The sequence below is a fragment of the Durio zibethinus genome, chromosome 2 (genome assembly GCF_047325235.1).
Source record: "Durio zibethinus cultivar Kanyao isolate XHJ-2024 chromosome 2, ASM4732523v1, whole genome shotgun sequence".
NCBI lineage: Eukaryota > Viridiplantae > Streptophyta > Magnoliopsida > Malvales > Malvaceae > Durio > Durio zibethinus.
In genome coordinates this window covers 39,184,073-39,248,621 of record NC_143163.1, presented here as the reverse complement: position 1 = coordinate 39,248,621, position 64,549 = coordinate 39,184,073, and the positions used below count along the sequence as shown (strand labels likewise).

At 33.3% G+C, this 64,549-nt stretch overlaps 12 protein-coding genes and 1 long non-coding RNA gene across 24 annotated transcripts in view; 8 read left to right on the top strand and 5 right to left on the bottom strand.

Moving 5' to 3' along the window:
- The window catches only part of LOC111318370 (uncharacterized), a 4,376-nt gene extending 1,029 nt beyond the window's left edge, over positions 1-3,347 (bottom strand). Inside the window, exons 1-10 of one of the 3 annotated variants that reach the window (XM_022921192.2) lie at positions 3,179-3,346; positions 3,013-3,074; positions 2,824-2,889; positions 2,632-2,707; positions 2,405-2,475; positions 1,993-2,094; positions 1,368-1,457; positions 929-1,003; positions 570-602; positions 185-262 (exon numbers count right to left, since the gene is read on the bottom strand). In XM_022921192.2, the coding sequence (XP_022776927.1) occupies positions 185-262; positions 570-602; positions 929-1,003; positions 1,368-1,457; positions 1,993-2,094; positions 2,405-2,475; positions 2,632-2,707; positions 2,824-2,889; positions 3,013-3,074; positions 3,179-3,233 (708 nt within the window). In that variant the 5' untranslated portion in view covers positions 3,234-3,346. Of the gene's footprint in view, positions 1-184; positions 263-569; positions 603-928; positions 1,004-1,367; positions 1,458-1,992; positions 2,095-2,404; positions 2,476-2,625; positions 2,708-2,823; positions 2,890-3,012; positions 3,075-3,178 lie in introns of all 3 variants that reach the window. The other 2 variants (XM_022921191.2, XM_022921193.2) reach the window with 2 other exon arrangements.
- A 501-nt stretch (positions 3,348-3,848) lies between these two features.
- On the top strand, positions 3,849-6,659 carry LOC111318368 (serine carboxypeptidase-like 45). The gene is made up of 10 exons (XM_022921188.2): positions 3,849-4,180; positions 4,252-4,356; positions 4,446-4,541; positions 4,620-4,712; positions 4,918-5,003; positions 5,112-5,411; positions 5,521-5,657; positions 5,825-5,917; positions 6,006-6,123; positions 6,239-6,659. Exons 1-10 carry the CDS (start codon positions 3,874-3,876, stop codon positions 6,413-6,415), a joined length of 1,512 nt encoding a protein of 503 aa, XP_022776923.2. The 5' UTR covers positions 3,849-3,873; the 3' UTR covers positions 6,416-6,659.
- Positions 6,660-7,419: 760 nt separating this feature from the next.
- LOC111318369 (serine carboxypeptidase-like 46) lies at positions 7,420-10,143 on the top strand. Of its 2 annotated transcripts, XM_022921189.2 has the most exons (10): positions 7,420-7,764; positions 7,884-7,988; positions 8,092-8,187; positions 8,267-8,359; positions 8,522-8,607; positions 8,775-9,065; positions 9,180-9,316; positions 9,421-9,516; positions 9,593-9,710; positions 9,809-10,143. In XM_022921189.2, exons 1-10 carry the CDS (start codon positions 7,536-7,538, stop codon positions 9,986-9,988), a joined length of 1,431 nt encoding a protein of 476 aa, XP_022776924.2. In that variant the 5' UTR covers positions 7,420-7,535; the 3' UTR covers positions 9,989-10,143. The 2 variants fall into 2 exon arrangements, with proteins under 2 accessions (XP_022776924.2, XP_022776925.2); XM_022921190.2 differs by lacking the exon at positions 8,267-8,359.
- A 5,087-nt stretch (positions 10,144-15,230) lies between these two features.
- On the top strand, positions 15,231-19,179 carry LOC111317630 (WRKY transcription factor 72A-like). 3 transcript variants are annotated; one of them, XM_089756696.1, is made up of 5 exons: positions 15,231-15,733; positions 16,167-16,256; positions 16,537-17,094; positions 17,321-17,434; positions 17,987-19,179. In XM_089756696.1, the coding sequence occupies exons 1-5, from the start codon at positions 15,623-15,625 to the stop codon at positions 18,920-18,922; spliced, it is 1,809 nt and encodes a 602-aa protein (XP_089612822.1). In that variant the 5' UTR covers positions 15,231-15,622; the 3' UTR covers positions 18,923-19,179. The 3 variants fall into 3 exon arrangements, with proteins under 3 accessions (XP_089612822.1, XP_089612820.1, XP_089612814.1); XM_089756694.1 differs by lacking the exon at positions 16,167-16,256 and having other exon boundaries at positions 15,365-15,733; positions 16,546-17,094; XM_089756688.1 differs by lacking the exon at positions 16,167-16,256 and having other exon boundaries at positions 15,370-15,733.
- Positions 19,180-19,616: 437 nt separating this feature from the next.
- On the top strand, positions 19,617-22,680 carry LOC111317629 (SNF1-related protein kinase regulatory subunit gamma-1-like). The gene is made up of 6 exons (XM_022920063.2): positions 19,617-19,665; positions 20,305-20,510; positions 20,629-21,071; positions 21,347-21,613; positions 21,707-21,879; positions 22,159-22,680. The coding sequence occupies exons 2-6, from the start codon at positions 20,342-20,344 to the stop codon at positions 22,439-22,441; spliced, it is 1,335 nt and encodes a 444-aa protein (XP_022775798.2). The 5' UTR covers positions 19,617-19,665; positions 20,305-20,341; the 3' UTR covers positions 22,442-22,680.
- Positions 22,681-24,428: 1,748 nt separating this feature from the next.
- Positions 24,429-28,331, top strand: LOC111318367 (ubiquitin-conjugating enzyme E2 2). Of its 2 annotated transcripts, none has more exons than XM_022921182.2 (6): positions 24,429-24,682; positions 25,548-25,682; positions 25,791-25,816; positions 26,470-26,559; positions 27,197-27,285; positions 27,945-28,331. In XM_022921182.2, exons 2-6 carry the CDS (start codon positions 25,558-25,560, stop codon positions 28,071-28,073), a joined length of 459 nt encoding a protein of 152 aa, XP_022776917.1. In that variant the 5' UTR covers positions 24,429-24,682; positions 25,548-25,557; the 3' UTR covers positions 28,074-28,331. The 2 variants fall into 2 exon arrangements, with proteins under 2 accessions (XP_022776917.1, XP_022776918.1); XM_022921183.2 differs by having other exon boundaries at positions 25,530-25,682.
- Positions 28,332-28,592: 261 nt separating this feature from the next.
- LOC111318366 (putative LRR receptor-like serine/threonine-protein kinase At1g14390) lies at positions 28,593-32,039 on the bottom strand. Its single transcript, XM_022921181.2, has 7 exons — positions 30,263-32,039; positions 30,026-30,159; positions 29,670-29,913; positions 29,399-29,592; positions 29,254-29,291; positions 29,062-29,173; positions 28,593-28,973 (listed from the first exon to the last, which is right to left on the bottom strand). Exons 1-7 carry the CDS (start codon positions 31,500-31,502, stop codon positions 28,740-28,742), a joined length of 2,196 nt encoding a protein of 731 aa, XP_022776916.2. The 5' UTR covers positions 31,503-32,039; the 3' UTR covers positions 28,593-28,739.
- Positions 32,040-36,058: 4,019 nt separating this feature from the next.
- Positions 36,059-41,678, top strand: LOC111318365 (protein IQ-DOMAIN 29-like). Of its 4 annotated transcripts, none has more exons than XM_089756651.1 (9): positions 36,059-36,125; positions 36,306-36,347; positions 36,775-36,906; positions 37,000-37,290; positions 38,114-38,314; positions 38,655-38,735; positions 39,746-40,087; positions 40,220-40,751; positions 41,301-41,678. In XM_089756651.1, exons 3-9 carry the CDS (start codon positions 36,817-36,819, stop codon positions 41,330-41,332), a joined length of 1,569 nt encoding a protein of 522 aa, XP_089612777.1. In that variant the 5' UTR covers positions 36,059-36,125; positions 36,306-36,347; positions 36,775-36,816; the 3' UTR covers positions 41,333-41,678. The 4 variants fall into 4 exon arrangements, with proteins under 4 accessions (XP_089612777.1, XP_089612778.1, XP_022776914.2 ...); XM_089756652.1 differs by having other exon boundaries at positions 36,059-36,141; XM_022921179.2 differs by having other exon boundaries at positions 39,746-40,751.
- Positions 41,679-42,780: 1,102 nt separating this feature from the next.
- On the bottom strand, positions 42,781-47,369 carry LOC111318364 (uncharacterized). The gene is made up of 2 exons (XM_089756669.1): positions 46,903-47,369; positions 42,781-42,918 (listed from the first exon to the last, which is right to left on the bottom strand). Exon 1 carries the CDS (start codon positions 47,233-47,235, stop codon positions 46,906-46,908), a length of 330 nt encoding a protein of 109 aa, XP_089612795.1. The 5' UTR covers positions 47,236-47,369; the 3' UTR covers positions 42,781-42,918; positions 46,903-46,905.
- Positions 47,370-47,691: 322 nt separating this feature from the next.
- On the bottom strand, positions 47,692-50,607 carry LOC111318363 (vacuolar protein sorting-associated protein 29). Of its 3 annotated transcripts, none has more exons than XM_022921172.2 (4): positions 50,465-50,607; positions 50,005-50,153; positions 49,002-49,139; positions 47,692-48,181 (listed from the first exon to the last, which is right to left on the bottom strand). In XM_022921172.2, exons 2-4 carry the CDS (start codon positions 50,134-50,136, stop codon positions 47,879-47,881), a joined length of 573 nt encoding a protein of 190 aa, XP_022776907.1. In that variant the 5' UTR covers positions 50,137-50,153; positions 50,465-50,607; the 3' UTR covers positions 47,692-47,878. The 3 variants fall into 3 exon arrangements, with proteins under 3 accessions (XP_022776907.1, XP_022776908.1, XP_089612791.1); XM_022921173.2 differs by having other exon boundaries at positions 50,469-50,568; XM_089756665.1 differs by having other exon boundaries at positions 50,005-50,243; positions 50,465-50,514.
- A 796-nt stretch (positions 50,608-51,403) lies between these two features.
- Positions 51,404-56,170, bottom strand: LOC111318362 (putative serine/threonine-protein kinase PBL3). The gene is made up of 6 exons (XM_022921171.2): positions 55,671-56,170; positions 54,348-54,694; positions 54,095-54,230; positions 52,929-53,065; positions 52,697-52,820; positions 51,404-52,091 (listed from the first exon to the last, which is right to left on the bottom strand). Exons 1-6 carry the CDS (start codon positions 55,732-55,734, stop codon positions 51,637-51,639), a joined length of 1,263 nt encoding a protein of 420 aa, XP_022776906.1. The 5' UTR covers positions 55,735-56,170; the 3' UTR covers positions 51,404-51,636.
- A 4,218-nt stretch (positions 56,171-60,388) lies between these two features.
- Positions 60,389-62,522, top strand: LOC149520216 (uncharacterized). The gene is made up of 4 exons (XR_016327462.1): positions 60,389-61,382; positions 61,541-61,601; positions 61,670-61,799; positions 61,894-62,522. It is a non-coding gene; the product is annotated as an uncharacterized LOC149520216 (long non-coding RNA).
- Positions 62,523-63,436: 914 nt separating this feature from the next.
- The window catches only part of LOC111318361 (UDP-galactose/UDP-glucose transporter 3), a 3,524-nt gene continuing 2,411 nt past the window's right edge, over positions 63,437-64,549 (top strand). Inside the window, exons 1-3 of the mRNA XM_022921170.2 lie at positions 63,437-63,676; positions 64,212-64,309; positions 64,422-64,549. The exon at positions 64,422-64,549 is cut by the window's right edge and continues 3 nt beyond it. Coding sequence (XP_022776905.1) covers positions 63,573-63,676; positions 64,212-64,309; positions 64,422-64,549 — 330 coding nt within the window. The 5' untranslated portion in view covers positions 63,437-63,572. The remainder of the gene's footprint in view (positions 63,677-64,211; positions 64,310-64,421) is intronic.

Below are 64,549 nucleotides of genomic sequence, written 5' to 3'. Positions count from 1 at the left end.
GTTTATAAGAAGAACTGATCCAATATGGAAAGACAAATGACAAAGACAATCTCTACCCTCTCCCCCCCCCCCCCCCCTTTTTTTCGTTTTGCCCTTTTAAATATGATGTAATGAAAATATTATCATATTGCAAACTCAAAAGGTGAAAACAAAACTAAATAGTCATCTTCCCACTAGTACCAACCTGCAAAGCTTCAGGCATCTTTGTTTTCTTGCCACCAACCATGTTACAAAGGTACCACACACCAGCATTGGCAAGATCCTGCCACAAAAAAAAATGTCTAAGTAAATTCTGTTGAATAAAATCAATAAAGAAACTGCATGGACAAAAAAATTCACTATGAGATGTGAAAGAAACTAATATCATATTCTTTTCATCAGTGCCACAACCAAACCTTGCAAGTGATCACAGGACAAGGGGGAAATAAGTAATCCAAGTAATTCAAAATTTTCAGTCAAATATGGCAAATTTAACAGTTACAATGACATTTTGATGCAATTTCCTGCCCAGAAACACACATTCAACTTCCATATTGCAAAGTACAAGAGAAGGTAAAAAAATTATTTACCTGCTTATATTCCAATGAACCTATTTTTCCATCCTGAAAGTGGGTAAAGTTGTATAAAGTTATCACCGAAGCAAAACAAATCAGATACACATATAAATAGATATGAACTCAAAAAATTCTAAAGGTCTGTATGACATTTAATTTGACTCTTCCTAAGAACAAGATAGAGACATGAAAAAGATCAGTGATGCTCCTTGTCTATGTTTCTAGAAGACCAGTTGACTTCATTAACAATTTTAATATCTCCTGAAGTGGGGAAAAATGACAGAGCAAGAGAAGAGACACGACACTGCAGCACCATATAACGACCACTTCTCAATAAGTGCAACAACCATTAGAGAAGAAAAAAGAATCCTCACCAAACCAGAAATCATTCTCTGCAGTGCATCCAAATCATATTCAATGTTAGAAAGATTCATACGAGCCTCTCCTACCTGTTTACAAATACAAACAGCATTAGAGATGGTAAAACATTAATTCTTTTGATCTATCTGGCTAGTTCTCTAATGACCCCAAAACCAAGTACATTAATCAAAAGCCCAGAATCAAAAAGCAAATAAAAGCATGGTAAGAATATCATTCTAACATCAAGTTCAAATGAGTAGCATTTCAAACAATCATGTATGACCTGTAGCACTCTCTTCACTCCTTTTTTAGAACTAAAATTCATAAGGAATGCAAGAAGAAACAAGAGCGAAGGTTGATGAGGAGGAGGGCCTTATTTAATGAGGTTGTGTAGCATATGCTATTCTGACTTCAAAGATCAGGTAAAAGAAAAGGAAAAACATGTTCACTTACACTTTCTTGAATGCTCTTTGAGATTTCCTTTTGTATTTCCATTTTATCATCCAGGTTCTGAATACGTTGTGTCAAATGCTTCTTTGCAGCCTGCCCACATAACATGTGTAAACTAATGAAAGGCTGTATCCATATTTCTTAGTGTGCGATTTTAAAAGAAATAATATTTCAAAACTAATTAGGTCAACTCATATCGGAAGATGTATATTCGTTAAGCAAACTTTAACACCAAAACAAGTGCACATAATGAAATAGCCTTAATATATTAATCTGGACAGTAAAACTTCCAAGATAACAATTCATCAAATAATAACTTCAATGAACCTACACTTGCAAAAGATGAATGAGCACTGGAGGAGCAAATAAAAATGAAATCTTTTACTTCAGGAAAACTATGCCCAAAGTTTTTTGGTTTCTACTCAACGTTCTCACCATTTATGGCAGTAGTAAAGGCAAATTTTCCATCAATATGAAGCATAATAACTTAAAACCAGCCAACTCATTTTTTAATAAAAAATACATCAAACATTGTGATATTGATTATAGAAATCATTTGGTTTGCAGAGAACATGGTTCAATGAAAATGAAATGCTAAGAAAATGTGATCAAGAGAACATAAACGTACAGAGAGAGCATCTGATACAGAATCCAGATGTTTTGTTAAGTTCTCCACAGCCATTGCCATATTGCGTTTTGTTACCCAGAGAAGATCAGAGAATGAAATGCCCTAGTAATTAGAAAAGGAAAACAACAGAAAGAAAAAGAGCAAATTAGTCAAATTGCAAAGCAGAGAGCATGAATGAACAGAAACAGAGCTAGTTGCAAAAAAAATTGATATCAGTATGCAAAAGTATATTTTCTTTCCCTTGAAAGGCATTAATAATGTGGACCCAAATAAATCAAAAGGGACGGGGAAGCTGTTGCGAGATTTTATTTTGTATAAAAAAGATAGCTAATTCTACATAGCCACCAAAATTGTACAAAAGAGAACTTATCAATAATTTATGAAAAGATGCCAATATCTCTAATTACAATACCTTCCACCACATGTAACCGTAACCCAATGCCCCCATCGTAGCAGCAGGGATTACAAGAGAGGTTAACTTACCTGCCAAATCAGGAAAAAGCAAACAACCAAAGTACAACCACTTAAATAATGCTTCATGTAATCTGGATAATATAATTATAAACTGGGTTTCGCTTATTTTTTAATTTTAATGCGTCTAAGTGTACTACTATTTAAGCAAATATAACTAACAAATACCGCCGGAATCCCCATTCAAAACAGTTATCTGCCGTGCTGAGGCCAGTTGCCTAATCTCCGTTGACAAGCGACGCACCTATAAATTAATACAAAAAAATCAAAATTACAACCAAAAGGTTTAAAATTTAAGCTATATTTCATAAATTAATACAAAACAATCAAAATTACAACCAAGAGGTATATATCATATACCTGAGCCAGAAGGGCATCTGAATCATCTGATTGCTCCCCAGATTTTTCCAGGCCCTTCACCAGTGACTGCCAAATCACAACAACATAATATTTAAAGGCCACAATTTAGAGATAAAAAACCCTAGCCAACCAAAATAATAATCTAAGGATCCGAATAATTGAAATAAATGCGAAACGGTTACAACTAACCTGCAATTCGCCTAATATGTCTGATAATTTACCGTTCTTGAGGAGGATCGTACCAGTGTAACCTGGCGGGAAAATTAGGGCACCAAAAAAAGTCAAAATTGAAACAGAAGAAAACAAATTGAGAATATAAGACGGATTGAAGTAAGAGACTGAGTTTAAGCAGTGCCTGCGCCAGCTAGGATCAAGATCTTCGACAAGCCGACTCCGGTTTGCATAGCCATTGCAGTGTTTTTGACAGATTACCAAAGAGAGTTTGGCTTGGTTTTGGTCGAGACTGAGAAAATATTGGGGGCGGAGAGAGAGAAGAGTCAGATCACGGTGGTTTATCTGGCTGCGGGCAGATATAGTTTCTTTCTTACCTCGTTCTAATTACTAAACGGCGTCGGTTCAAGTCGTCTCCGCCTTGCTTGAGCAGGAAGAAGACGGAGTCGTTTTGGTGTGGGCCACACGGACAGGGGTTTTTAAAGCTTAGTCTAAGATCAATCCAACAAACAATCCACGGGCTTTTTTATAATAATTATGAAAATATGAGCAATTCCAAATCCATGGGCATTTAGAATTCCTAAGCCCCAATGGCTGAACCGGTCCTACAAGGACAACGGTCACCCATGCTCAACTCTTATGACATACTGTGGCTCTTCCTATGAGTCCTCATCTTAAAGCATTTTTGAGCAGTGTTGGTTCCTTTTCCACGCTTTTTTTGACTTTAACCATCTGCTATTCTGCTGTGGGCCCACTTATCTGATAAAACAATATTGGCGTAAGCTAGAAAGGTTATGAATTCCCGGTTCCTTGCTTTTGAATAGATTGAATTCTTAATTATTTCTCGGGCATTTCAAAGCAGATAAAGTAAATGTTTACATGGAAGCAACTTGCATTATTGAACTATACTCTTGGGACCCCAAACTATCTCTTCTCTCTAAGTGGAAAAACATGAAGTTGCTCCTTGTCTTCACAGTTATTTCTAGCTTCTTCTTCTGCTTCTTTTACGGTGCTGCTGGTGAGCTAATAAAAGCTCTCCCAGGACAACCTGCCAATGTCGCTTTCAAGCAATACTCCGGTTACATTGTCACTGAACCTCAACATGGCCGAGCTTTGTTCTACTACTTTGTGGAAGTGGGTTCTGCCAATCCACTCTTACATCCCTTAACATTGTGGCTTAACGGAGGTAAGAGTCTTATTTATATCTAGTTTCCAAAGTTCTCCTTGAATAAACTGCTGTACATTGGTTTCTTCTAGGCCCCGGTTGTTCATCTCTTGGCTTTGGTGCATTCATGGAAAATGGTCCTTTCCAGCCAGGGGAAAGTGGACACTTGATCAAGAATAAATATTCATGGAATTTGGGTAATTCTTCACTATTTGTTCAGTAGTATGAACAATAATCTAACTGTGAAATTAAGTTACTCAATGGATCTGATATTCTTAATGAACAGAATCAAACATGTTATATCTTGAGAGTCCAATTGGAGTGGGGTTTTCTTACTCAAACACAAGCTCAGATTACCTCGGAGTGAATGATACTATAACAGGTTGATATAACTAGTAATATGTCATTATTGCACATTGGTAATTTTTAAACTCAGAGCATTGATAACCAGTGTTTTCAGCTAAGGAGAATCTTCAATTCCTTCTTAATTGGTTCAAAGAATTCCCACACTATCGAGACTCGGCTTTGTATCTTTCTGGGGAAAGCTATGCAGGTTAGGTTTCATTTATTAGCAACAGCTCTACTTTTCTTTGTGCTTTCATTATTTAGTTGGCTGTCAAATAGAGGGAATGTAGCCATCTGTATGCATTCAAATTAATTTCCCTCTTCTGATCTATGTTTTTCAACTATTGCTTCTTGCTTATCTTTAAAATTGACATAGTCTAATAATTTTTTCTGCTCAAAATGAATTAATATAGGTCACTACATTCCTCAGCTGGCGGCCCTAATCCTAAATTACAATAAGCGTTTAAGTGTCAGACCCATCAAGCTTAAAGCCATTGCAGTTAATCTCTCATTGCTCTTAATATTCCGTCAGCTTCCTGTTACCAAGTATTCATGTTTTAGATTGAGCTTTACCAATTTTCAATTTTACTTTTTGGTCATTCTGCAGTTGGGAAATCCTCTTTTAGATCTGGAAATTAGTGTAAACAATGATGAGTTTTTGTGGTCACATGGAGTCATTTCAGATGAAATGCTTATGCTGAGAAAGATTAAATGTAATGAACCAAGGTACCTTAAAGAGTCCATTCACCAGAATCTGTCCAAAGAATGCATAGATGTGCTCAAAAAACAGGAAGAAGAAATGGGTTCATATACTGATCCTGGAGACTTGATTTTGCCAATTTGCTTGTCACCAACTGTACTAGGCCAGACAGTTTATCACGGAGCACTCAAGCTGTTACATGCGAAGGTAAGTAACTAAAGCATTACCTCTAAGGCATGAAAGTGGATTTCGTAGATATGTCATGCAAATGTACAGGTTCTTTCGAACTAACAATAGTCTTTGATTATTCTTGCAGCTTGCTATGAGATCAGGTGTTTCCACTGATCCATGTCTTGCAGATAGGATACATCAATACCTCAACTCACCTAAAGTACAAGAAGCATTTCATGCAAACACAACTCGCCTCCCTTCAGTTTGGGAATTCTGTGGAGGGTCTCTCTTTCTCGCAATTGGCAATTTGGCATATATATTTGTGTGTGTGTGTGTGTGTGTGTGTGTGTGTGTGTGTGTATATATATATATATATGTATATGATGTGCCAGTTTAACTTATGTTTATGCAAGTATCCAAGCAAATTAAACAACCTGTTTCTGTTACAGGCATCTTGTCTATCAAAGAGAGAATCTAGGAATCAATATCTTACCACTTTTGTCAAAACTTCTCAGAAGCAGGATACCGCTTCTCCTCTTCAAGTGAGTAATCCTGCACCTCAAAGGTGTTTAATTTCAAGCTTCATTTGCCTTAATTGACTGAAAGCCTCTGCCATATATTTCACTGCAGCGGAGATCAAGATTCAAAAATCCCATTAACACAAACAAGGATAATTGCCAATATGCTTGCAAAAGAATTGAAGTTTGTTCGATTTGGAAATTATGCTCCTTGGTATGACAAGATGCAGGTATGCGTTTGCAATGCCACAATAAAGTGTTGCATAAATTGCCAAATTATGCCTGCTGCTCAATTCTTTTCCCTCTATTTATCTCTGGTTCATAGTCTAAAAAATTTACGTTCAGGTTGGTGGGTGGAGTCAATCATTTGGCCGAGCAAGGAAAGGAAAAAATGTGACATATTTGACCTTTGCTACAGTCAGAGGTGCAGCTCATGAGGTCCCATACACTTCGCCTTCAGAAGCTCTCACTCTATTCCGAGCATTTCTTAGAGGATCTCCTTTGCCTAGAACCAGAGTCTAAGTTACTTAAAGTCAGGATTAATAACTTGGTATTGTTGTACGTTTTAATTATGATTTTCTTTTGCAGTTCTATAAGTGGAGAATAAATCCATTAAAAAAAAAAAAAAACTGAGTAGAAAGCTCCATCTGCATGCCTGGCTGGACTAATAGGAGAGAACTGTTCATGTCTTTTTATAATTGGTTTCATTGTATTTTCTTTTTGTACTTATTGTCCTTGATCAACTATTCTGCGAAGTCTTGGCAAATTTTGGAAATCTTACTAACCAGATGGGAAAGAGAAATAGCTGAGAAACAAATACAATTTTCAACTAAAATTTTCATGTAACTGGGTTTAAAACAAATACAGTCGCAATTTTTTAATAGAATAATGGGTTTGAAGTTTGAACCAATAAGAACCGGAGTTTGACAGTACCTAGAGTAGTTCATTTGGTGTCATAAATTAAAAAAATAAAAATGCTTGGCTAAATAAAAGTAAAAATCATGAGAAAGTGGTGCATATTGGGAAATTTTTAGTATGAATATTTTATTTTGAATAAAACAAAACTATCAAATCTTCACCGAGTCAGAATTATTTGGCCACTTATATCATGCTAACATATTCCGACAAATTAAGCTTCAAAGTTTTTTTAGAGGAGAGAGATTTGAATTCTCCTCTTCAGTGGAGAATACATGACTTACCCTTAAGCCTTAATTTTTTTTTTCATGAACCTCAGTTTGAATATTATAAGGCACATAATGCATCTTCACCATTGGTTCTAGAATTTCAACCTCAAAACAAATTTATTTGGAATATATTGTGATTACCATTTTCCTTTTCTGCTAACTTCGATTTTTTTTTCCAGTTTTGATGGAAAAAGCAATTCGAACATAATTTTTTGAACGTGAACGATATGCATTTTATCAATGAAATAAATATCGACACTTTGATTCCTTTTGAATTTCTTTTTTGACTACAAAGTTTCTGCTATGGCCTACACACATGTGATGAAGAATTTTGACCCGTGCTCAAGCTTTGATTTTTGTGGAAAAAATGAAAGCTACGTTAACATTATCCATTATCCATCCGAGAAGCTATACTCTCACTTTGATTTCTACTTCAATTCTTGTTTTTCTGAAAGAAGATGCAATTATTGGTTTATTTCACTTTTATTTCTTGCTTGTTGCTCGTTTCCAGGACTTCTGCCGAGCCGATAACAAGACTTCCAGGTCAACCTCCCAATGTTGCTTTCAAGCAATACTCAGGTTACATTGTTACTGATGCTAAACATGGTCGAGCTTTATTCTACTACTTTGTGGAAGTCGGTGCCGCTGATCCACTGTTACATCCCTTAACATTATGGCTCAATGGAGGTAAGAGTCTATGTTTAAATTTCGTCGTTGTTTTACTCTTCCTGGATAAGTTCCAGCTTTAGCTTAATTCGCGTCTCTTTGCATATTGTTTTCTGGGGTTTGAATTAACGTTTCTCCAGGCCCTGGATGTTCATCACTTGGCTTTGGCGCATTCATGGAACATGGTCCTTTCCAGCCAGGAGAAGATGGATACTTGGTCGAGAATCAATTTTCTTGGAATTTGGGTAAAGCTTTAGACTTCAGTATATTATTCAGCTACATCTTGATATGGAAATCTAACTGTTAAATTAAGTTACTCAGACTGGTTTTCATTTTCGTAATGAACAGAATCAAACATGTTGTATGTTGAAAGTCCAATAGGAGTTGGATTTTCGTACTCAAATACTAGCTCCGATTACATTGGCGTCAATGATACTTTTACAGGTAGATATAGTTAATTTAACATGAGATTAGGCAGTCGGTGAAGTGTTTAATTCAGACGACTGATTTTGAGCCTTTTCAGCTGAGGAGAATCTGAAATTTCTTGTTAATTGGTTCAAAGAATTCCCTGAATATAGACACTCAGATTTGTACCTTACTGGGGAGAGCTATGCGGGTATTTATTGGCAACTGTTTAGCTTTTCTTTACTCTGTTTCTTCTCTGCAGTTGTTGTGTAACATTCTGCTGCCATTGAAATAATCAGCTTAAATTTATTTCCCTTTTTTGCTTTATCCTATTTACCTTTGCTTATTCATTGGTTTATGTAAAATTATGCAGGTCACTATGTACCGCAGCTTGCTGCCTTAGTGCTGGATTACAATAAGCAGTCCAATGGCAGACCAATCAGGCTCAAAGCAGTTGCAGTTAATCACTTCTTGCTTACATCCTGTTTTCAGCCTTATAATACTTTTTTTTTTTTTTGCTAAGCCAGATTTATGTTATCTATTAACTATTTTTGACATTTTTGCAATCAGTATTTCAGCTTTACCAAATTTCCAACATTGATTTTTTCTTTTTCCTATTCCTGCAGTTGGGAAATCCTCTTTTAGACTGGGAAATTAGTGTTGACAACACTGAGTTTTTGTGGTCACATGGAGTCATTTCTGATGAAGTGCTCATGCTGAGAAAGACAGTCTGTAGTCGCCCGAGGAATTTAAAGGAGTATCTTCATCATAATTCGTCCAAAGAATGCATTGATGTCAGCCTCAAACAAGATATGGAAATAGGTGCGTATACTAACTTTGGAGATCTGATTTTGCCTCGTTGCTCATCAACAAGTCTATTTGGGCAGTCTGTTTTTCTGGAAAAATTCGATGCAGAGGTAAGTGGTCCATTGTCCCCAAGGAATCTCAGTTAATTTCAGTAAAAATATATGATGCAAATGTCCAGGTACTTCTTTCTAGTACTTAGTGTTAGTCTTTGATTGTTCTGGCAGCGTACAATGAGATCAGTTATCACCGGTGATCCATGTATCCAAGATCGCATACATCAATACCTGAACAAACCCCAAGTACAAGAAGCACTTCATGCAAACACAACTGACCTGCCTTATCTTTGGGAATTCTGTGGAGGGTCCCTCTCTTTTCCTGACAAAACTATATCTGCTGCATTTGTCTTGTTCATAACTCATTTTTCTTCTAGTATGGGAACATTTTAACGTACTGTTCCTGTTGCAGGCCTAATTTGGTATATCAAAGAGAAAATTTAGAAATTAACATCATACCTCTTCTGTTGAAACTTCTAAGAAGTGGTATTCCACTTCTCCTGTACAAGTAAGTCAACACTCCAATTGTTCCTTTCGAGCTCCATTAGCCTAATTGACAGATAACTTGAGCTATTTCAATGCAGTGGAGATCAGGATGCAAAAATCCCACTAACACAAACGAGGATAATTGCCAACATGCTTGTAAAAGAAATGAAACTTGTGCCATTTGGGAATTATGCTCCCTGGTTTGACAAGATGCAGGTATATATGTAATATTGTAATTGCAAAGTCACCCTAAAAATGTATAGCTTAACCATGTCTATTCAATTCTTCTCCCTTTATTTGATTTCTGATTTCAGATTGGTGGGTGGACTCAATCGTTTGGCCAAGAAAGGAAAGGAAAAAATATGACATTTTTTACGTTTGCTACAGTTAGAGGTGCAGCACACGAAGTTCCATACACTTCTCCCTCACCAGGCCTCACTTTATTCAGGGCATTCATAAAGGGATCTCCTTTACCTAGAACAATCGCAATTTAATTAGCAACCAAACGGTTTCAGACTAATGGATTGAAACTTCATGCTACTATGTGTGTAATTTCAATAACAATGATCATGTTTGCAGTTCAATTTCTGTACCAAACAACTTGCCTGCCTGGTTAGACTAATCAAAGAGGGATAGTTTCGGATCTTAATATTTGGTTTTGTTTCATCATTTATCATTACATTGTACTTCACCAACCAACCATCCTAAAAACATCAGAAGTGGTTCTGCAAAGCTAGGCACGAGTCAAAGAATCTAGAAGAGGGGTTTTGGCTACATCAAGAATTAGCTAAAACTTGAATGAAAATAAAGCGATTGATGACAGCAAAAATGATCAAATGATGTTCATCAAGTTGGAATAATTAATTTATAAATATGCTGATGAGGTTAATCTAATTAAAGGAAGGAAGAAAGGAAGGAAAAAAAGTTATATTTCTAACTACTTAAAGCAGCATCCATTGACTTCATTTTTATGATAACCACAACTTGATTTAGATCATATTAATTAAGAATCTTAATAAAGTTTTCAAGCCATTTGACAGGTTCAATACTCTATCAAAAGACTATGATAAGAAGTATAATATTTAATTCTTCCATTTTTATATGCAGACCTTCATATACATATTCTTGATTGAGGTGTCAACACCATCCTCCTCTTTCACTTATGACAAGTTGATCCCTTGCAAGCCAAAAAAAAGATCATATATATATATATATTATATTTCTTGTTTTTATATATATTATATTTCTTGTTTTTAATTGGACTTGAGATCATAATAATAATCCTTATAAAATGCAACATGTTAGAACAATAAAATATGCATTATACCAACCTAATGAAGAGTCAGGGTTGAATAAAAACCCATCCTTTGTATAATAAGGTCTTTACTTTTCAATTTTTGAAATACATATGTAGCACTTTAAACTATTAAACCTCATCTTATAACTAAATATAATTCAAGTAATAATGTTTATGTATAGATATACGGTATTGCAAAATTATTAATTGAACTAGTTTGTTACCCATATAATACACGGATTATCTTGCTTTATTAATTTACTTTTAATTATTATTCAATCAATTATTTTTCAATTGTAATTAAAAATTTTATTTAAGAGATTTAGTTTGTGATGTAACAAGTTAAAAACTACTTATCATTTAATATAGTTATTTGTTATCCACTTAATAAGGTAATCATAAATAATTTATGCATGTAAAAAAATTTTATCTTCATGATGACACATAAGATCATTTCTAATTTTATGTTATTTATCAAATAAATATATTTAAAATTTTATTAGTTATTCAAATCTTTAAAATTTAAAAGAAGGACAATATCATATATATCTAATTATTTATACTTGAAATTAATTTATAGTTAAAATACAATGGAAAAAATTCCTATAAATTATGGTTAATTATAAGGTTTTTTTAGAAAATCACAAATTATTTTTTTATTTCAATTTTTTTCTTACCAAATAATCTCAAACACTTTAAGTATGATACTATTATTTATCATATGAAAACTATATAATTTTATATCAATTAAATATTAGAAATTTAGTTAAATAAATTTAATTTAATTAAACTAATTAAAATAAATTAAAAAAAATACATATTTTTAAATTCGCATTCATGTTTGATTAATGAATATTTTTCAAAATTCAAGCAAAGGAAAACAAAAAAAAAAAAAAACAAAAAAGGACCGTAATTGAATATAATTCTTTAACTTTATCAAGAAGTAGACTTGTTCATTAATTAAATTATGAGTTGGATTTATGATTTTATGCATAATTTTTTGAATATAGATTCAAAATATTATTATATTAAAAAATATTTAATTTTAAATTTTAAAAATATTTAATATTATAAAATTTTAATATTTTAATAATAAATATAAATTAAATAGGTGATTTGAGTCAGACTTGAAACAGAATCTAAAATTTAGAAATGTTTACAACTGGATGCCACTAAATTCATGGACACTTATTAATTTTTTAAATTCATATATTTTTTTAAAATTATGTTTAAGAAAATATCAAGTACTTACTAAATAAGATTTGATTTGAAAAATAAAAAAGAATGAAATCAAATTGGATTTCAATTTATCCTAACTTTTTTATAAATAAAAAAAATGTTATGACTTTGAAGAGAAAAAACTACAGCAAATTATAAATTTTATACAAAATCATAATTGATGCACTAATTATATTATATATATATATATAATATGATTTCAAAAGTCAATTAGTTCTTTTTATTTGTAACAATATTTTGATATAAATAGTAGGTTCAAATCAATATAATCAAGTAGATTATTAATGAAAGTATTTTTGCATATTGTAAGAAAGTTGAATTAAGAGAAAAAAATATTACATGATTGAGTGAAGAGTCAAATATATATATATAAAAAAAGGTTTATAGATAGCACTTACAAAATAAAAGAAAAAATATTTTCTATAACTTTGCACTTTGTAATATATGAGAAAAAAAAAAGGACAACTGAAAGAAAAAAATATTACCTAATTAAATAAAGAGTTAAAAGTAAGAAAAAAAGATCTGTAGATAAAACTTACAAAATATAAAAATATATGTGTTTATGAACTTTATATCTTGTAATATATATATAAAAAATTAAAGTTAAAGACTGTGTGCTTACTATAAGTATCTAAAAATAAATAAATGCTTCTATAACTTTCACTTTTTAATATAAAAAAAATGAGATAACACAAAAATGGAGGACAATGACAAAAAAAAATCAAATTGATGTTAAAGAATGATATTAAACAATCATTTATAAATTATTAAAAGATTAAATTTGATCCTTTTAAATAATAAAAGATTATCATGAAATCTATTAAGATAAAATTATATTTGATATTTTTAAAATTTAAGATATATAAAAAATTAATTTTAAAAGATAAAATATATATTATTGTCCTAATCGAAAATGATAGGTAAAGTTTTTTATATTACACAGGCAAACTTTACAATTATTAACATTACAAATTTAATTGTAAAGGTAATAAAAATATAAGCATTTCAAAATATAAGACTAATTACTGATCAAGAATAATTGTGCATTTCCACTAGCTATTTGGTCATTTAGGACTAATCTCATGTCTAGACCCACACATATAACTAATTATTAAAAAATTAAATTTTAAAAATAAAAAGATATATTTAAAGGTTTATTTGACAAATAAATATGATTTTTTTTTAGTAAAAAGAAAACTTTGGATAATTTAAAATTTTCAAATAAATATGTCTTAAAAAGATTTGGATAACTAATAATTTTTTAAATAAATTTATTTAATCCATAAATAAAAATAAGAATTAATTTAACTTATTTAAATAAAATCTTACCAAAATAAAAAATAATAATTTTATCCCTTTAATTATTTTAAATCTAAATTGATTTTTCAATTAAATTTTAAAATTTTGGATAATTAAATAAAATTTGAAATTTATTTTTTGATAGTCTACAATTAAAAAATGTCTTATATATATAAAGAGAAATTTTAGTAATTTTTTAAAGTATCAAAAATAAAAACTATCTACATAAATATTCACATAAGCAAACTTTATATATAATCATGTATGTTGTAATATAATATAATATAATATATATATATATATATATATTAGATTAAGTGACAAAAGATAATCCACTTTTAATTATTACTTTTTTAACTGTCAAAACTAATCGGATTATTAAACCTAATATTCCTCCAACAAACACTATTAAACTAGCATAAGATTACTGACATTTTAGAAAATTTTGTGACGATTGTGTGACTATCACTTGATATTAAAAAAGTTATGATGTGCTTCCAACAAAAAAAATATATATATATATATATCTTCTTTTTAAATTTTTTTTTTTATGTTAGATAAGATTGTTTCATCTTCTGGATAAAATATGTCGTATCAAATGATTAAAAATCATATATTTAAAATAATTTCAATAAATGATCGTTAATTATACTCAAATTTAAAATTTTTATGTCGAAGAAAACGATTTTTATTAATTGAATCAATCATTTAGTAATATATACATATATATATATTTATATATATATATATATAAATGCACACCATTAAGCTTATGCTATAATATAAAAGTATAAAAAGATAAAGTGGCTCTTCATTAAAGACAAAATACTCTGTCGTCATTGACTCAAAAAACCTATGATAATCCTCTTGGAATGAATTGGCTTAGCAGAACCAATTAATCAAAACCCGAACAAAATTTCTGTACTTGTTTATTTTAACAATTTGACTTTTACGAGGAAAGCTACTACTATATAATTAATTATCTAATTAGTGATTGACAGACAATTAATTTTTTTATTTACTGATTTAAAATCTCAGACCAATCATCAACAAACTCAATATGTATTGTCTAATTGAAATTAATTGTTAAAAAAACACAATTTTTTTTTTTTAATTTTACATTGTATAATTCAATCCTTCTTCATCCTTCAATTTATCACTTCAATGATTTCAATATTGAAAGTATACCTACGATACATATCCATCCATGATTTTTCTCTAATTAATTTTCTCCACTTTCTTCAATTTTTCTTTTTCACATTCAAAATTTTGTACGAGGAACCTTTCTCAAAACCACAAAAATTGACTTTTTTTCTTCATATATTTTTGACTAACTACATTTATACTTCATTAATATAAAAAATTCAAGGTTGAAACTTGACTATAAACAATTATAGAGTTAAATCAACCTATGCTCTTCATTTTTCTCCCTAATTCCTTTTAGTATCTAAACTTTTTAGTTTCAATTTTCAACAATTTGAGCCTCAAATTCTACAGAGAAAGTACAAAATGAAACTTTGATTTAAAATGTTGACATCATATTTAGAAAATGTAAGATACCAATTTTTAATGACTTTTTCAGATTAGAAAATGAAGTAAACTTGCCAAATTTTGCATAAAAAAGAAGCAACCCTAACCTTAATGTGTAATTTCTGTTTTTGTTCTTTTCTTAAAATTCCATCTAAAATAATTAGCTTTAGTATCATAGTCAATGGCTGCATCCAGCTGGAACATCCAGAGTGTATACGGTCAGGTCAAGCCATAACTTATGACCGCCTTTTTCGCTTGATTGGATGACGCGGCAACCCATGATTGGCTAGTGTCCCAAGAACATTTGAGGTGTGTAGCCTTACATGGTCACCGCAGTCAAAAAGACGGCAGCTGAATTCGGTGGTCGCATGTCATCTAATGCACGCACGTAGGAATCTTCAATATTTTGATTGATGGTTTTAGTTTGTACACATTAAAACGCCGAAAATTGAACAATTCTCTTTCTTTTTCTTTGTGTCTGTCCAATGATTTTTGTAAGAACAAATTGGTTCGGGAAAGGAAAATAAAAGACATATTGAAAATGGAAGGAAAAGAGTTGCTTCTTGGATTGTATAAGAGAAGATGAGTAACAAATTGAAAAACAGAAAAAGATAAGCACTGTCTGTGGTTTGAATTATTTTTTGGTTTTGTTTTTTAAAGTCAAAATCTGTAGCCTGGAGGTGTTTCTCTCCTTATATAAGACGCTCCCATGTTCTGACAATTTTGGAGATTGAGAATTAAAGAAATCAATCAAGAAAAAGTAATGGAGACCAATTTGGAGAAGTCTGCTGCTGTTGGAAATGTTGTGTTTGAAGAGAAGATAACCAAATCTAGGAGCTCTGGTGAAGAGAGTGATGATTTTATACAAAACAAGGTGAGCTTATAGGGTTTCAAATTCAATCTTTAAAATTAGATTGTTAAATCAATCGATGAACTTTGGGATGTTTAAGATATATGTACAACTGGATTTCGATTGTTTTATATGCAAAGATAACAAAACTTTGAACTTGGCAGTATGAAGTTTTGGTACATGTTTATAATTTTGGCAGTACAAATTTAAAATGTTTTGAACGATCCATTGAAAGTTCATTAATGGGGCATTGGTTCATTTTTTTTCTCGGTTCTTAGATGGTTTGACTCTAAATTTTTCTCTAACTGATCATGATCTGATAGTTGATAGTAGATCTTTCTTCTGGATTTTTTTTTTTTTGGCTTTAATTGTAAGGTGATCTTATTGCCATCTAAAATACATTATTTTTTCCATAATAACTCATTATTCATGCAAGAGGATTTATTGTAACGTGTAGGGAGAAAATCAAAGGCATATCAGAAAAGAAGATGATAGCTCCAAGCCTCTTTCCCTTAACCAAAAGGATATTTCAAACGTCATCAAAGATGTATAAAGAACCGGATCACAACTTCATAAAAAAACAACTACTGAATTCTATTCAGCCACTTAATTCCACCTTTGAAATTCATTCAGGAGATTAGTTTCTTTCATTTTGTCTGCAGCAGTTAGCTAGGCTCATCATGCTTATTCTTTTATTCCATATCAGAATTAACAATGATTAAATAATCTTTTGAAAAATTTCTCAATTTGATACTACCTATCTTCTAGAGACCATTTTTTTTTTCGAATTAATTAATTCATTGAAGTACAATTTCTGTTTCCTGAAGGACCATCAGATTGAATCAACCAAAGCCAAGATGGGAGCGGTTAAAGAAGAGAATGCAAGGTTAAAACCGTTACTATCTCAAACCGTGAAGGATTACCAGTCTTTACAAATGCATTTCCTCGATATTCTTCAGCAAGAAGAAGCCAAGAAGTCCACCTGCAAGGCACCTCGAAGCCTTCCAGAAAATGAAGAATCTGATCTTGTTTCCCTTAGCCTGGGGAGAAGTTGGGATCCTGATCAGCCTAAGAAACAAGAGACAAAGAGTAGCACTAGCAACCTGTTTAGTAAGGGCAAAGAAGAACATGAGAAACCGAATAATAATGAAGGACTTGAACTTGGATTGGGATGCAAATTCGAGACAGCTGGTTCAACTGAACCTGAGAAGAACCCAAGTTCTGAAAGTAGCTTAGGGAAACCAGGGGAAGAGGAACCAACTGAGGTATGGCCACCAAGTAAAATTCTCAAGGCTGTGAGAAGTGGAGATGAAGAAGATATATCAGAGCAAATGCAGCTGAAAAAAGCTAGGGTTTCTGTCAGAGCTAGATGTGATACCCAAACGGTATAGCACAAATATAAATCCAATTTTTATTTGCATTAAAATTAAGCATTTATATTTGATGCACTTAGTTTATACACTGCCATTGAACTTCAAACTACCACATAATCAATAAATAAACTAGAAAGTTGAGAAATCCTTATAATCAAAAAATAGCTATACATATGCAAAGGAAATGTTAAAATTGTGCTGTTATATAAAAAAAACTTCATGGATTTTATATATGCAGATGAATGACGGATGTCAATGGAGAAAATATGGACAGAAAATATCAAAAGGAAATCCATGTCCTCGGGCATACTACCGGTGCACGGTGTCACCCACTTGTCCTGTGCGAAAACAGGTATCGATCAGCTGGCCTGCCTTAGTTGCAATCTTATCCAAGCACTCTAGGATCAGTTTGATTTTGATTAGACAACTTAAATCTGAGTGCTAAGAATAACATGGAGTTTCCAAATGCCATCATTTTACACAAGGAAAAAGAAAGCATTAACCTTCAGTACTACTATTATTTATATAACCGCTTAAAAGCAACCTCATTTTTAACATGTAGGCATGCATTAACAAAAGGATCGTACCTTTGGCCATATATACAAATATATATATATATATATAAACATTTAGATTTTCAAACATGGAAATTGGAAATAAAAGATCATGATGAAATTGTGGAATATATATAGTTGCCATATATTGTAGTAATCTTTTTCCACTCAACAACGACACTATTTGTCCGTGTGAAGCCTATATTAATCAAATTAGGGACAACAAATTAACAGCGAATTTGTTCAAATTATCATAATATAAAATTTCAGCATTTATGTATCACAGGGTAGTTGTTATGAATTTATGATTGATTATCAGCTTAAAAAATATATGGATTTTTTTTTGGCAGGTACAAAGATGTGTCGAGGACATGTCCATCTTGATCACAACCTATGAAGGGAACCATAACCATCCACTATCCCTAAGTGCAACAGCCTTGGCTTCCACCACTTCTGCAGCAGCTTCCATGCTACAGTCTCAATCATCAAGCTCACAACCGGGCCTTGGGACCTCAGTTTCTGCACCCAGTACTTCCACATCTTCGTCTGCTGCTAACCTCCAAGGCTTAAACTTCAACTTCGCCCAAAATTCAAGGCCATATAATCCGTACTATTTCCCTAACTCTTCAATCTCAACTTCCAATTCTCATCCCACTATCACTCTTGATCTCACTGCACCATCCGACTCCTCATATTCCAGTAGATTTTCTAATGTACCCAGATACTCATCGACATCTCTCAACGTTTCCTCTTCACCTTCTTCTTCTTCTTTAGAAGTTTCCCACCCACAAACATCTTGGAACACTAGCCACTTAACCTTTGGGGCATTTAACCATAAAAATAGTTATATTGGGCCATCGAATTATCTAGGAAGGCAACCACCTCAAGAACGAGTTTACGACCAATCTTACATGCAAATGACCAACCAGACTCCTCGCCAACAGTCTTTTTTAGAGACAGTAACAGCTGCAACAAAGGCGATTACCTCAAATCCAAGCTTTTGTTCTGCCTTAGCGGCTGCTTTCACCTCCTTAATCGGAAATGGAGGTGGTGTGCCAAGAGAGAATATTGGTGGAAATGAAGGGAAGTGGGATGAGTCACATCCTCAGAAAACAGCCCACCCAGTAGCTGTAGGGAATGAAGTAGGCTGTACATCAAGCTACTTGGGAAAATCTTCATCCATGAATCCTCATCAGAAACAACAAAAGCCAGGAAGCTTACGACTGTTCCCAACATCCAATAGTGCTTCAGATCCTCTCACAGATAATAGCAAACATATCAAATGATGGACTGCTAGAAAAGCTAGCTAGCTGATGTATATGTTTCACTTGCCACAAATCAGCCCGCGGATTCCAATTAATGATATTTTTTGCATGAATTGAGGAGAAGAAAGCGAGACCAGGGAGAGAGAGTAGACAGTACTTAGAGAGCAAAATATAGATTTTTTTTTATTTCATATTAATTAGGTATTATGTATGCAATATTATAGATTTTTTTTTCCTTTTTAAGAAAATTTGCAATAAACTCAACTTTTGCTTTTTTACTATTTCCTTTTTTACATTTTACCTTACATCAAATATTGGGAAGGAAAATATGAAAAGTAAATAGTTAAAGTGACAAGAATCATACCATTCTATTGTGTGGAATTGCGGAAAAATAATTTGGATTAATCCCAGATCCTGGACATTACTCGACTAGGGAGACAAATTCAAGGCCAGGACCACAGGAAAGTGAGGCCAGAAGATCCACACAAATGGGCATGGCTATGCTAAAAGCGGAGGCCCACCTATGTTTGCTCATGAGACCATTTCTAACAACGTGGTAACTGGTAACCAACAACGAAGAATGCCATGTGTCAAAATGCTCATGAGACCATTTCAAACAACCTGGTAACCAACGAAGCATGCCATGTTTCAAATGGTTGCACGTGGCATTTACAAGTTGCATGCATAATAATTTCACAGACTGAAATAGGAAACTGCTCCCAAGTGAATTCCGATCCCAGATTTGCTGAACAATTTTTGAACGGGTATATCATATCTAATCCTTGGATGTTATTTTTATCTAGCTTGATAACCAAACCATTTTACTTCTTGTTATTATCTCTGCAAATTTCAGATTATGGTTTACAGTTTTTACTAGATTCAAGTTTTGTTTCTTTTAACCCCTGTTAGATTTTTATGGTACGAATGATTCTTGACAAGTCTTAAAGTTCAAGAATGAATTGGCTTTCCTAACGTAAATTACATGAATAATTTTATAAATTTTGATGTTAATCAACCATTTTGAGCTATAAATTAAGTATTTAATTCAAGTGATTGAGATGTTTAGAGTCAGGTAAAAATCATAAAGTAATAAGTAATTTTCTTCTTTCACGATTGGAGAATAATAATAAAAAAAAAAAACATGGGTTGATACTTCTTTGATCTCATGAAAATGCCTAAACCCGATTTCTACTATTATTTGATCTCATGAAAGAGTCTTACATAGTTACATTCAACATAAAAGCCTTCTTTGCTCCCATTCTCCTGAATTGATCTTACTAGGATCAGCTTGTAGTTTTTTAAACTGGAAAGGGCTATAGCCCACACAACTCATAAGTTGGATGAAGGTACATCTATGACTGATTTTTTTTTTTTCAATCTATAACTTTGATTTATTACTTTAGGTACAAATTGGGATAGTTACCAACTTATGCTGTGGAGATGGCACAAGCAGAACAAACCAAGGAAAGTTCAGCACTTTCAAGCTGTGATGCTTATTTTGAGAAAATAAAGTCCAAGAAGAAATTATCGCAACCGTTTCAGGAGACTTTAACTGCTGCATTTGCAAGGATTCCTGTTTCGTCTTTCCCACAAGTTCCTGGTGGTAAAGGTGATAACAAAAGCTTTATTGCATCTACAACTTAAGCAATTTTAAGTTCATGAACTAGGTATCAGTAAAGGAAAATGCCTCAATTTCTAATAGTTGTGCGGTGACAATACTTTTGTAGTGATTGAAATTCAAGCAGATGCAACAATTGCTGATGCCGTTAAGATCCTATCAGAATGCAACATTATGTCTGCTCCTGTGAGAAACCCTGATGCAGTCACTAGCTTGGACTGGAGACAGAGGTACATAGGAATCATAGATTACTCAGCAATCATTCTCTGGGTACTAGAGAGTGCAGAACTTGCTGCTGTTGCTTTATCAGCCAGCACAGCTACAGCTGCTGGTTTAGGTGCTGGAGCCGTTGGTGCTCTTGGAGCACTAGCAATGGGTGTGACAGGTCCAGCTGCAGTTGCTGGACTAACAGTTGCTGCAGTAGGAGCTGCTGTGGCTGGTGGTGTGGCAGCTGATCAAGCAGCAGGAAAAGATCCTTCGTCAGCTGCTAACAACTTGGGCCAGGAATTTTACAAAGTTATCCTCCAAGAAGAACCCTTCAAGTCAACCAGTGTAAGTTCTATGATGCAATGTTGATTATATATACAAAGAGTTGGGGTCCAATTTACCATTATACATTCATTTTTAGTGGCTCTGCAGGTGCAGTAGGCCATCTTTGCCAATCTTTAATCCTTTAGTTTTCTTTCTCTATGAGTCTAACCCCAAGTACCCTATTATAAGATATTCTGATTGGCACCCAGTGAAACACAAGTAGAGACCGAATGATGATCTATTCTTCTTTTATGCCATCTTGAGAGGTACCCAGCACATGATTTTATATTTTTCAGGTAAGGTCAATAGTTAAATCATACAGATGGGCTCCTTTCATTCCAGTTGCAACAGACAGTTTCATGCTGAGTGTCCTGTTGCTACTCTCAAAATATAAGCTGAGAAATGTACCTGTAATTGAGCCAGGCAAGCCCGATATCAAGAACTACATTACTCAATCTGCGGTTATTGAAGGTCTGGAAGGATGCAGAGGGAGGGATTGGTTTGACTGTATTTCTGCACGGCCTATTTCCGATCTGGGACTCCCTTTCATGTCTTCTGATGAGGTGAAACTTTATGGTCACTTCAAATAACTAATAAGTATTTTTCAAGCTACTTTCAACATGAAACTTCAAATATTGCTATGAACTCTTTGTCAGGTTATTAGCATCCAAAGCGATGACCTGGTTCTGGAAGCATTCAAAAAAATGAGAGACAACCAAGTTGGTGGTCTTCCAGTCGTAGAGGGGCCAAGGAAAAAGATTGTCGGGAATGTAAGCATAAGAGACATCAGACACTTGCTTCTCAAACCTCAACTTTTCTCCAATTTCAGGTATAGCAAAAGGCATGCAGCGCATTAAACCTGCAAAGCACTACCTCGTATTTATATGTGGATATATATATATTTATATATATATATATATATATATATATATTATTCTCATTCCTGTTGGAAACTACTTATCGTCCATTAAAAGATTACATATACCGAATTGCAGAAGAAATGGACTTGAATTTGATCACGTCAAAAATACTTATATCTAGCAAAGAATGTTCCATGCAACCCATGGTGGTTTAACAATGCTTTTATTTGCTTGATTCTTAATTTCAGGCAGCTCACTGTGAAGGATTTCATGAATACCGTTGTTTCAACCGGCCAAGAACGTGGCAGACTCATCCCGCCAATAACATGCAAGGTAGATTCAACTCTTGGTAGTGTGATCCACAGTCTTGCCACCAAATTGGTGCACAGGATCTATGTAGTAAGCGAGAATGAGAATGAAGTTATCGGTGTAATTACTCTCAGAGATGTGATCTCTTGCTTCATATTTGAGCCCCCAAACTATTTTGATAGCTACTTTGGGTTTTCAGTGACAGAAATGTTGAATCAGTGAAGTGTCTGTTGTCTAATAACAACCCATGCAGAGGTGCAACTGAATCTGATTCAGTTTACAATTTCTCGCCATCCTGTACTATGCAGTTTCTCTTCATGTAATTTCAATTGAACTAAATCCAATGAATTTTACTGTTTTATGTTCAGTTAGATTTTGACTAACTTGATTGATCAAATTAATTGATATCAAGCATGTTTTATACACATATTCATATGTTAATCTTAATAATCTTGCTAGTCGAAATACATTTTTTTTTCTTCGTGGATTTTTTAAGTAACAAGTACATGTATTTATCATTATCTTAGTTTATAAAACTAAAATGGGTGATGAATTTGGGAAACAGGAAAAACCCTAAAGAAAATGATTATGGAAATTTCATAGACCTCTCATTATTCATTTTCCTCCCAATGGTTGAAAAAACCTTGAGAGAATCCAAAAAAAAGGAAGGAAAAAAAATTTGGTTAGCCATGGACCATGGTGGTTATTCTCAACTTTTTGTATCTATTTTGTTCCCCACAAACAAAAAATGGAAGAATATTTTCCAATGAAAAGAAAAGATAAAACTAATTTTCTTATATATATTCTCATCCAATGCCCCCTAAAAAAAGGCATATCTACTTTATATTTTGAAAAAAATATTTGCAAGATTGAACCCATTGTTAGAATTTATCTTTTAAAAAGGTGTAAAATTTAAGGTGAATAAAAAAAATGAATCATTTAAATTAAATCTCAAATTCATTTGCTATTTAATTTTAGCAACAAATTAAAATTTTATGTGATAATCAAATGGTTATAGAAGCATTTTATTTTTTTTATTACAAACATAAACTAACCAAACTCAAATTGAGCTTGTCTACCATTGAAGATATGCCTAATTTATAGGCATGAATTTTATATGATTAGAGACTGTGATAGTGAAATCCATGAATTTTTTTTTTTTAGTCATGAAATTTGATTTGGTAACAAAGTTTTCCTTATCAACGATGGAAATAGTGTTTTTACTTGTAGTATTACATAGGTAAGAACAATCTTATCATAATTGATCGCATTTTTGGACCGCCCATGTGCATAAGCTCTGTTGATAAAACTAATCTTTTCCATTATGTCAGCATCGAAAATTTTAATTATTCTAGGATCTTTTTACTATTATAATGAGAAATGAACATTCTAGAAAACTAATTAAATTACGTATATTATTCTTTTTGTATATAAAAGAAAATAAAATGTAGGGTTGATGGAAATTTTAAAAGATAAAAAACTGAAAGAAAAAAGAAAAAATGAAAATGTAAAGCAAAAATTGAAAAAAAAAATTATATCATTTTAGAATTTTATTATTTGTCAGGTAGGAAAATAAAAAGATAATAACTAAAAAATATGAATAATTTTATAATTACATATAGGCACCTTCTCACACTTCTTTTTTTTTTTTTTTTAACTTGAAATAATTTATTTTGAATTATAATAAAAAATATTTTTCTTCTTCTCTCACGAAATAAAGTTAATTTTTTTCCTCTTTTATCTGTTCATCCTTCAATATTTTTATTGATTAAAGGGTCGTAAAAGTCATACAACAAATATTAAATAATTATCTAAATTTTTATCATTTTATTACAATAAATTAATTTTTAAATATTTATTTTTATCAATTGAATCCTTATTAAATGAATTAATTTATTTTTAATATCAATATTCATCTAATCAAAAACTTAATTAAAAAATATATTTAAATTTAATTGATTTAAAATAAAAATTTTAACTAATTATAGTAAAATATCAAAATTTTAAATATATATATATATTTTTGTCATTTTTATTTTACCAAACACGTTGTTATTTGTTAACTATTATCAACTTGACACTGGCAGTCAAGGGCCCACCCACAAAAATAAGGAGAATTAAAAATTTATTAAATAGATGGTATCAGTAAAAATAAAATTAAAAAAAAAAAAAAAAACTATATATAAAGGATCACTGACCCAACCAAGCCATCGTCTTCTTTATCTGTTATGATTAAAAATAATAATAAATAAATCTCTAGAAAATAAAATATTTTCTTTGGGATCTGTCGGTTTATGATTAATTGAAAAGAAGAACTAAAGAATCTTTCTCGGGTAGAATTTTCTGTTTGTTTCCTTTGAAAATCTTGGGAAGGAAATTTTTTCCTTTTTTATCTTTTGTTAACTCGTGATTCTGAAGCTTTTTTTGGAGAATCCTGGTTAACTCGCCGCGTTAACTCAGAAAGTAAGAACTTTTTTTTTTCTTCATTTCTTTTTATTCTTTGTTTTCTATTTCTTAGATGAGATTAATTTTTTGTTTGTTTCTTTAATTTCGCTTTGGTTTTTGTCTGGTAATTTTATCCAAGTGTAACTCTGGTTTTGATTGCTAAGATCTGTAGAAGCTTTGGGTTCTTGATGTTGTTGTTGCAGTTATGGATCTAGGGTTATGTAAGATTTGAAGATTTAGGATTGATTTCTTTTGGGTTTTAATTAGATGTGTGTTTTTAGCTGATTTTTATGTTGATTTTAACTCTTTATGTTTAGATTCTCTGAGTTTTTTATTGCTAGATGTTAATTTGTTCTGATAATTCAAAAAATGGATGAACTTTAATCTTTGTTTTATTGTTTAATGGTAGTGATCTGCTAAATCAGTGTTCAGAACAAAGCTTAAAAGCAAAAATCTGCTTTATGTCCCCTTTGGTCTTTCTCTTTGTTGCCTTATGTTTAAGCAAATTATATTATAACTTTTTTCTATCTGATGAGTATGCAAATTGATGTTTCTCACTTATTGGAGCATGAGATTCCAAGTTGGAAGTGTTTAGTTTGAACCATGGGGTTGTTGGGTAGATCTATGGTGTGGGACAGAGTTGGCTGCTGTTGTGTTGTTCATAACTTAGTGACGCTGCATACACCTCAAAGTAAAAGATTGAGGTGTGCATGTCAATCTGCATGTAAAGTTATAGAACAGATGCTCTAAACTTGGTTTGGTTATAGAACTCTGGTTTTAATCCAATCTGTTTGATGTTTATGTTAAAGAACTCTGGCTTCTTCTATTGTTCATTTTGTGCATCTTTGTATTGATTTTGGATCAGCGTCCTTTAAATTTGTAGGCGGTGAGGCATGTCGACTCCAGCAAGGAAGAGACTGATGAGGGATTTTAAGAGGTTGCAACAAGATCCTCCTGCAGGAATTAGTGGTGCTCCTCAAGATAACAATATTATGCTCTGGAATGCTGTTATATTTGGGTATGTGACGAAATGAGACTGGAGTGCCTTTTTCCTACTTTCTTTACTTGTTTTTTAGCTAAAGATTCTATAGAATTGTGCTCATGTCTTTACTTGATGGATTTGCAGACCTGATGACACCCCATGGGATGGAGGTAAAGTAAATTCTGGGGCATATTTTGGTTTGAAGTATCAATTTGTCTGTAATTGCTTGGTAGATTAGTTTGCTTGTCTCTTTAGATGATTGTTATGCACGCCATATGTTGATATAACATATCTAATTGGAGGCAATTCCCTAGTAATTCTACAGTTACATAATGATGTTATTAATTTCCCATTCATTAATTGATTAAATGCTCCATCTACACCTCGCTTTTTTTAACTAGATTTTCTGAATGGCCTGAAAACAGAACAGAGATTCTTTGAATTGTATGAACTGGTACTTCATACAAAATGCTGAGGGTTAGATTTGTTTGATAGAAGTGGCATTGGTAATGGTTCCTTAGACATATTTTTCATGTGAATAATGAAGCAGAAGATGTTAAACAACCTTGTTATGGAATGGAGCCTTGAGGAAATCTTTAAACTTCAATGACCCTAAGATTATTGTTAAGGACATTCTTAAGAGGATGGCCATTCGACCTCTGCATTTTAACCTTCAAACCAGGAAATGGTCATTCTTATTAGTTTGATAAACTAGCATTTCAGGATCATTTAAGCTTATTTTTTAACAGTTTTATCATAGAATGTAGGTATTCTTCTAGCAACTATAAATTGATCTCCTTTTTTATATTTTTGACTACTTCAGGTACGTTTAAACTGACACTTCAGTTTACAGAGGATTATCCAAACAAGCCACCAACGGTTCGTTTTGTATCTCGAATGTTCCATCCAAATAGTAAGCCTTTAGACTAATCCTATTCTTTAGCTACATCCGCATTTTCAGTTGACATTTTCATTTATTCTTACATGCCCTGCAGTTCTTAAAATTTTTATTAGTCTTCAACTGTTGACATATTTGTTTAAACTTATCCTATCTTGCATGATAGGTGTAACATATAGGGTGTAACTATAGTGTTTATGTTTATGTCACACATCAGGCTGTGATCTTTTATTGACTATACTTGTGAATGACTAGACCTAATAATTGGAAAGTGCGTGATATTTGTGCTTTGTTAATGAGTGGACCGCTACTTGGAAAGTGGGTGCTGGAGGAGGACTACATGTAGCATTTGTTTTTGAATTGCAAACATGAGCTAATATTCTGGAGACCCAATGCCATCATTTGTTATTTGTTTGTTGCATAAGCACCCATCCATCCAATATGATATACACACATACAACTGAAGCTTTTAAGCTGATTTTGACTTAACAAGTTTACATGTGCAGCTTCAGTTTCTGGTTTTCTTCATTTGAAATCTATATTATGTTTTATTTGTTATGAAGAAGTTTTATCTGTATGCTCTGATATATTTGTTAGGCAACAGTTTTAGCTGATCTTGTTCTGATCCGTATTTATCCTGCAAATTTTTCAGTTTATGCGGATGGAAGCATCTGTTTGGACATTCTACAAAATCAGTGGAGCCCAATTTATGATGTAGCAGCAATACTGACATCTATTCAGGTACAGTGTAATTCTTCAGGCATTCATTTGTGGCTATCTAAGGACCATGGCATCAAATATAATTTAATTCCAATTCAAGCATGTCATAGTCTATGCTTCTAAAACTATCTGCCTAATATTGTAAACTTAATATGAAAGTCGTGGAAGCAGAAAAATTGGTTGCCTTTGCAAGGTTCTACTGACAAACTGCGGCTTGTTTTTGATTGGGAGATCTTTCATTATAATGATGACATCAATGCATGTGTTTGTGTTAATCTGGAAAGTGGAGCCGTAGATCCAGGTGGCAAGACAAATATTGCTTGATCCTGTCAGTCAGTCATGTTAAGGAATTAGAACTTTCTTTTAATATTTGTATAAATCATTTATGAGATTGCATAGCATTGACCTGGTGTGTGTGTATATACTCACAGATATACAAAACATGTAAAATTGGGCCTTGGGCTAAACAATTGGATGTAGCTCTTCCCTTCCTCAAACTTGATAGTTGATACCTCTAAATTAAGAGTCCTTGGTTCTAACCCTAGATAGGTATCTTGTTATGAAACTGTGGTATTTATGCATTTAATGTGTACAACTCTCTCTCTCTCTCTCTCTCTCTCTCTCTCTCTCTCTCACTGTCTGCCCTGTTGTTTTGAGCCACAATTATTTTGTGTATGCAGTCGTTGCTTTGTGATCCAAATCCTAATTCTCCTGCAAATTCAGAAGCTGCTCGGATGTTTAGCGAGAACAAGCGTGAATACAATAGGAGAGTACGTGAGATTGTCGAGCAGAGTTGGACCGCTGATTGATAGCTCGTGGTTTGATTCCATAGTAAGAACAAGCATGAATAGAATAGGAGAATATGTGAGATTGTCGACCAGAGTTGGACTGCTGATTGATAGCTCACAGTTTGGTTCTATGGAATGGCAAAAACAGTCCAATGGCCTGTCTAAATAACATTTGACACTGAAAATGTGTTGCAAACTATTTTGACTTTATTATGTTGTTTGTTTTATGAGGATGGATGATGCTTCCTTAATTGAAATGATTGCTCTATCTTCTTTTAAGTCATTTGTTCAAAAAGTTAGTCTAAACTTTCTTTTTGGTGCAAAGACCATTAATGACGGAATGATTTAAGACTTTTTGACAGACAAAATGATGTTTGGCATCCGGGCATGGATCATGCTGGCATTTTCTTTCCGTCCTCTCTTTTTCTTTGCTTTTACTTGTCTCTTCCCTTTTCCTTTGGTGGAAGGATGGGGGTGGTGGGGGGGGGTGGGGGCGCTAGCATGATTTGAATGAAAAAGATAACCCATCTACCGGTAAAATTAAAATGAACTCCCATGTGGGAGCTTTTAAATCTTATGTAAATACAAGTAGAAATACTAACAATTATTTTTTGCTACAGTTATAAAATTATATACTGAGTAGATAATAAACTGTGGCTGTTGGAGGGTGGAAAAAGTAATGAACTATTACATATGAGTGGCAAGGTTTCCGCTACTGGTCCATCCTTCCTGAACTTGAATTGAGTATTGCAAATTCCAAAGAACGTCTTCTATCGAGGGACGCTTGGTTGAATCTTTGGACAGGCAATTGATTGCAAATTCAACTGTGGTTCTCATTGATTCATATGCAAAAGTGCCCCGTACTGACGGATCTATTAAACCTCTTAACTTTGATGGTCCTTCAGCTAAGCTCTTTTCCAGCTGCAAGGAGAAACAGGCAATTTAATGTAGTTTCTAGTTGTTTTTATAACAGTTTTGCCTGGAGAAGTGGAACAAATAAACAACCTACCTCAAGTTTAAGCTCATCCAACTCACTTGTGAATGTAGCCAGTTTACCAGTAATAACTTGAAGTAGAAGAATACCCAGCTGATAAATGTCTTCCTTCTCAGCATTTTCGTCACTGCAGGAATTGTTATAAGTTATAGCCTTGCCCTTGCGGCAATGAAAATTGAATAGGACAAGTTGGGAGAAAGACGTTACCTGCTAAGACAATTGGCAAGGGGGCTTTCTGAACCCATCTGCAATTTCATCAAGGAAAACGAAGAAAAATAAGAAAGAAAGAAAAGATTATGTTCAGAAATAATGCAGTCAAATTAATTTAAATTTCCCTCTGTTTCCTATATACCTTTAGTGGCAAGGGGATGTTGTAATTACTAATTTTGGCTGTAAGAGTCTCATCCAACAAAATATTATCAATCTTTAAATCGTTCCCGTAAATGCCTGGTGCAATTCCTGTGTGCAAGAATTGGATCCCCCTTGCAGCACCAATGGTGATTGCCATTCTCTGTGGCCACTTCAGTATTTCCTTCTTTCTCCAATCTGCCAAATCAAATCAAAAGTAAATTAAATTCTTGCTTTTGCCCTGTTGCCTAAGTTACGTGTGGGGTTAACTTTACCGGTAAGATAGTCCCGCAATGATCCGTTCGAAATGTGTTCAAAGACAACGAATACAGTACTGGCAGTATTGGGATGATCCTGGTAAGTTACAATACAGTGTCCCAGAACGCTGACCAAATGCCGATGCCTTAGCTTGGACAAAACTTCCATGTGTTGCATAAGGTTTTGAGGTAAATGCTTCTGCTTTAGTTTCAGACATTTTACCACCACTACCGAGCCATCTACAAGCCAACCTTTATAGAGCTGCAAACATCAGGGTAACCATTTTTCAACTTGAATATAACCAATCTTATTGCTATCACATGATAAGCTTCATGTCTTAGGGGACTAATGACATTTAACATAAAAGTTTTACCTGCCCCTGAGATCCTTTCCCCATAAAATTTGTTGGGTCAAAGTTGTTTGTTGCATCTTCAATTTCCTCCAAGCTGAAAACACGATATCGAGGAAGCCCAATTGCAGCTGATCTCATTGTCTGAGGCACACGCCCTGTAGTGTAGCAAAGCAAGCAGGTTTAAATGATGTTACAATTTGCAATCTTATGTGAATGGTTATGAATAGTAGAGGTGGAAAGGAACAAAGATAGTCTTACTTGAATCAATGGCTGGTTTTGGAGAGCTACGAACAGACATTTTGTCCGCAGTGGATCTTTCATAGTTTGCATCTTCAGTTTTTTCTGATCTTCTGACAATGACCAAAATTAACAATGCAATAGTTCCTGCAATGCCAACGGCGCCGCCAATGATACCGAGAATTAGGCCTATTTTGATTCCAGAATCCTTTTCCTTTCTTCTAACCGGAGGCTTAACCGCCAATGCTTCTTTGTTGCAAAATGAATACGGATGCTGGCGATTTGAATTCCCACCAGACAGACAATTCCATGAACTAAAGACTGTTCTATTTCTCGAATTTGATCCTATGCATGGAGGGAGATTTCCTATCAAAAGGTTATTTGAGATATCTACAAAGGCGAGGTTCTTAGAACAAGATGTATTCACTGCAAGGGCACCGGTTAATTGGTTTTGTTTCAAATTAAGATACTGAATTGAAGGCAGGGAGAATAGAAAAGATGGGATTGGTCCGATAAATTTATTAGAAGAGATGTCCAGCTTCTGAAGCTGATAGGATTTCTTCAGTCCTAAAGGGATTTCAGATCTAAAGGAATTATTCCTCAAGATTATACTTACAAGATTCTGGCTTAATGAAGGAAATCGTGGTCCAAGGTGATTGCCACCCAAATTCAGCTCTTCGAGGCTTGTTAAACCTGTAAGATCTGGAACGCTCCCATTGAACATATTGTCAGCCAAAACAAGACTCGTTAGATTCTTGAACGATGCAATCTGCTTAGGAATCTTCCCGGAAATGAAATTTGAGCTTATGTTAAGAACTTCGAGTGAACGAAACCTGTTGATCTTGGCAGGCAAGGGACCCCATAACCCCGAGGACACCAGGGACAATACTTTCAAATCAGAAAGCTTTGTCAGGACTGTGAATAATGCATCAATGGAGAACGTATCAGACAAAGCCTGTTGAGAACCTGTAACATTCCCTGAAGTTGTCTTTGTGGTGTGAGCTGGAGAGCTCTTGTTTCCAACAATAGTTAATTCTGTTACTCGACTGTTTGTGCAGACAATCTTGAGAGAAGGAGAAGTAGGGAGATAACAGAAGTTGGTCCAGTTTTTCCATCCTTGAAGAACTTCCGGATATTCAAGAAGCCTTTGAACTTGGAAAAAAATCCTGGTTTCAGTTGGAGTAAGCTGCCCTATTGAAACTGGAACAAGCATGAAAATCACAGAAAGCAATGAACAGAAACCAACCCTGAAAGTCTCCATTCCGCTCTTCTACTTAGTTAAACTCAAAAAAAGAAATAAAGAAGCTAAAACTTCAAAATCTTGTAGTAATAGAAAACATTTCTTGGTAAGGGAGAATCACATTAACTTCATGTGTTCAGTCACATAATGCACATAACCTTTTAACACATAGCCCCTACGCCCCCATAAATGCAGTTTCATCTAAAAAAGACAAATTCGTAGTCTGGGTTTTCCTCACTTCTTATTAAAGGTTAAAAATAGAAGCAAAATGACTGAACAGGAGCCACACAGACACAGTTTAGGATCAAGCCATGCTTTATTTCACTAGACTTGAATAGTTGGAAATCGTTTTCGGGACAAAGTAGATGCGAAAGCTAATAATCGAGAAAGTGATGGAACTTTTTTTAAAGAACTTGAAGAAAAGAGAATCAAAGATCCAAGGAAGAGTGGGAACTTCAAAAAAAAAAAAATGTATTTATTTGCAATGAACCGCTGGCCTAACAGGCAGGGCATGCAAATGCAATGGAATGCAAAGGAAATCTTGATCCTAAGATACGCAATCTGTCATATTAAATTGCAACTGGGTTATTAAAAGAAGGAAGTCAACTTTTGGCTCTGAATTCAAACGCTTCCATTTGCGGGAACTTCGGTTTCGTGTTGATTATCCATGTTATGGTAGACCCTCGAGGACGGGCTAGTAACGTAAAGTCACGCGCCAAGTGGAACTTGGGATTCGTGAAACAAAGCACAAAAAGCAATGCTCAAGGAAGTCACAAGCCGTTCACCTGCCTTTATGACCAAAATACCCTCTTACATCAGTATCGAGATTCAAAGCACTGTTTTATAACGGTCCCCAGGGAAATTGAAAGTGAAAATGACGACAATGGCCCCTGTTGGCCGTTGTTTTGTGTCCGAAATGCCGTGTTGTCGGTGAGAGGTGTTAAAAAAGAAAGGTAAAAAGGTTGCCAGTTTGTCAAACACGAATTTTAATGATGTGTTAGCTCTACCTAATTCGTTATTATCTTCTTGTAATTTTGATTGATGGGATGGCATGCGCTGTGTTTATTCTTAGACTTAGCCGCCTTCACCGATAAAACGTTAGTTTAATTGGTGCGAATCGTTAACGATGATGTAAAAATTTTGAAATTTTGAGTTCAAATTTAGTAATTAATATTTTGTTGAGGTTATTTTAATTATACAACTTTCAATTATTATTTTTATTAAATATGATATATTTTATTTTAATTTAAAAAATTAAATAATTTATTTATCTTAAAATTTTGGTACAAAAAAACTTAGCTGTCTTTTTTTGTTGTGTTATTTTGTTCTTTTCGTGAATGATGGAAACCGTAGCTTTCTTTGCATAAGTCGACAACAAGGAGTAATTTAGCTCTAATTAATAATGTGACAAGCTATTTTAAAGAATTTGGCATTTTCTCCATCATGGAATTTTCTATGTGAGAGCGAAAGTCTTTTATTTAATTTTTGAGATGAAATTATAATTTTTTATTTATCTAAACTTATATATAATTCTGGCAAAAAAAAAACTTATATATAATTAAATTTTATAAAAAAAAATATTTAAAAGATTTTAGGAACTTTGTGGCCAATGGCCAACCGCCCTTACTTCCATTCATCATTTTCTCCTAATTTTATACTTTTTTTTTATTTTAATACGCTGCACTTTACAGTTTAATTGTTTTTTATGATCATGCATTGTTATCATGTAGTTTTATAATTCATTGTGATTTGAGATTTGTTGATATCCGTAACCCTTTATTTCAATTTCGCTTTAATTTTTAATTTTTAAATTATTTATTTGAATCATTTTAAAATGGTTTCAATTTGGTATTTTCATCAAATTGATTAGTCAAAATTAACCTAATATCCACGCTATAGGTTAGGTGGCACATCGCGTGGATATTTTTCTTAATCATAGTCAAATAATATAATGAAAATATCAAAATAAAATCATTTTAAAAGATTAAAAATATAATAATTAAAATTTAAAATCGAACCAAAATAAAAGGAAAGATTATGGATGAAATTTTCTTATATATGTTATTTATTGATAATATATCAAATAATATATATACATCTTAAAAAATTTTAATGTTACTATTCAAGATTAAATTGTTAATTGTGATGGAGCTAGTTGACCATAGAATAAAGACGAGATGAACATGGCTCTTCACATGCTAATGTAGCAACAGTATTAAGGGAAGGTATTTTTTTTTTTTTTTACAAAAAAACCATATTTTTGGAATAAAAAAAAAGGATTATACATATTAAGATTTAAATATCATATTTGTTAAATATTATTTTTTATGTGTTAAAATTTGAATATCATAATTGTTAAATATCATTTTTTAAAATGATTATATCGATCAATTAAATTAAAATTTTTACTTATATAAAGTAATTGAGACTTAACACTCTAATCTATTAAATGTATTAGGGGAACGGCAGTTTTATAACAGCAGATGCACATGGAATGCCTTGGAGAAGCTGCAGTTTTTGCTATTTAAAATGCTTCCCCAACCATCCAAAATACAGTAGATTAACAATAGGAGAAAAGGTAAGTCTTCGCTTTTGGTGGAATCCTATCATTTATGTTGAACAAAATATGTTTATTTTATTACCATATTTTTTATTTCTTAATGATGGTATGCCAGAACAGACAACCGACTTTGCCATATAAACTTGCAGTAATTTTTTAAGATCGTGAATATCTCAAATTCATAGTGGTTCATCCTTCAAGGAAGGCGATCCTGTCAACTCTGATGGGTGAAAATGCTAAAAGCCAAAAGTAGGAAGCAATGATTCCATCGGTCCAGCCTGGGTGGGAACTGGGAAATTTGACACCAATGGCTTCAGCGACTCGAGGGCGGTTGGATGACTCCATTAATGAGGGTTTCCTCTGTCTCAGTGCCGGGCCAGAATATCCATGCTGCTACTATTGTTTGGACCAGAAGAAAGTGGTATAAATATTATACTCACTTTAATTGTCTAACCTGATAAAATCAAAGTGTAATCATTTAATTGGGTGGGTTTTTGAATCTATAAGTCAATGGGGGACTGTTAAATAACTATATCTTTCAAAGGTAAATGTAAATGCGCTCTTTGTTGCCCTAAAAGTTTTTAAGGTTACTTTAGTCGATAAAAAAATAATTTCTTTTTCTTGTTGTTCAATTTTCTGTGATAGGTATTTCAAAGAATAAAATTTTAAATACATCATATCAATATGAGAGAATATAATTTTAAAATTTAATCTTATAATTTAAAATATGATACAATGACATAATACGAATATAATATAAAAATAAAATAAAAAAAATGACACGAGTGAAAATTTTAATAATATATATGGATTTAACAAAATAAAAAAGAATGCATTTCATATTTTCGTATTAACATGAATTGTAAAATATAATTTTTATATAAAATATGATATAAATTCATAAATTTTAATATTTTACTCGATATAAATACATAATTATCAATTTATTTAAAATTCTTGAAAGAAAAAAAGCAATTCTAAAAACATTCATAACTGCATATATGTAGTAGAGACCTTATTAAATTAATGTAATTTTTATATTTTTTATTCAAAATAATATTTTTAAACATAATAATTTTAATCTTAACATTAAAATATGTATATATATATATATATATATATATATAAGAGTTAAAGTAACTGTCTAATTCGGCTTTGGTCATTGTAAATCATTGGGCTGGGCTAATCTGCTTTGACTCTCCTAAGTTATTGGAAGAGAGTTAATAGGCCCATGTTAGGACATATTTAAAGCAAAGGGCCCAACATTGGCCCATCAATTAATCACTAGCAATGTTGGGTCAATACTCAATCCGACATGATTACTTCGTTGATTAAAAATGCTTTTTGTTTGTCTAATCTCACTTATCTGTTGGACAGCTGTCACTTAATTACACTTTTTTTTGGTTTGATTAGAGACTTAATGACAATTAATCCGTTGAAAATTGTCATCAATTCTTAAACAATCCCATTAGTTGTTAGTAACCATTGTTACCAGCCGGCAACCACCATGTATAGTATTTTTTAAAGAATCTTATTACAACTCGACAGTGAACCAACTACTTGTCTTAAAAGAGTTTATTTGAGTAAGTACATTTAATTTTGTCTGTTTTAATGTTTCAAAGGAATATTTAGTTCTTTTAATGTTATTATTATTATTAAAAGTAACATGAGAACATATGGTCTTTAAAAAAGAATTATTTATTAAATGAATTTTTTTCATTAAATGTAAGAATTTAGGAAGTTAAATATAATTACTAAATTAAATGTTTTTTTTTTTGGAAAAAAACAAAAAAAAAAACAGGAAATTGAAGCAAATTGAGACAGGAAACCAGCAAAAGCAGAGCGGGGAAGGAAAAGGGACCATATTTATATCCCCATCACCGCTTTTATTTTCTTGGGCCAGCTCCATCACCTCTTTCATAGGGACTTGAAAGGGGCCCACTTTGTGGCCCAGTGAAAACACAAACGGCGTCATTTCATACTTTTTCCTCTCTTTCCATTCATTTCACTTCACTCTACGCATCAGAAAACAAAAAAAACCTGCTCAAAGGTTCCATTGTTCGAGGAATGCTGCTCACTGTTCAGTAATTATCTTAAATCGTACATTTATCTTCTTCATTCTTGACATTAAATTTTCTTCTCTGATTTTTTTTAATCTTGGAAAATGAAATTCTAAGAAAAACAAAAAATTTTTCTTCAGATCTCTGAATATTTACTGTTTATTTTTCTTCTGTTTTATGGGTATTTAACATTTTATTTTTCAGTAATGGCAACTTACTAGGCCTTCAAGTTTACTGCATTTTCAGGTAAAAGTTTTTGATCCTTTTTTTTTTTTCTTTTTACCTTTTTCAGTTTTTGCCGACACGGTTGGCGCATGCATCTTGTTCCGACGAGATCTCTGCTTCTTGTTCTTTTTTTTTTTGTCTTGATTTACTGGCTTTAGTTGTTTTTTTTCCTTAAGTTAAGTAGATGTGGACTTTGTTTATTAATCTTTAATTTTTTTACTGTTGAGATTGTGAAGGTAATTTGAAAATGACAGTGAAATTTTCGAATTTTTTTTGTTTTTAGTATTTCATCTTTTAAGGTAACTAACAAGCTATTGGTACTGTAGTGTAGTAAAATTTTAACTGCCATTAACTGCAAACTGTAGTAAGATATTGAGAACATTGGTTGTCTTTTTAATGCTATGTTTAGTTTTATTTAATCCTTACATTCTGTGCTCCGGATTTGCAGATTTACAAACTTGAGGTTTTAAATATTTCTGTTTTCAAGAAGATGGGAAAATCCCCTGGAAAATGGATCAAGACCTTACTTCTTGGGAAGAAATCTTCAAAGTCCAATTTGTCCAAAGAAAGAAAGAAGCTGGTAAGAAAAGAAAGTACTGATTGTCCTCAAATCTTTAAATAGTAATTGAGGAATGGAAATACTACATGTTCTATTTTTTTATTATATGTGCAGAATTCTGCAAATAAAGGAGAGGTATTGGTTTCTTCCAAGGTAACTGTGTCTGACCTATCAGTGGATCCTCCATCAATTTCAGCACCTATTCTGGTGAGCGGTGCTAGGGACATGGAGGATTCTGAGAAGGGTATGCCTACCCAATTGCCAAATGATGGGGTAAATATCTCATCTTCAAAAGCGGATAGAAATGATGCTGCAATAAGTAATTTTGGTAATCCAGAAGATCCTGATAGGATTAGGCTCGATCAAGCTGCTGCAAAGGCACAGGCTGCTTTCAGAGGTTATCTGGTAGTTTACTTTCTATTTAGAGATTACTGTTATACTTAAAGATCATGCGCAGAGTAATGAAATGCATAAGCCTTTTACTGCTATAGTCTTCATTCAGCTGTGTGAAAACTCTGCTGATTATTGTTGGTAGTAACTTGTATGACTGTCAGTGTTATACTTATTTTGTTTGAGTTGGCATTTGGGTGGTAATATTGGACCTTCTCACTCTGTATCAGACCTTAGGTTGTTGATGATGATTGCACATATTTAATGGTAAATTTATGTGAGGATTGAATGAGAAATAATTCATTCCTACTTCTTTCGTGGTATGATCTAAACCTTTCTTTTCATTGGGTGGTAAAATATTCAATCAGTTCTTGGTTTAAATGCTTGTGCATGTCAGACTGTACAAACAGCTGTTGCCTCTTTATTTTATAGTTATTTCATACTTTCATTAGTGTTTATGTGTGTGTATATTAAATTTAGCCCCTTGCTGTTGGAAAAAATGAGTGTAGACAATGTAAGTGGATGCAAAACTCTTTAAGGTTAAAGTAACTTGGGTGGTCTGCCACTCATTTGACTAAACGTAACTTCTCAGATTCATGCATGTATCATTTTTGTACAAGCATCTTCTTGTTTAGAATATTTCAATCCGAAAATATTTAACTACTTACTGATTTATAGTACTCGTTTGACTTCTAAATGCAAATTTGGTAAGCATGGATTTGCATAAAGTGTAATAAAAGTATAGAATCTGCTGTCAACTGTTTGCATGACCTTATATTAGGATTAGCATCCTCCCTAAATCATGTAGTTTATTGATGACAATATTATGTGTTGGAAGGCTCGCAGGGCATTTCGAACCCTTAAGGGCATTATAAGGCTGCAAGCACTTATACGTGGTCACTTGGTTAGAAGACAAGCTGTTGCTACTTTATTCTGTACATGGGGAATTGTTAAGTTCCAGGCAGCAGCTCGTGGTCAAAAGGTCAGGTGTTCAGATATTGGCATTGAAGTGCAGGAAAAACATCTAAGACTGCTTCAGGTGATTTTTCCTATAGACCAGCGTGCAGTGTCCTGTCTTTTCTTGATATTCTGAAAAAAACTGTAAACACAAGTTGTTTAATGTCCTGGTTATGTTTGTTGTTTATGTGAAAGTGCCTATGAGAATAAAGGTAATTTTATGATTATATCAATATTAATATGGGCACAGATATAGTAACCATGCGTTAGTAATAAAGGATTATTTTTAATTCAGGATGCTTATTTGAGAATCAAACTATACCTTCTTTTTGTCTCATTACATGGCTTGCTGAGTAGCTAATTACACATACCATGCTTCTAAGCTAGGTATGATTTATTTATTTATTTATTTATTTAAGCAGGGTTCTAAAAGCTCGGATTCTTTCAGAGTGACTGCATCTTCTCAGGTGAAGAATTTATCAAATAATGTGTTTGTTAAGAAGGTATGGTCTTTTTCTTTCATTTGCTCTCTGTTACCAATGTTAGATTGAGCTTACTATATAAATAAGAACTTCTGTGCTGATGGAGAGTCAATGATGTTTAGCCTTTAGGACATTTTTCGTACTCCTAAAAATTCCTGATTGTGCTGCCACACTAGTTGTCTGACCTCTTTTATATAGTATTATCATAATATTGCTCCTGTTTCTTGTGTTTTGAATTTGCACTGTGCTCCTTGATTCTTAGAATGATTCTTTTTACTTCAAGGTTACAATTTTCTATTGCAAACATTCTTACTCTTTATTAGTCTTTGTTCTTTTTTCTCTATGGTACTTAATGTTTATAACAGTACAGTAGAAGCGTGTTTCCTATTTAAACTCACCAGTCAAGTGTAAATAGACATATGCCCCATCTTATCTTGGGAGCTTCCTCACCTGATTCCTTTTTCTGTATCTCACCTTCTGAGAATCACAAATGCAAATGTATCGGTTTTTTCTAGATCCCTTGTGTTTTTATCAAAATGACTATGATGGTCATGTCTATTATTTTGGGTCTCCATCCACCACCTTGTTTTAGATTGTTATTGTTTATCTGTTTTTTTCCTACTCAAAAGTCTTGGTAACTGCTTACTTCTTAAAACATTCTTCTCAAAGGACTTAAATCTTAGGAACTGCCTTCAATTAGCTTAGGTTGTTTTACGTGGTAATAAATGTGGGCTATCAATAAAAGCCAAGGTTGCATTGCCTTGCTGTGGAACATTGTGAAATGGTAAACAAAAGAGTCGTAAACTTTAGAACTCTAGCATGATTTAACTTGGCTCCTTTCTCTTTAATAAGGACAAACTTTGTCAGTGATGAATGTTTATATGTATGCCACCACTTAATTACTTGTTCCTAGCTGATGGAATGTTGCGAATGGCAAGAATCATGATGTCTCAACTTATGTCAGTTCTGCTTTGTTCTTTTCACTGCTGCTCCAAACTGTATAAGTGACTATGCATTTCAATCACTTTCAGCTTCTGGCTTCATCACCTTCTGTATTACCTCTACGACTTCAGTACGGTCCTGAGGAACCTGACTCATCATGGCAGTGGCTTCAACGCTGGACAAGGTCACATTTTTGGGAATCACCTTCACAACCAATTAGGAGTCTGGCATCAAAGTCTCAGACAAAGGGTGTTGAAAATGGGCAAGGAAAGACAAAGCGAAGTGTTCGGAAACTGTCCAATGCAAAAGTTGAAAATGGATCTAGTCGTTCTATTTCAGAGCATGAAAAACCCAAACGTGGTCTGAGGAGAGTTTCTGGCAACTCAGCAGCAGATTCAGTTCAGGAGCATCCACAAAATGAGCTTGAGAAGGTTAAGCGAAATTTAAGAAAACTTTCTGACTCTGCAAAGGAGGTTTCTGATAAGTCTGAGGTTGTTAATGAGAAAAAAAGGCAGACTCTGAAAAAAACTTCTACTTCTGATGCTCCTCATGTTTCCAAACAGGAATCTGCTGTGAAGATGAGAGATGTGACTGCCACACTATCAAAACTGTCAAATCTTGAGGCAGATCTGAAATTTTCCTCCGAAGATGCTTCTCTTGCCGAGCCTAATGTCTGTCCTCCAGTTGACTTGCCACCTGCTGAAAACAATGGTAAAATTGAGAACATATCGGTAACAGAGGAGTTAAGCTCTAAGGATGAGCAGGTCAGCGATGAGAGCTCAAAAGCAAACCAAAGAAGAGCTTCTTTCCCCGCAAAAATTGATAATCAAGAAAATGGGTTAAATAACATGCCAAAAGTGCCCAGTTATATGGCACCAACTGAATCTGTGAAAGCTAGACTTAGGGGTCAAGGCTCCCCCCGGTTTACGCTTGAGGTGGTTGAGAAAAATGGGTTAAACGGACGATATTCTCTGCCATCTTCAACCAATAGCAATCGAAGTTCACTGTCACCACATGCTCAAAGACTGGTTCAAGTAGCTGGCAAAGGAGCTATCCACAGTGACAAATCTCTATCATCCTCTAGAAATGCTAATGGTAAGCAAGACTGAACACTGGATGTTTTATGCCTTTCCATTTGTGTTTTTGTTTTGCTATATCAGTGTCATATCTGGATATGCTGCTTAGTTTTTCCCCATTCTTTCAGTAAGACATGGGAATTCATCTCCATCTTTGTTCTTATTCATGACTAAATGTCTAGTTAAGCATGCTCATATATTGTTAGGTCTATGTAACAGTTAGCATGCAAATTTCATTGAGTAATGCTATCTGAACCGGATAGTCATTTAGGGTCTTTGCTAATTATTTCTGCTTTATGAATCTTTCTCTTGTGGTAGGCTTTTAATTTTACCTTTCATTCTTGTCCAAGTTTTACTTTTGTGAAATTGCACACAATATATTTGTTTGTTCACTACATTATTTCTAATCGTTGTTTGAGAGGAAACTATCCTGCCACCCATGCGGTGTCAGGTGTTATTTTATTTAGCTTATCTTTCTCAATATTTTTCTCATATTCAATTCAAGGCTCTCTCGCTGTATAGCTATTCTGCACGATGACTGTTCGTTATTGTTGCTTGGCAATTTCAGATAAGGTGGTCAAAGCTGAGTGGAGGAGGTAATTTTTGCACAAGGAAGCGTGTCATTGAAGTTCCCATGATTCAAGCAGAGATGTAACGTAATATGAGTTTCATTATATGTTGTCACTTCTGGTGTGCGGTTGTAGAACCAGGAGAATTAATCATCTAATCTTTTATTTGCTTGGTGCATTTTTAAGTTCCATTAGCACTTTCAGGAGTGTAGATGGGTAAATATTTATAGATGTTACACTTAGTTATTTGGTTTCTTTTTGTTTTTTGTGTTTGTATAATTCTTTAGCTCCCCTTTTCACCCTCATGTATCAGAGTTCAAACATGATAATCTCTTTCCATTTAATATCATGACGAATACAGTGTGCTGATCTGCCAATGGAATGCTTTGGCTTTCATAGACGTTGATGCTCCGTTATAACAAGTTGATTCTGTAGAGGGTTCTGCTATAAATCACCTCAATTTGAGGTAGGATTCCACATGTTGCGGGGTGTTCTCAGAATTATGTAGTCAAATGCGCACAAATTAACGCCTAAGCTGACTTTTTTTTTCTTTCCCCACTTTTGAGGTTTGTTCAAAAGATCGAATTTAATAAAATATATTTCATAGTACGGGCACAGGTTGAAATATTTGTTGATGGTTCTGTGGCTTTGCCAAGGTCAAACCCTTAGCCAATGCAAAATGCATAATATGAAGTTCCTGGAGTCCAAGTGGGGTGAAACCTTTCCGGGCAAAATTGTATATCCATTTCCTAGGAAAATGCGCGCCCAGAGCTGGCAGATATACCACAAATACTGTAGCAGTTGTTTGTTAATAGTACATTTCCTGTGTTGGTATCGGCCGCATAAATGGGTCCATTAGGGGCTATGGACCCTGCGGTAAGGACGCCATTAGCCACTGTAGCAGGCACCTGGGCAGTGTCATTACTGGGATTCGCTGTGGATTACAATTTCTCCTGTTTTTGCATCCAAAGCTCCTTGCTCCTGCAGCCGTTGATTGCTTAGATGGTGTGAGCATGAAGCTTTGGCAGTCGCTGTTAGCGGTGTTGGTGTAAATTCTCCCATCTGTTGATGCAACCCATTGTCGTCCTCCCTCCCTTGCCACCCGGTACTGCTAGCTGTTAAAGTCAAATTTTAGTCAGAAAAGTGTGTGGTATACTGGTCTTCATGTGAACAGTTTCTTTATTTTCCCTTTGGAAGTTACTGCAACTTCAATGTTTTGCATCAGAAAGGCAAAAAGAATATCGTACTTACATTAAACCAGGCTATATCACCATTATCACAGCCTAAAGCCCAGGCAAACCCACTTTGTTGCATACCGCAACATCACGAAATGTTTTGTTAGAAATTATATTGAGGAGCACAGAGGCCTCTTGTATGGTTCTGAAGTGCTGGGAATCGAACCTCAATCTTGCTGAAATTCACCTCCTAAGGCTTAGAGCAACAGACTTTGCAACAGGCATTCAAAGGCTTAGAGCAATCTTATTCCTGATGTTTTGAAATGTAAAAGGAGTTATTGATCAAAGCTAAAGAGTAATAAGATTACCCGGCTTATCTTTTTAATCTGTGTCAGGTGCCAGCCACAGTTCCTCCAAAAATAACCAGAAGGGTAGACTCAACCTGATCAAGGGTCAATAAGAGAACTCCATAATTATTTATTATGAATGCTTGATATGTTCTGAATTCAGTTTCGAATGTGGCACTTTGGCTGTAAGGGACCATTAGAGATGAGAATAAATTATACATAACAAGTTACTGAAATAGAATCTAGCAAGAATTGTGGTCATAAGTTCTCCGTACCTTTCCGTAGTGTTATGTTGGATACCTCTCTTCTGTCTATCAAAGCTAAGGTGTAAGTAAGTTTCTCAAGAATGACCTGCCAACATTGTCTTTCCAAATCATTGTCAGGCGCCAGCCAGAGTTCCCCCAAACACTTCAGTAGGTCAGGGACCTTCCTATTATTAAGGGTCCAAGAAGATCAGCCCCCAATGAAGTGATCAGGGGAACTCCAGAGGACAGCTGACTCTATATTTCTTCTTTGTGGTTAGATGATTAGGAAATAGAGAGCCAACCTACCTATTTATAGTGAAGGCTCTATACGTGCATGTAGTTCGGTAATTGTGGCCCTTTGGCCGGTTGAGGTGCGTTAGATATGAAACAAAATCCACAAAATGGGAAGTTACTGAGATTGAATCTAGTCAGAATAGTGGGGACTGGGGAGTAGAGATGATGATATAGAGAATGATCTTGAAGTGAGTGGACCTAAGCTCTCCCCACACCTTTTCTACACTTCTATCTTTCCTTCTCTTCTATCCTTTTCATAGTTCAAAAAGTGTTATATCAGCAAAAGGATTCCTGATATTCCCCTTAATCATGTGTCATTAATTGTCCAAGCTATCTTTATTAACAGTTGTCTTTATGTATGTTTTATAGAAGAGAATCAGAAAAGCTTCGTTGGGAAAACTAGATTTCAATTAACAGCTGCTCCGATTCTATGGGGATGAAAATGCTGGATAGAGACTAAAAGTATGGCCAGAATTTATTCAACTTTTGACCTCAGATCCTCCCTAAGGATTCATCCGGCCTGTTATTACGTCTAGATTCATTTTTCCTTGAGGAATTATCCTGGCATATTTCTCCCACTTGAATCAAACCAAAAAACCAGCAATAGTGAAACTAATTGAAAGTCTCACAGAATAATTGAGGTGAATCGGCAGATATTTCCACACGAAGCAACCAGGACAAGGGAGCTAAAAAAATGCAGATATCTGTTTGAAGGTACTAATTCAAAAATAATGGTTACTTCCAACTGAAGTTTTTTGCAGATAATCCTGACATAATTCAATACACTATAAAATAAAGAGCAGTGTTATTGATGGTAGTTTAAGAATGTTTTAGTGGTCCTGTTTGCAGCCATAAGCTATCTCAATTACGCATACCAGTGTTTTTGATAAGGAGGAATAATTGTTCCAATAGAGCAGAAGGGCTTCAGCTTGTAGCAAATTTCCTTTTGGGGATCACAAGAGGAAGCACAACAGCTTGAAACTTAAGATCTTTGCTCAAACACCGCCTTAACTACTAAGCCGAAGTGCCTGATTTTAGAAATTTGTATCATATATTACACCGTTGGAGATTAGTATTCCTTAAGGTCCAAAATGGAGGTCATAAGTCTAAATCCCATATTCCCAACCTTACTATCAAATATCAGCAAGAAAAAGAAGTAAAAAACATAAAACAAGTTTCGGTGTCATTTTAAAGTTTATATAAATTAAATATATAGCTAGTTGCTGTATGGTATTTCCTCTGAAAATGAGATTTAAAGTTTCTGTATTAACTGAACAGGCTCTGACATTTTGTCTACAAGAAGGGAACTGAAGCATATTGTATGAACTAAACAGTTAGTAAAATGAAATGTGCATACTTCATAGGATATATGTTACATTTCCACATTGCAGGTTTGCAGCTATATTATGTCCCGTTTAGCAAGCAACTAGAAGGAAGAAGATTAGAACAAAGTAAAATTGGAATTTGCCAATGTATAGCATTAAAGGCACAGTTTTTTATTCATAACAATTGTGTCTCATCTTCATAAGTTATAGGTTAGAGGCTCACTGCGTCAATTTCTTTTAAAGGCATTCAGTGCTTCATTTTGATAGAAACCACAAGCTAAAACACAAAAAGAAATGGATGCATCATTAGGTTTGTTTCTTACTTGCTCCAAAGAAAATGAGCCGAGATTTTATAGCCCTTTAATATCAACAAGAACATCAGTAACTGGAAGAATGAGCTTCTTTGTTACACACCAGCTCTTAAAGCTAGAACTTTCTTGTTAATCAGTTGATTGCACCAGGGCAAGATCCAATATAAAAAAGAAGATTGTTCCAGATTATTCTTTTTAACATTAGATGTGGGGTTTTTTGTTAGACTAATCTGATTGATAATGTTTAAGATAGAAACTTATGGTTTTCTCACTTAGTGTCAGCTGTCTTTCCTTTCATGACATTAACAAAAAATGTCATTAGGACTTCTCCCAAACATTGATAATTATCCATTTATTTCAAAGTTCATCTTTAAAGTGCTTAAGCCTAACTCTAGGCAACATTGGATGAGAGATGCTTCAACTTGGTCTGGTTGATTTGGCAAATAACCATACGTTGTATTCGGTGGATGTGCTGCATTTCTTTCATTCACAAAGAGAAAAGTCTCTGGCAAGTGAACCTAGACGAGACTATGGGATAAATGGGAAGTAAAGAAAAAAAGTGGTGTCAGTTGCCTGTTGTTGTACACTCTTCCTGCTTTTTCACTTAAATATCCTTCTCCAGTCGTTCCTTTTCAGCTTATTCCTAACCAGAATCTAGTGTATAAACCCAACCGAAACAGGATTTTGATGTAGTGCAGATGCTACAAGAGATTTCACTAAAATAAACAAACCATAATATCTCAAATCTATCGATAACCAATATTTCAAGCTTATCAAGTATATCTGGCTTATCTGTTGGATAGCTTCTTCTTAATGACTTAATCCTCAAGGCAAAGGAAATAATCCAACTTATGTTGCCAAGCATGAGGTATGGTCTGCTATACTTGAAAAAGGTTTTTCCCTTCTGAAAAGTGAAATGAAAAAGTTGAAAAGGATAGGCCTTATAGGTGAAAGACTAGGAGAAATCCAGAAAGATTTCTAGCCACTAGCTACTATTGTTTTATACCCTTTACTTTCCCTCACATAACCATTTTCCCAACCATAGATCACCATTTCAAACTGTTTCAATATCTAAGCTTGGTGAACCTTGCCTATATATATACAGTAGACCTTCTGTGCATTAATAAGAAACTGTAACATGAGAAAGGGATGTCAGCTGTTCCCTGGAGTTCCCTTGACCACTTCACTAGGGCTATTTTAAGACCCTGAGGAAAGTTTCGCCCTACTGAAGTGTTTGGGGGAACTCTGGGTGACAGTTGACACTGGCTAGCAGGAAATATGGTTGGCAGCTCATTTCGTGTATAGGCAGGCTTACCCAGTACCATGTAAACTACTTCATCCTTTTATGTAATTCAATGCTGGTTGATAGAACCATCTGTTCCACACATGTTCATGGAACATAGTTGGGTGCCTTTCCATCCACTGACAACATTATAAACTGAAACATCATTCTTGGTTTCTTTTTGCATCATTGTTTTGCGCATTCTTTCTTGCCTAATGTTATGTTTCTTGATTTTCTTTTTTCATAGGCTTGCAGATACTCTAATGCCTTCAATCTCTCTTTTTCTTAAGGTACTTTTTAAGTTTTATCTTGCATAATTATCATTTACTGCTCCAACATTGCCTACATTGAAAATGGATATCTTCCCAGGGGAGCGAGTTCCCTTACCAACCCAATGAACTGTTCTAATTAGGTTTCTTGTTTATAAGATTCAATCTTCCATTTAATTTATATTAAAAAAACAGACCACAAAAATCATCCAAATTTTGGTAATGCAACAGATAAATAAAAGAAGTATATAAAAAAAATCACAACAGAACTAAACTGAAATTAAAAAAAAAAAAAAAAAGTAAACAAATAAAAACAAAAAGAAAAAAAAATTCTTTCCATGCAAAGAACAAACCTTTCACCCGTCTTTGATACTTTCTCTACCCTTTTCACATTGATCTCCATCTTCCACTCTAACTCGCTTCAGCATCTTCTTAACCGATGATTCTTCCGCTGGAACCATGCCATAGTTACTCTGTGATGCTGATTCCTCGAATGCTCCTGTGATCAAAACCCCCTCGTTGTTTACGTGTTCCACAACTAAGCCCCATAACTCAGCACGTAAAGGCAAGATTTTACGTCCCATGTTGGACCTCAAGTTTCCAATTCTAAGTCCATGTCGGATAATCTTATCAATGATAGCCTCAACGGTAACAGAGGTTGGGCTGATTCGGAGTCTTGTTAACATGGGACCAATAAATTAGTAAGCTAGCTCCTGGTTTTTCAGAAGATGGAGACTGAAACGAAGAGTTTCTTGGGAGAAGTGGCCGTTGGAGTTGGTGAAGTGGCCCGTTAAGCAATCGTGGCGGATGACTAGGAGACCAAGGCTGATAGTTAATTCAATTTGGACGAAACGGCTAGTGAAATACTTGGTTTCTGGTATAGTGTGAGGTTGGAAAACTACATGGTGTAGGCGATCACACTGGCAGGAAACGGACGCCATGGAAGAAACTTGAGGAGAAAGCTCTCTTAAGACAATCAGAGTAGGTAAAATTTTAAGTTTAACTCACAGTAGTATTTATAACGGGGCAATGGCGGCATGGTGAAATTCTGTATCTAATATGAGTAGGAAATCCCAAGCATTTTAAGTTACTACAATGCTTCAAATATATATCTAACTAAATTTAAAAGGACAGAACAAAAATAGGAACAAAATAGAAAACCATACTCTTCAGTTCACCTCAGACCAAATTCTTTAAGAAAGTGTCACTGATGAGATACAAAGAAATTAAGCTTCTCAACCAGATTAACTAATTAAATTCATCATTGGTTCAAATGGAACAGGGCAACAACATCCAACAGCAAAAGCCATCAGCAAAGGAATTAATCGGTTAATGTGCTGAGCGAGTGGTGGGTGTCTTCTTAAAATCAATTTTGTCGACCTTAACTTCACCATCAATAAGTTCATACACATATACCACAACACGCAAGCCATCGATGTCCATGAGCACAAAGCTTGGGTTTACATCGTATGTGAAACTACTATATGCACCAGTGGCAGAGCCAGGATTTATGACGACACCACCCTCATGCTTGTACGCTTTGAACTGATGGGTGTGACCAGTTACGAGGATATCAACATCCAATTGCCTTTGCAGCATTGCTAGTGAATCCAAATCCCCCCATGGAATGACCTGTTGAAAGTTAAAAGGAAAACAAAGGGGGAAAAATATATATATTAATGTTTGCTAACTGGTGCTATAATCATACAAACATCTACTTGCAATAAGTTGGAATGGCCACTACAAGCTTCTCATTAAACAAATTCAGGTCAACTGAGAAAACAACCTAGCTTAAATCTTTTTCCTTTTTCTCTTTTTGACAATGAGCTCATCCATTCACAGGGAAATTGAAAGCAATGGGTGGAAATCTGCTACCTAACACTGAAGAAGGGTATCTTAAACTAGCTAGGAAAAGTTCCCACATCTCAGATTGCCCATGAAGCACCTGGATGCAACATTTTCTCTCTGCTGACAGAGGACTTAGAAGTAGTTGGTTAAGCATGTGTACTAGACATTATAGAACAAAGGAGAGACAAGTCAATGACACAGTTAGTGCCCCTCAATCCCAAACATTATTCTTGCATCCAACATGAAAAGACATCAACAAAGGAACATTGAAAAGCTCTTCTCATTTTCATCTTATTATCACTAAAAAGATGGAAACCAATAAAACCATATAATGATTATACAAAATGCTCAACTGGATATAATATTATGGTCCACTTTATAAGAAATGTTTGTAAATGTAAAAAACTTTGGGACTCAATTACCCAAATATATTCTTTACTGCCACTAGACATTCACAAAATCAGTATCTAAAGTCATCATATATTTCAGTATAGCAAACCAAAAAAATAAATTGGGATGTTATTGGATGGCAAATACATTTACATTCAAAGTTGGGGCAGATCAAATAAAATATGAAAGTACACAGACGGGAAGAAGATAAAACCTGGTGTCCATGGCATATCCCAAGCTTGAACTGACCGATTGTCAGTGTTTTGTTCTCTGGATAACGGTAATCCTCATCATATTCACCTCGAGTAATATGCAAATCAGGACAAAGACTCTTGAAGTAATCATGAACTTCCTGATCATAAAAAGCACATAGAAGAATAAGTTTACTTGCAGGATCAGGCACTTGCAAGAAGGAAATACAAGAAAACGTTAGAAACAATTCAGCAATACTACAATGATAAATATCTTGTTGTGTTTGAAATTTTGAGATTTGATAGATAAATGGTAGTTTCATCCTGAAAGCATGCAGAATAAAAACGTCAACCCTAATTCCAAAGGGTTAAGTTCATGCCAATAAAAATGAAAACATATAAAACAGAGCTAATGAAATTATTTCTGGTAGACTTGATGGCATTGCACAAAATGTTTATGACATTGATATATAATCTACTTTCAATACTAAAAATTTGTAACAGAACAAGTTTCCAGCCAAGGAAGCATTCAAGTTGCTTTCTTTGTACACCAATGCCTTCTCACTTCTATAATTATACAAGGCCACTAGAGTCTGGTTCTCTTAATAAGAATTTCATCAAATATCTGGCATATGATAAAACTACGGCTAAACCCATAAAGCACAATCTGCATAAATGCACAGAAGAGCAACTGAAGATACACATAGGATAATTACAGCAGTTCACCTTAAATGTATCAGCATCTCCATTACATTATCCAGCCCTCAACATAGACATCATTTTGTAGTCACTCACAACCACAAGGACACTCAAGACAGCATAAATATGTTCTTTCTAGAAAATTTTGTCTTGTGTAACACCATTGATAATGCAATGAAGCCCAATAGCATAAAGAAGAATAAAAAAATTCTTGTAAATAATAAATACTACAATTAGATAGAACCAAAAGGAATTCTTAACATCATAAACAGAAAAAGAAAAGAGAGAGAAAGAGAAAGAGTCAAAAGTAAAGAGTGATAAAGTTACTTTGATACAGAGATTGCCAGTGCAAATGATGTGCTGAATCTTTCCAGGTACAAGCATGGACTTGAACTTTGGAGGCAGATCAGGTGCCCTGTGAGGAATATGAAGGTCCCCTATTGCTAACACCAAAACCATCCTTCTACTACGAACCACTGAACCAAGTTAACAGCTTTTCTTAATTCTATACTAAAAAAAAAAGAAGTCTTTATTTTTCTGTATCAATTCTCAATCATCCTCAAAACCTGAATAAACCCAGATCATTTCTCAGCAATTCGTTGATAAAACAAAACTACCCATATAAAAAAAATGAAATTTGAACATTTAAATGATCAGCTTTTAAACCCAGAAAGAGAAAAAATGATAGATTAATAAACTACAAACTCCAAATTAACAAAAGGAATTATCAATTATGAGAAAAGTGAAGAGATCATAAAGATATTTTAAAGGAAAGATCGCCAATTACCCACGCCTCTTAAGTGGAAACAAAACCAAACTGATTCGTTCCAGTCCTTCTCGCCAAGTCGACACTGTCGAACTAAAAAACTGTAAATATTTGTGAAATTTTCTTTTTTTTCTTCTTTTCTTTTTTAGCACAATATTTCCAATGCGGGTGTTTGGAACTTCGGATAGTGGGCTGCTCTTATCCCGAAATATAATATTAGAAACTTATATTAAAGAAATTTATTATTATATCCCAATTCCCAATTCCCAAATATATTTTAAAGGGAACAATGCGAATTAGAAAGTTACTGCAAATAATTTTGCTTTCAACTTTACAAAAATGATCTGTCAAGTAACATTGTTCTCAATCGGCGAAGGCGGTTTTGAAGTTGTCACCCAAATGCGGGGATTTGCATCAATCATCCGCCAATGCCTTGGCCGAGTGGCTCAGACCCTAAGGATCAATCCACCATGGGTGAAGAACTAGCAAATCTAGAGCAATTGCAGCTAGGCTTGGCAAATTGTGCATTTATATTGTATAAAATATTAAAAATTTATATATTTTTATTATATTTTTATTAAAATTATATGTCATAATTTATATTAATATAAAATATTTTTTTATTTTATAAAATTTATTAATAATTTTTATTAAAATTTTAAATTATATTATTTTTATATTTTTTATTTATATTATTTTCGTATAATATCATCGTATCATATTTGAAATTATCAGATTTAATTATAACAAACCCTATTACCATGCAATTTTAGCTCACATTGTACCATCCAAGTACCATAAGATGGCACACATCTTTTAGCATGTTACCCAGAAGAAACAGATTTTATATGTTTCTTTATGGACAAATTGCTTAGCTATAGAACAAGAAACTTTTGCCATCCCTTGATTATAATTCACAAACACATATGGATAAATGATGGATTATATTAAAGTAATTCATAAACACAAAGATATAATTCATAACATTAATATGCATCACTGAATAGAAGGTAACAATACAGTAATGAAAGTAGCTGACTACCACAATGAGAGTCTCATACCCCTTACAAAACGAAGGAGCTGCTAATTTGTTACTATGTTAAATGCAAAATTGCATAAAAAAAACACGCTCAAAAATTACATTTTATAAGCAACAAAAAAGATATACATACACAGGAAATTTACAGAAGAAATCAATGTACTCGTGGGGATTGCCTGTGAGATGGTAATGGAGATGCACTGGGAGTTAGATGCATAGGAGAGCGATGCTGTCTCATTGGAGATTTACAGACAGGGAGTGGAACTGAGTGCTGTTCGGATTGAGAGTGTTTGGATGCAGTTTTGGGGGCTTCGAGCTGCTCCAATGCTGTCAAAACGTCTGACATTCTAGGCCTGAGTTTTGATTCACCACTTAGGCACTGTAAAGCAAGGGTCGCAGCTGTATAAGCCCCTTTCTGGGGGTACTGGCCCCCCAACTTAGTGTCCATAATTCGAAATAATTTTCTTCTGTCACCTAAATATGGTTTAGCCCAGTCTACTAGATTCTGCTCCACACCAACTTTTGTTTTGTCAACAGCACGCCGTCCAGACAATAGTTCAAGCAGCACAACTCCAAAACTGTATACATCACTCTTAGCCGTCAATCGACCTGTTCAACAATGGAAGCTTCATTACATGTTACTTCTGAAAAGATATAATAGGGAAGCTTCATTGACAGGAGAATCATCTGACAGACAGCATATTATTATCTGGGTGCCTACTTTTCTCAGACAAACAGTTTGCATATTAAGGATAGAACCCAGAAAATAGGGCTTGGCCTAAGTATTTGGACCAAGGCACTGCATATAAAAGACAGAACAGAAAATACGTTGCCTTCACTTTAGATTCCTTCATGGCAACTAGAAAAATCATTAGATAATTAGAGCTACCCACTATCAGACTGTGACTTTTGTTATCTGGTACAGTCTTTCCGCACTAATAAAGATGGAATATTGAAACCCAGAGGAGTACGAAAGAGTCAAGAAAGACAAAGAGACCTGAATTTTCAAGTTCAACAGGATAAGTTTCCTTTTCAGTGATTTTGAAGCTTTCATTCTTCAAGAACAATGTAAAGGAGGTAACTTCTCAGATTTATGATAAGATTTAGTTTTGTTCAGCAACATATATCTTTTATAGCAAATTAAGATAACTAAGGATTTATGAACAGGCTTCAAAACAGCAAGCATTCACATGGGATTTAACTAAATCTAATACCTGTAGCAACATATTCAGGTGCTGCGTAGCCGTGAGTACCCATGACTTGAGTTGATACATGAGTCCTATCACCAGTAGGACCTGCCTTGGCCAATCCAAAATCAGAAAGCTTTGCATTGAATTCCTGCACCCAATGGATTATTAACATCAGAACATATAAAATTTGCATTACATACAATTCAGACCTAATTTTGAAAGGAAAAAAATTATCCATTTTCTTTACTCAGCATACCGAATCTAGTAGAATATTAGAAGCTTTGAAATCACGATATATGACTTGGGATTTCAAATCATGAAGGAAAGAGAGCCCTCTAGCAGCACCTATGGCAACCTTAAGCCTCACTGCCCAAGAGAGTGGCTGTGGCCCTCCTGTAAAACAAGACATAGCATCAAAGGTTATAAAATACTTAGTAGTTCCACAATATCCAGATGTCCTATTGTTCAGCTGATTAAGACACAACAGTGAATGGGAAGCCTCCATCAGGGCTAATCAATAATTCTGGCCATCAACTGTTTGTAGGTTTATGTGTTCAGAAAATGCACCCTGTCAAAGCCTTAACAAAAAAAAAAAAACCCACACAGCTATGTTAAAAATAATACTCATGCTGAATAATTATTACAAGAACTAGATAAGCCAATCAACTTCACTTTATGCCATCCAGGCAAGCCCATCAAGATAAGAAAATACTGTTTAGTTTCTAAGGTATAGGAGGAGGCTAAAGCCACTTGTCTAGGTCCTGGTTGATGTTACGTGCTCATGATCTATTGAAGCCTAATAGGATGCACATTTTAAGACACAATGGTTACCCAAACTATTCTTGCCTCTACAATTGTGTCGTCAAATTTTCATGTTAGGATAACACATGGAACTAATGGCCATTTTAGAAGAATAAAATGATGATATTCTAACATACTAGCAAAGTAGTTCCAAGATTTTGCTTTGCTAAAAGACTAGAAAGATGATCTCTTCACATTTCACAACCTCAAAAAATTAGTATAATTAAAATGGTAAACATTGGAAAATTAGTGTAAAGAAAACCATCTGACATGTCCACAAAAATGTTGGAGACAAGGGAAGATACTAACCCTGTGCTTATTGCCACAGAAAAGGAGGAAAAAAAATTGAGATTCTTAATTTTGACAGCTCGAGCTGACCAATATATGTAACAACAGCTCAGTACTTCAGTCTCCTTGGAACTAAAGTATAAGAAAGCAAGGGTCTCCAATTCCCTTTTTATGTTTTCATGAAAAATATTTGAGGGTAAGGACTAAGTTCCGCAAAGCAACAACATATAGTACAATGGAACTGGATTCCAAAAAACTTCCTCATCAGTTCATGGATGCAATACTCTTAAAAAGATGATTCTCTGAAAAAAATTCATAGGATGTGATACTTACTTCTAAAAAGATGATTCTCTAAGCTTCCCTTAGGCATGAACTCATAGACCAAAAGTCGGTTCTCACCCTCTGAGCAATATCCAATCAACTTAACCAGATTTGGATGATGAAGTTGGCCTAGATAATTAACTTCCGTCTGAAATCAACTGGCTATGAGTAAGTAGGGCATACACACATGCAAACAAAGAGAGAGAGTGACAGGGAAGCAGAAGAAGGAATAAAAAGATAAAGATGTCATAGAAATGAAACCTACCAACCACTCTTTGTGGCCTTGAAAACCTTCAGGTTTAAGCTTCTTGACAGCAACAACCATTCCAGATCCAGGCTTTGCAGCAGCTAATGTGTGTTCATCAATCCATCCTTTAAAAACATATCCAAAACCACCTTCACCGAGAAGACTGTGAGGACGAAAGTTTCCAGTGGCATTCTTCAACTCACCGAATGAAAAAGGTTTCAAATTGGGGGATGACAAAATATCTCCTTCAGTCCTTGGTGTTGGAAGACATCCAGTACTACTTGTATCACTGAAAGATGGGATGGTCAAGCTTGAATGAGCTGAAGAACGACTAGTTTTGCTGGAAATTTTTGAGCCTCCTGACGCTGGAAAGAGAAAACGAGTTCCTTAGGTCCATTAATTAAAATTGAAAACATAATACTATCTCAAATGAAAGAGAAATTCAACTTAAAGTTATCTAACCCATGAAAGCATTATGCATCACAAAACCACCCACCTCAGGTAGTATTTTCATATATTGAACATCTAATATGACAATATATATTATTGTAATTCCCTCTAAACCTTTCCTTATTTTTTAGAACCAAACTTTTTTACATCTCGCTTGTGATAGATGACAAAATAACTCAGAGCTTAGATAAAACTTGTCAATCCTCACTATTGTTATGGTGAAGTCAGAATTGACCTAGTTAACCAAACAAATTTATTTCAATAGAGGTTTGCCACATAAATCCCTGTTTTAAAACACTGCAACAATCATTAGGTAAAAAATCACAGAGTAGCATAGGTCATAGCACTCCAAGCGATCACCTACTGTTCTTGTGCCTACCATTGCATTTCCTTCAAAACATAAATTTGTAGTATATCTTTTTCCTACAAGAACCCTTCATAATCATGTAACATGCAAACCTCCAAACATTATAACAAACAATTTGCCAGTCGTGCTTACACTTTCTTTTAGTTTGCACACTGAAACTCATTAAAAATTCATTGGAAAAAGAGCACCATCCAAAACCAACTAGTAAGTGAACTAGATCTACTCCCAACACAAACCCTCACACTCAAACTCAAGAATTGAAGTATAGTCTCAAGAATCTAGCTTTGAGCAGTCCTCTCTATACCTTGAACCAGAACTAAAACCCAGGGACAACAATATCAGAGATGATAATATGAATGCAATTACTAAGGATAACCTTCACAAGGACAAGAAAAGGCAAATTCAACATAAAAGCTTAAACCTTTATAGTTAAAAAACCATAAAAAAAATCTTCAGAAAAACAATAATCCATCAAAACAACAAATACCCATCAAAAGAAAACATTAAAGGAAAGAAATGGTTACCAGAAGTTGCATGGGGGCTTTGGCTGGAATCGACTCTAGTAGAAGAAAATAAGCAGTTGCCCATCAGAAAGAAACTAGTACTTCAGCAGAAGATTAAAAAACTCCCAACACTTCTCTTTTCTTCTTTCTTTTGTTTTACAGAGCTAACAATTCAACAAGTCATGGTAAATCCTAAAAGAAGAAAGGAAACTGAAAAACGGGTCTCTTTGGATTGGAATTTGTTTCTCTTAAGTGGAGCTTTGGTTTGGTTTGGTCAGTCAAATGAGCTCAAACTAAGGAGAAGATGGAAAAAAGAAACAAAAGAAGAGAAGAAGAAGAAGAAGAAGAAACAGAGAGAAGGAAAGCTCAGAGAAGAAAATGGAGTTTGGGCCTTTCTTCTTTCGTCTCTGGGAGGAGAAACGACAAAGGCGTGGTAAGGGTCGTGGGGGACTTGGCCTTTGCTATGACGTGTGCACCCCACAAAGGCAAATCGACTTTGGCTTGGTTCTGGTGGCAAGCATGAATTCTCTTCTTCAATGGCCTCTTTTTTATAGCTTTGACAGAAAATTCCCTTTTGTGAAATGACTGAATTCTCCCTCCGTTCATTACCCACCTGCTTTTTCGGGACTACAAGTCAACTTCCAATGGTGTCTCCCTTTTATTTTATTTTTATTTAATTATGTGAAATTATTTTTTATAATGATAAAATTTTTTAATTTTATAATTAAAATTAAGAAATTATTTATGATATTTTTATATTTGAATATTCATAATATTAGTGCTATCTCCTCCCACGATAATATCACCCTCGACCTTTTTTATTATTCGTATATGAGTATAAATTAGAAAAAATTAATTCTACTAAGTATAATGTTTTATTAAAATTTTGTACTTACTATCAATTTTCATTATCATTTTCACGGCCTTTTTTTTTTTTTTTATAAATTCTACCAAATAAGTAAAATGTTTTATTCATCTTCGTGGTGTATGTCAAACATACTTGAAATGGAAGTGGAAGACAAACAAAGCATGTGGTGTATGTCAAACATATAATTATTCATCTTCAACAAAATACGGGAAGTCAAACTTAAAATATTTTATAAAAATAATCAAAGTTTCAAATATAAAAAGGGATCAATTTATATAAATTTTTTTTATTTTTAATTTTAATAAATTCAATAAATAATATTTACAAAATTTTATTTATCTCTCTCATCTTTTGGATCAATTAAAATTAATAATTAAAATATATATATATATATTTTTAATTTTTATATTATTATAAATTAATCTCTTTCCAATATTGTATATATATTTATAATTCATCAAGGGATGAATATAAATTTTGGTAGTGCTTTCGATGTTTGTGGATTGTTGTTGACTACTACTAAAGAAGTGCGTTTTTAATCTTAAATTATGTTCATTTAGTTGATATAATTATTTTAAAAAAAATATTTAATGACTTTAAAATTTAAATTTGAATATTAATAATTTTTTTATTTTCAAATTACAGTTTATTTTATAAAAAATAATGTTCAATTTTATTACTAACAAGTATAGCAATAACAAAATTAGATTGACTAAATCCTTTCCTTTTGTTTTTTGCTTTATTTTTACGTTTTTTTGGGAAATTTTGGATGGATAGAGATGATGTCATTTTCATGTGGACATTAAAGCAATTGTGTGGAGCTTTCAATAATGGAACAGACATTTTGTTTCAATCTAGTTGGTAATTTTTTTTTTTTTAGATAATTTATCTTAAACTTCTATTTCTTGATAATTGATTGAAAACATAAATGAACAAAATTGAAAGAAAAAAAAAATAAAAGAGAGTAAATAACGATACCTTTTCCATGTAAATGTGAAGGCAAATGTGGAAATTTTCTAAATTATGTTGCACGTGCTACATATCAAATAGATTTGCTTTACTTCCAATCCACCTCTTGCAATATCTTCCCACTAAATAAATATCCAAATTTCAATGATGTGCCATTAGATTTTATTTTTAACTCTTTATTTTTAAGTTTTTAATTTATTTTTAAAAATTTTATTCAATTATTTATTTAATTAAAAATAATATTACACACTTAAACTCTTTTAAATTCGTAATATTCAAATATTAATTCTATTAACATGTCAATTAATTTAAATGAATAATCTATTCTTACTTTTAATTCAAATCTAACTTTTTTTTATATATAATATTATTTATTCATTAAATATATAGTAACAAAAAATGGCAATTTAATAAGATGATAATTATTACTGTTACATTCTCTTTTCCTTTTTAGTATGGGTGAGAGAAAACCGGGAGCTTATTGTAAAGCTATACAATTTTTTTTGGATAAAATTTAGATAAAATTTTTTAAATAAAAATTGTAAAATTATTTTTTAAAACAATTTAATAAAAACTTTAATAAAAACATAAATTTATAAATTGATAAAGTTCAACATAAAAATTAAAGATATGTAAAAAAATTTTTAAAATATTATTTATAATTAAAATTTGATTAATACTTATTTAATAATAAAAAATTTATGAATACTTTTACTAAAAATGCTTCAAAAAAATATATCAAAAATTTTTTAAATTTTACACATTTAACTATGTAATTAAATATTTTAATTTATCAAATTTTATTTAATTGTTGTTAATAAAAAATTTTATGAATTTTACTTAAAAAAACTTCAAATAAGTTTTTTGCTATAATTTTATTATGTTATGATATTGTAATATCTTATAACTTGCAAATTATTGTAAAAAATCATGTCTTTGTAGTTTGATTTATGTAAAAAAAAATCCAAATAAGACCAAAAAGTACGATTATCTATAGATAAAGGGCATATCGTGGCTAGAACTTAGTGTTATATATCTCTTTTACTTTTTTATCCTTGAAAAATAATTGTTGCTCAATATATAAATTGAATTTTTAAATATAAGAGAGAGTAAAAACTAAAATAAAAAATTTCATTTATATCTAATTTTTTAATAATTAAGATCATTAAATTTAAATTTTGATCATTGATACCATTTAAATTAAATCAAATAACAAAATTTTAATTAAAAAATACAACGTCAGTATTAGCTAAGCAAGTAACATCAAATGACGAAAGAGGGCCAAGGTCGAGAAAAGGCATTTAATTTCTACGGGGAGGTTCCCATCGATCCCCACATGGCCAATGTCCATATAATTTCATTAGTGTTGGATCATTAACTCGAATATTTAGAATTTTTTTTATGCCATTTGACCAAAAATTCGTTTCCGTGTGCTCTCTCTTTTCACATTTTGGACATTCCATTTAGTTTTGAAATAACTTTTTAAGTTTCTAGATGTGAAGTATCTGTCACCTTTTTATACTTTACACATAAGCTAAATAATCTGTTTATATTTAAATTTAGTTATTACTTTAAAATATTACTGAATAATACGATATAAATATAATATAAAATAAAATTTTAATAATTATTATATATAAATTTAAGAAAATAAAAATATATTTTATATTTATATATTAATAAAAATTATAGTATATAATTTTTATATAAAATATAATATGAATACATAAAATTTTATATTTTTTATAATATAAATATACGAATCATTAAATATATATATATATAGATAACATTTAAAATTCATATATTTTTTATAATAATCTCAAATGTTATTGAATTTGTAAAACTTTTCAATCAACGTATAAAATGTTTACTAACGTAGGGAGGGAATCATGGCAAATTGGCCGCTGTGGAACGTGCCTATTTTGAGAGTGATCTTTGACTCTTATCTGGCCAACGTGGGATAGATGGAACGTGCTAATGGCATATATATTGCTTGAAAGCAAAGCAGCAGCAGCAGCTGTTTGAAAATTGGACTTCAAGTTATGCCAAAATTTAATTTTTATTTTTTATGATTTGTTTGATTTTTTTTCTCTCTCATATGTTTAAAGAATGATATGTTTCATGCAAAATATTTTTGATCTATTACACTTTTTTAATTCTCTTGGTACAAACTATCACTGATCACTGCAAAGTTGAGAAAAAAATATAAATCCAACCATCCCTAATTGCCAAACCATATCTAACGGTGAATAAGCAATTGAATCTCATAGTAAGAAATCTCACAATAGTTTCACCCATTTTAATGAGAAGTAAAGATAAACAAAATGTCAAAATATCATTTTTCTCAGTGCCATGGATGGGAATTGGGAAGTCCAGGCTTAGCTAATCCATTGATCAGCCTTATTTTTTCCTTTTTCCTTGCCTGCCTACAAACAAAAAGCCAAAAAGAGCATTTTGTAAATCAGTAGCACCGGCTGGTTTGATCAGCCCTTCTTTGGTTTCTCTGAGGAAAAAAAATTGAAAAAATAAGAAATTGATTCGAAAATATAATATTTGATTTGCTTTCAATTAAATTTTTTTATTCGGTTCGAATATTAAATATATATATTAAATTTGAAGCGAAAAATTAAAAATTAAAAAAAATGAAACTAAATCAAATTATATATTTTAATTAATTTTTATAAAATAAAAATAATTATTTTATATCTAAAATTATATAAATATATTAAAATTTTATATAAAAAATAAAAAATAAAATTTTAAAATCACTGACCTAAATCAAGTCAAGTTGAAAAAATTCAATTGGAACAAATTATATAGAAGATCGATTTAAATTTAAATTAAATTTTTAAAATTCATTCGTTAACCACATTTGATCTAATCTAAATAATTATCATCTTAATTTTCCAAATAGTGTTACTGTATATATGACAATTTCACGTTTTGACATGGTACCGAAAATTCCTGGCAATTATTTTCTTAATCTTTTTTGAAAGATTCTATTCAGAAGCTTCACAATCATTTTCATAATCAGACAAACATGAGTTGAGGTTGTGATAATCCTTATTATGGGCCCTACACGATTTGCGTTTTTCTGGAAACTACGTTAAATTGCAGACAAATCATATATACATGTATATCATCTCTTTCAAAGTTCCCAAACAAAATTAATGAGGAAATAACTCAAGAAAAATCCTCATCGATCGAGTGCGAAAACCAAAGAAAAACAAACTTGATGCATGTATGTGCCTCAACGACAATTGGTTTGAGTTACAGCAAATTTGATCAAAGAGTATTAACTTATTGACGTTATTATGGGGTTTAATGACAGCAATTCCTAGCCTCAAAAAGTTAATTTAAAGCCGCGTTGCAAGATTGATACTGCCCGGGAGGGGGAGGCCGTGGGGCACGGTGGTCCCTTTCTGACATGACAATTTGATTGAATGAAGCAAGGCCCAATGGCCAAAACGCTCCTCCCTAGACCACGGCAAAATCACAACAAATCTTAACACTTAGCCTTTGTTTCAACGTGCAAGGGACGTATAAAAAACTTGTCTAAATCCCATGTTTTTATCTTATATAATTCTTCTGTTTGTCGACAAATCTCATCCAGGTTTTGCCTTGCTGCTTAACACTTGGCTTTGTTTCATTACAATGTCAATAACATGTTCAAAAGTTTCTCATGAGTTGAGACAGGGAAGCTTGTCTTGTACTATTAAATTCTCACCAAAAAGCTGAGGACTGAATTGACTGTACTGTCATAAATTGAGGATATAGCAATTCTTACAGAAGCCTGGTTAAAGCTGGTTAGTGGGTGTCGGGACATGTTTGCGATTGCAAGGACTATCAATGTTCTTCAGAAAAAAAGGCCACCGTTCCTTAATAATAACGTGGTTTGTTTTTTCGAACTATAATTATTATGTTGTTTTGTTATTGCATTTATAGCACAGTTTCAAGAGCAAATTTGAACTTTTTACCATAAGTACAACATAAACTAATTGACTTCCATACATAGCTACATTTTTCACTAGTTATAGCCATGAATTTTCAGGAAAACAGATTGCCCTTTAAAAGTGAAATGTTGGCGAAGAAGGAAAAAAACAAAAAACAGGGTAGGTGCTGTTATGATAATTATTTATTATTATTACTGTTAGGAATCTGAATAAGGACCGCCGAACAGGGAAGATAAGGCATCCATGGCAATGGGGTCAGAAAGGAACATCTGGCAAGCCCAGTACTTGCAGAGTTTTTGGCACACTTGGCCACTTGTTTTTTGCTTTGCAGCCAGCAGTTCTGGAAGGGTATTAATGGTACTACCCTTCCAATTTATGCTAATCAATGGCTCTCTTTCAAAGCTGCCCAACTTTTTTATACTAAAAATTAATACTGTATAGCTAATGGCAGATGCTGAGACAGGTGGGAAAGGGCTCGGATGATTGGGGTTGTGGTAAACGTTTTCAAACGAATTCAAGATTTCCGGTCATAATGCTCTTCTTGTTTTATACAAAAAGAAACGGAGGCCAAAATAGCTGGCACCTTGAGAAATACTGTGAAGTTTCATTGCTGATGAAGAACATTTAGCTCATGCTGGATCTAAATCATTTTCAGAAAAAGATGGTTCCGTATCCAGATTCCACCCCATGACCCAACAATGGTCATGCCTGGTAAGATCAAGGGCCACCGTGTTCCCTTCACGCTTTACACGACTGTAAACAACGATATTGAAATGCCTTCATCAATCAGCTGGTGGTGATATTTCCTCGTCATGGGTTCATAACCACAAAACTAAGCGACAAGTCTATGAATCAAGCATATTTGCTTTATTGTATTGTTGAGTGTTGAATCAAGTCGATTCAATGTTTAAGTATGTGTAGTTTTCCGTTATAAATGTTAGGTTGCAATTCTCCATCAATGATTTGAAGCCTAACAAACATAATTAATCCTTTAAACATATTCAATGGTTCCTTTTCATCGTATGATCAAAAGATAGGTATCCTGAATCCTTGTAACTTTTACCTAGGATGCCCAATGGACTCCCAACTATTAATTTTCTTAGTTTAGTTCGAATAATTTACAAGTAATTTGAATTTACTATAAACGTTAATTATTTCATTAAATTTAAAATTTTATTGAGTTTAATTTATGTTTGAACTTTTTAATTAACATTCAGTATTATTTTCAAGATCATTATAGTGATATGATTATCATGATAATAAAATTTAAAGTGATTAGATCACTAGTAATTTTAAATTATCAAGTTTAGTGTAATATCATAAATTATTAGTGATCTTAAATCATTATATTTAATATTGCATAAAAAATTACTAATTATAAAACACTCAAAATAACCTTGCTATAATAAATTAAATTATTTAACGAAAGCAATAATTTCAAATTTTATTGAATAAACAATTTATAGAATAAGAATTTCTTGTATAGAAAATTACAAGATATGAAAAATAACAAAAGATTTTATATTAATATTTTTATGTATTTTATTTTTTGAATTAAAATATAGAGGAAAACCAAACTGGGCTTGTGGATAAATACTTAGCCCAAGCCCAATCCACACTCCAACCGGTTTATTTATTTGGTCGGTTCCTTCCTTCATGTCAATGGGTTTTTCATTGGTAGACTAGTTTTGGTGGGTTTAAGCATGACGGGTGGTTTGATTGGAACCCAATATTAGGTCGGTTCCTTCCTTCAAGTCAATGGGCTAATGATTGGTAGACTAGGTTTGGTGGGTTTAAGCGTGACGGAGGGTTTGATTTGAACCCAAAGGGACCGTCGGTCCCCCGATTCGTGAACCAGCAAAAGTACGCGTTTCAGTGGCCAATCAAAGAAGAGTATTGAAGTCACCCATCCAATAAGCAAAATACACGTGGACAACCCACGTAGCTTGGCGCTCCTTTAGTCTTATAATAACAATCGCCTTCACTTTTAGCTTGGCCGTTGCAAGATCTCTCTCTTTCCTCGTTCGTCGGTCCTGCCCTTCGATCTTCTTTCTATTTTGGATTAATTATCATATTTTTTTTAAAGAAAAAGGAAGAAGAGGGGAGAAACAGTTTTTAAGCGACGTCGTAATGGAAGCACACGGCGCCGGACTCCGGCGAGTGTTAGTGTTGGTATTTTGCGTGGCCGGGATTTGGTCGGCCTATATTTACCAGGGCGTTCTTCAGGAAACTCTGTAAGTATCTTTAATTTTACATTCGTTATTTCTTTTTTACTCAAATTGTTCTTTTTTTTTTTGTTAAGTTTGATTCTTTCGACTTTTTCGATTAATTGTTGCTTCGTTTGATCTGTTGTTGAGATATGCATTTGATTTGTAAACATGCAACGAACTATTCCTAATTTCTTACTTCATTCGTAAGTGGATTTAGATGCAAAGAGGCCAAAAAAAAAAAGATTGGATCTTAGTGAATATTTTACCATTGGTTTATAAGTAAGTTTTAAAATGGCCGTTATTTGGGTTGAATTAGAATAATTTGCGGTGAATTCTTCCATGTCGATTCAATTGAACCTATGTTTCAAAAATGGAACTGTTCATTTAAACAGTAACTTTTTTTTTTTTTAGTGATTTTCCGTTGGGATTTTCAAAATGTTAAAATGGATAGATGGGTGACTAATTGTCTTGGGAAAAGACTGTAGCTTTTCTATGAGTAAATCATGGTCAGTTATTGTTTCCTGATCACATTTTTATCTTGTTTCTTTTTCATTTTTAGGTCCACCAAGCGATTTGGCCCTGATGGAAAGAGGTTTGAGCATCTTGCGTTCCTTAACTTGGCGCAAAATGTGGTTTGCTTAGTTTGGTCATACATAAGTAAGTTTGTCCTTTCCTTCTACCATATTGTGTATTTGATAAAATTGGCTATTCATGTACCATTGACTGGCCGGTAATAATTTGTTTGTTTGTACTTGTGCCTCATTTACAGTGATCAAGCTTTGGTCCAGTAGCAGCAGTGGTGGTGCCCCCTGGTGGACTTATTGGAGTGCTGGAATCACTAATACAATTGGTCCTGCTATGGGTATAGAGGCATTGAAATACATCAGTTACCCTGCT

Excerpts from the sequence above, each read along its gene's own strand:
- LOC111318368 (XM_022921188.2), top strand. The coding sequence starts at position 3,874 with ATGGAAGCAACTTGCATTATTGAACTATACTCTTGGGACCCCAAACTA. Across the intron at positions 4,357-4,445 it reads TAAATATTCATGGAATTTGG|AATCAAACATGTTATATCTT; the intron begins GTAATTCTTCAC and ends CTTAATGAACAG. Across the intron at positions 5,004-5,111 it reads TCAAGCTTAAAGCCATTGCA|TTGGGAAATCCTCTTTTAGA; the intron begins GTTAATCTCTCA and ends GTCATTCTGCAG.
- LOC111318369 (XM_022921189.2), top strand. The coding sequence starts at position 7,536 with ATGCAATTATTGGTTTATTTCACTTTTATTTCTTGCTTGTTGCTCGTT. Across the intron at positions 8,360-8,521 it reads TACTGGGGAGAGCTATGCGG|GTCACTATGTACCGCAGCTT; the intron begins GTATTTATTGGC and ends AAAATTATGCAG. Across the intron at positions 9,066-9,179 it reads TGGAAAAATTCGATGCAGAG|CGTACAATGAGATCAGTTAT; the intron begins GTAAGTGGTCCA and ends TTGTTCTGGCAG.
- LOC111317630 (XM_089756696.1), top strand. The coding sequence starts at position 15,623 with ATGGAGACCAATTTGGAGAAGTCTGCTGCTGTTGGAAATGTTGTGTTT. Across the intron at positions 15,734-16,166 it reads ATGATTTTATACAAAACAAG|GGAGAAAATCAAAGGCATAT; the intron begins GTGAGCTTATAG and ends TGTAACGTGTAG. Across the intron at positions 17,435-17,986 it reads CTTGTCCTGTGCGAAAACAG|GTACAAAGATGTGTCGAGGA; the intron begins GTATCGATCAGC and ends TTTTTTTGGCAG.
- LOC111317629 (XM_022920063.2), top strand. The coding sequence starts at position 20,342 with ATGGCACAAGCAGAACAAACCAAGGAAAGTTCAGCACTTTCAAGCTGT. Across the intron at positions 21,072-21,346 it reads AACCCTTCAAGTCAACCAGT|GTAAGGTCAATAGTTAAATC; the intron begins GTAAGTTCTATG and ends TATATTTTTCAG. Across the intron at positions 21,614-21,706 it reads CTTTCATGTCTTCTGATGAG|GTTATTAGCATCCAAAGCGA; the intron begins GTGAAACTTTAT and ends ACTCTTTGTCAG.
- LOC111318367 (XM_022921182.2), top strand. The coding sequence starts at position 25,558 with ATGTCGACTCCAGCAAGGAAGAGACTGATGAGGGATTTTAAGAGGTTG. Across the intron at positions 25,817-26,469 it reads TGACACCCCATGGGATGGAG|GTACGTTTAAACTGACACTT; the intron begins GTAAAGTAAATT and ends TGACTACTTCAG. Across the intron at positions 26,560-27,196 it reads TCGAATGTTCCATCCAAATA|TTTATGCGGATGGAAGCATC; the intron begins GTAAGCCTTTAG and ends CAAATTTTTCAG.
- LOC111318366 (XM_022921181.2), bottom strand. The coding sequence starts at position 31,502 with ATGGAGACTTTCAGGGTTGGTTTCTGTTCATTGCTTTCTGTGATTTTC. Across the intron at positions 29,914-30,025 it reads GGAAAGGATCTCAGGGGCAG|CTCTATAAAGGTTGGCTTGT; the intron begins GTAAAACTTTTA and ends TGATGTTTGCAG. Across the intron at positions 29,593-29,669 it reads ATTGCGGGACTATCTTACCG|ATTGGAGAAAGAAGGAAATA; the intron begins GTAAAGTTAACC and ends TTGATTTGGCAG.
- LOC111318365 (XM_022921179.2), top strand. The coding sequence starts at position 36,817 with ATGGGAAAATCCCCTGGAAAATGGATCAAGACCTTACTTCTTGGGAAG. Across the intron at positions 38,736-39,745 it reads ATAATGTGTTTGTTAAGAAG|CTTCTGGCTTCATCACCTTC; the intron begins GTATGGTCTTTT and ends AATCACTTTCAG. Across the intron at positions 40,752-41,300 it reads ATCCTCTAGAAATGCTAATG|ATAAGGTGGTCAAAGCTGAG; the intron begins GTAAGCAAGACT and ends TGGCAATTTCAG.
- LOC111318364 (XM_089756669.1), bottom strand. The coding sequence starts at position 47,235 with ATGTTAACAAGACTCCGAATCAGCCCAACCTCTGTTACCGTTGAGGCT.
- LOC111318363 (XM_022921172.2), bottom strand. The coding sequence starts at position 50,136 with ATGGTTTTGGTGTTAGCAATAGGGGACCTTCATATTCCTCACAGGGCA. Across the intron at positions 49,140-50,004 it reads CTGGCAATCTCTGTATCAAA|GAAGTTCATGATTACTTCAA; the intron begins GTAACTTTATCA and ends TTTTATGATCAG. Across the intron at positions 48,182-49,001 it reads GGATATGCCATGGACACCAG|GTCATTCCATGGGGGGATTT; the intron begins GTTTTATCTTCT and ends AACTTTCAACAG.
- LOC111318362 (XM_022921171.2), bottom strand. The coding sequence starts at position 55,734 with ATGGGCAACTGCTTATTTTCTTCTACTAGAGTCGATTCCAGCCAAAGC. Across the intron at positions 53,066-54,094 it reads AGAGAATCATCTTTTTAGAA|GAGGGCCACAGCCACTCTCT; the intron begins GTAAGTATCACA and ends CTTGTTTTACAG. Across the intron at positions 52,821-52,928 it reads CTAATATTCTACTAGATTCG|GAATTCAATGCAAAGCTTTC; the intron begins GTATGCTGAGTA and ends CATTGGGTGCAG.